This window comes from Agelaius tricolor, unplaced genomic scaffold (assembly GCF_023055355.1).
Source record: "Agelaius tricolor isolate 1412-34295 unplaced genomic scaffold, bAgeTri1.0.p SCAF_9, whole genome shotgun sequence".
In the NCBI taxonomy this organism is placed as follows: Eukaryota; Metazoa; Chordata; class Aves; order Passeriformes; family Icteridae; genus Agelaius; species Agelaius tricolor.
This window is the reverse complement of record NW_027269269.1, coordinates 22,467,715-22,532,775: the sequence shown is the minus strand read 5'-3', so window position 1 is coordinate 22,532,775 and position 65,061 is coordinate 22,467,715. Positions and strand designations below refer to the sequence as shown.

Below are 65,061 nucleotides of genomic sequence, written 5' to 3'. Positions count from 1 at the left end.
TGCCCGGGGGACCCCGGCCAAGGCCCCGCCGACAGATGTGACACCTTGGGGTCACACCTTCCCCCTCCGCCCTGACACCGGGCATGCGGGTCGGCCTGTGCAGGGTAGGCTTTACTGACCCTCTTTTATTGTAGCTGCATCTTCTCTGGTTTTCGCATCGGGTTTTTACTCCCTCTTTTGATTTTAAAATCACGGCTCGGGCGGACGCCGTCTAGCCGGTGTTATGCGATTAATTCTCTTTGCGGCTGCAAAGATTTGCAGGCTCCCCATTCCCTCTTTAGGTTTCACGACTGATCCCCGGCGAATTGGTTTCCAGGTCTGCACGCCGCGGCTTAAAAGAGACGCTTCAAAGGCCGCTTTTTCGTTTTAACGTCGGTATTGGAAAACAAATTTAGCAAACATTTCCCTCTCCCCGAGAGACCGTCACGGCGCACAAATCCCAAAACCTCGCTGGAGAGAAGACACCTCGGCGGTACCACACAAAACGGGAAAATCCGGTGTGTCACCAGCTCCTGGGAGCTTTACAGCACCGTCCCTTACGGTTTGCGGCCGAAAACCCGTGCGGAGCTGAAATAAGAGCTTGACCTCTTCAGTCTTCCTAGAAATAATCATTGTAAAGAGCTACAGAACAAACTTTTCGGGGTCGGGATCCCGATCTCCGCAGCTGCAGTTTCCGTCCTACACGGTTTCCCGGCTAAACGCCGAGAGGCTCGTCCTTTCGGAGAGCACCTTTTCGTCAGCGTATCGCCATATTCCAAAACATGTGTGTCTAGAAACAGAACTAGGCTGGCGGCATTAACTCTTCTGGTCCTCTAACCCTGATCCCAGATTTAGAAATTGCTCATCTCCCGTTTACAATGGCAGATACATCACAGAATAGGGGGAAACCCCACGGGGGAAAACGATTTCAGAAATCAGTTCATGTTTATTTCAGGAGAAAAAGATCCCAAACAATAAACCAACCAACAATAAACTGGTAACCTATTTCAAATATGCCTAGGAGATCAGTGTTATCTCTTTTCACATAATCGAAGTTGACACCTCATTTACACGCTGGCGCAGCTCGAAAGATTTTTACGGGTGTGTTCGTGTATATAAGTACAAGTATATTTTCTTCAGAGAAACCCTCTGAAAATTTTGAGTACTGTGATTGGGGTTTTGTTTGGGGACCCTAGGTGCTCAGAAGGGTGATGAGACTTGCCCTGTCTAATTACTCAAAAAAGAACGAATTCGGGGGAGAGGGAGAGTTGAGGGCAAACTCATGCCAATCAAACTGGACAGGACTGGACACATACTTGACAATCCGATCTGGGCTGCCTCTCCCAGAAAGGTCAACCCTAAAGGAAGATAGACAGACAGATAGCTGGACAGACTGTCAAGCAGGGACACGAACAGATTTTGCTAGTTAGAAAAGAAGTTTGAGTTCAGCCTGGGAAGGGGTGGCACAGTTCTGAGAGTTTGGATGGAAGTACACATCGCTTTTGCAGGCGTTGCTTTGATCGAAACAAAACTGCACCTACACTTCCCTGTCAAATTCAGAGGAAGAAGGAGAACGTGGACTAAACTGTTCTTCCTCAGATGAAGATAAAGATCACACACTCCAGACTGGACGGCCTGGCATCTCAGACACAGCAGAATGAGGGGTCACAACCAGGGGCTCATACTCACCCCCTCTGCCTTGCCAGCGGGTCCTGTGGACACCAGAGACAACACTTCTAGATGCCTTCAAACAGAAAGCAGGCACGGACACGGCAGCCCAGCGCTTCCACACACACACAGAGGACGCTTCCACACACGCACATACACACAGAGACTGACACAGACACACACAGCGACACACGCGGCATGAGAGGCAGCCGAACCCCTGGGTGCAGGCTCCAGGCTGGGATAAGTTTCGGAGGGCGCGGGGAACCCAGGCAGCCCCGCTGCTTTCCAGGGGCCGGGAAAGAGGGGAAGGTTGCAGGGACCCGGCGGCGCCAATTTGCGTCGGCCGCGGGGTTCCCAAAAACGCCTCCCCAGGCGGGAAGTCGCCGGCTCCACCAGGGCTCCGAGGAGGCCGTACCTGGGGGTGGCTCCGGGCAGGCTGCCAGACAATTTCCCCCCTCGCCTGCCCTCTGCCTTCACCCCTGCAGGGTACGCGCTGCACACCAGACCCACGCTCACAGCACCCCCGGCTCTGCACTCATCCTCCCGTATAAGAGGCTCTACACGTACCTTCAGTCTAGATTTTTTCCCCTTTATATATATATTTTTTTTCCCCACACGTGATCTTAACTCTTACTCCTGATCCGTTTGCCATGGCAACTGATCACTCCATGTTTAACTTATTTTCAGCAACAGCAATAAAAATGTCCAGGGCATTTTTAGCTCTGTCTTAAGGATAGACTTATTCGGAATCGGCTTTAACAGTGCGTTTGTCTAGACTTAGTTTAATCTCTCTGCCCAAACACATCCCCCAAACCATCCCGTACCGTTTCAGTGTATCAGAATATGCAAGGAGTCAAATATGTGTAAGTGCGCCTTTCCCGGCTGAAAGCTGCCCAGCTCGCAAGAATCAGGGGGGAAAAAAACTAAACCATATGTGTACAATGCCTCATTCTGCATTGCACTATAAGATAAAGAGCTTTGCCGCATCGATTCAATGGAAGTCATTAACAAGAAAGCCAGTGAAGATTATATCCGTATTTGGGAGGCAAATGCTTGTTTAGAAAATTTATTTGGGATACAATAACGCCAGGTGAGAGTTTGCGAGGCACTAGGAAAATCAGTGATGTATGAGCCTCAGTCGCCTGGAATAAAAGAGGTTGAGAAGATACTCGGCGGGGCTGATCCCTTGGACCTCGGGAGAAGATGGGAGGGGAGATCCCTGCTCGGTGTGAGCACCATGGGGGCTTCAAGACACAGGAGCGATGCGCTACCCGCCCCCGGCACTGCCACGGGCTTCAGCACACGACGAGAACGCGAGGGGATCGGCGGGATTCGTCAGGCTTTGCCGAAACAAGAATGAAAATGAGAAGCGGGATTTATCTACGGCAGCCAACGCTGCACCCTTCACGGAACGGTGCCGGACGCGCAAGGCTTCATTTCTCGAAACGCGCCAACTCACTCACTAATTGTTTCAACTATCTTTCCCCTCCTAACTTGGTTTTCGTTATGTGGAAATTGCTGCAATTTTCCCCGCGGAGATGCTCGAAAAGAGCGAGCGCCGCAGCCCGCCACTGCTGCTTCCCCCGCTTGCCCCACGCAAGTTGTCTCCGGGGCATTTCCACGTGAACCTGGAGTTTTGCCTCTAGCTAATCCCAAGGTGTGGGCAATAATACATGACGGGGCGCTCGGGAACTCCCAGACTATATTCCCCGCCTCAGCAGAACACGCTCGCCTTGCCCGTAACAATCATTGCCTTGCTTTAAGCCCTCCCCGAAAGCCCGTGGATGGGAACAGAGCCGTGTAATTCTGCCCACCCACGGGCTTGGAGCCCACGGGGCACAGCAGATGCGAGGGGCTCCGGACTGGCCCCTCTCGTCCATCACCTCTCCTGCCTCGCCGGGGTTTGGAGCCGTGCGGAGGCGAGGCGATGCAGGGCCAACGCGAGCTTTAACACCGTACTGCAAGTCTGAGAGAGGCTCAAGGTTGGGCTTGGATAAGACATGGCTTTCCAAACCCCACGCCTCCGCTTTTATTTCGGAAGTAGCCCCAGCAGAGGTAGCGGGCAACGAATAAAGGAAAGAAAGAGGAAACGGTCGTGTATGGAGAATTCGTACTGCAACAAAAGACGGCAGGCAGACGTTTTTATCTGCCGGTGCGTTCGTTCTATCCTCTCTCCAGTTAGCAGCATCAGGTGTATTTTGCCCTGTCGTTCCTATTGCCGACTCTCGAAAACAAAATTATGAAAGTTTTCCCGGGCATCGATAGCACGCTTCTCCCTCTTTCCCCACGATACGGAGGTGATGGCTCGGGCCAGCCCTCGTATTTTCCATGTTAAGGGAAGCGGGGAGCACTTAGTAAATAACCCCCGATGAGCAGATCTGATCGTCCCTGCACAGTCCCCTCACGTATCCTTTTAAACCACTCGGCCACTGAAATAATCCCCAGTTTACGGCTTGCCTGAGGGAAAGCGTTGGGGAATTATCGCCGGCAAACGCACGGACAGAGTCAGCCTCCTTTTCCCTGAAGGGCTTCACCATCCCGAAAGCGGAGCAGGGACTGCCCCTGCTTCTGCTCTAAAATTTGTTTGAGGAAAGAGCCCTCCGGGATACAATGTCAGGATAGCCTTCAGCGCTGAGGCTGCATTTCGTGCAGTGAGCAAGCACCGCTCCAGAGGGAGGGGGAAGAGGCTAAGGGGCTCAGAAAGGCCCTTTGACGAGCCTCCTGCTCACTTTTAACCTTTGGGAGGATGCGGTGAGTGCCCAGAGTCTTTCGAGGAGACAAAGAGCCGCGCAGTGTCGCGGCGATGCTCCCGCACCCACCCCGCAATCGGGCTGAGCCGGGTTCCCTTCCCGGGAGGACTAGTTTGAAAGTCTCCTTGAACCCGCGGAGCTCGGAGCTCTCTCCCTCGTCCCAGTCAGGGCAGCGGGACACAGGCAAAAGCAGTTCCCGGCGCCGTGCCATGAAGAAGCAGGGCGCTATGCGGGGCCGGGGAACCCCAGGGCGCTGTGCGAGGCCGGAGAGCGCAAGACAGCGGGCTGGGATGAGGAGCGTAGGACACCGGGCCGGGGTGGGGAAGCACAGGACAGCGGGCGGGGATGGGGAAGCATAGGACAGCGGGCTGGTATGGGGAAGCACAGGACAGCGGGCTGGATGGGGAAGCACAGGACAGCGGGCTGGTATGGGGAAGCCCAGGACAGCGGGCTGGATGGGGAAGCGCAGGACAGCGGGCTGGATGGGGAAGCGCAGGACAGCGGGCCGGGCCGGCCGGGGAGCGGGATTGGATGCCCCACCCGCAGCGCCCCCCGGCCCGCCGCTGCCCCCTGGCGCCCGCGGCCAGGCACTGCGGCCCCGCCCGCACGGACCCCGCGGTTCCCCCTGCGCTGGGGAAGCTCCTTCCCGCACACGGAGCCCGAAACGCTGGGGAAGCTCCATCTCCTTCCCGCACACGGAGCCCGAAACGCTGGGGAAGCTCCATCTCCTTCCCGCACACGGAGCCCGAAACGCTGGGGAAGCTCCATCTCCTTCCCGCACACGGAGCCCGAAACGCTCCCCCAGCGCCGCTTCACTCTTGCGGCACCTTCCCAGTTCTCTCCAATGGCCGCTAAGGTTCGAGGTCGGGAGCGGCGAGCAGGCAGGGATGTGCCATCCTCGAGATACTCACCAGTAGTGAGAGGGCCAAGAATGGAGGGACCAGCTCCCTAAAAAAAACCCCAAATGCAAACCCAAACTGTTTACTATTCAGGAAATTTAGTAATTATTGTTTCCCCTCCCTGTAGTAGAATTACCTTTCTTTAGATATTAGATACTTGGAGAGGCCCTTACGTTCACACAGCAAGGAGGAGACAAAGATTAAGACATTTTCAAGTATTTTGCAGCACAACAAAGAGTATCAAGGTAGAAATCAACAGCATACAGATTTCTGCGAAGCACACAACTCGGATACTTTCACTAAATGCGTTATTTACTAGCCTATACTGAACTGTCTGCCCTTTGGCACTTTTCACTGTTTACTTGCACCATAAGCATCACTAAAAGAGCATTACAGGAAGAAATACTATAACTCAGTGCCAAGCAAGGGCATCTTGAATTAGAGGGCTGAAAATGCTTAGTAAATATTAGTTTAGCCTCCCAATATATGTGTAACGAAATCTCCTATGCCTCACTTATAGTGGGGAAACTGAGGCAAAGCATCCTGCTCCAAGTTAAGCATCCTGCTCAAAAGCAAAAGAGAAATAAAAAGTAAAACATGCTTTTAGATTTTCTTTGCTTAACCAAAGAGCAAAACTCTTTTTCCAGAGAAAGAAATAAAAGGACAGAAAACTGCAAGGCAGACAACAAAGGCTCAAATCAGATTAAAAACGATACACCAAAATAGCCTTTATGATGCACATTTTGCTGTTTTCTATGAAGCTGTAGCAATACATTCAATAAAACAAATAGGGAATATTCAATCTTTTCTATTTACTAAATTCTCATCTGCAACTACTTTTTTTAAATTTTTTTTTATTTTTTTTTAACTGGAGAGAGGCAAAGCATTCTCCCCAAAACCTGGCAGCATCCATTAAATCTTCTCAGGCCACCCAGAGATCTCCCTTGATAAACCACTCCTCAGCTACTGAAATACCCTCATAAACCATAAAGACAACATTTACACTCAAGCTAATCCACCTCCTCAAAGGCAAGCAGAAAGTAAAGTGAAGCCCTTTGGGTCAGAACTTGTTGGCTTGAAGAAGAAAAAAAGTGGAGTTTCTACTCCTGTCAGTGTGTGATGCTGGTAAGCAAAGTGGATTAAAACAGCAGCAAAGCTCATCACTTCAATTTTGTTGTTATGCTACACAGATATTTTGGAACTCTAAAGTTTATTTTAACAATATCTCTGTAGAAATTAGGCCTATTAGATATAAGTCACCCAAAAAAAGCACATTTAATCTTCAGGGGAGCCAGAACAACTCACATACAAATCAGCAACACATCCTAATTTACAAAATCACAGAATGGGTCAGGTTGGCAGGGATCAGAGCAGGTCAGCTCCTCCAGTTTCCCTGCTGAAGCAGGTTCATCCCAGAGCACATGGCAAGGGAATGTGTCCAGACAGTTCTGGAATACCTCCGTGAGAGGGACTCTACAATACCTCTGGGCAATCTGTTCCAGTGCACCTGAACAGTAAAGAAGTTTTTTCTTGTGTTCAGGTGGAACTTCCTGCACATCAGTTTCTGTCCATTGCCTCTCATCCCAGTGCTGGGCACCACCAAGAATGGTGTGACTGGATGCCTGGCTCCATCCTCTTGACAGCCTCCCTGCAGATAGTTACAGACATGGATGAGGCCCCCTCTCAGACATCTCTTCTCAAGGCTGAACAAGCTCAACTCTTTCAGCTTTTCCCCATAAGATATTTGAGATCTTCAGAATCCCAGCACATCCTTGGGCCATTCTGGCAATGGTTATTAAACACCAAAATGATACTTCCCTAACAGGTCACACCAATACTATGGAACCTGCAGCACTCATGCAGTGTACACAGTAAATTCATCCACTTCACAGCTTCCTTCTAGGGGGGTTCATGTTGGTAAACTTACGGTAGGAGTGTCACAGTTTGGATCAGTTGTCTCAATGGTGACAGCAGGAATCCTCTCCCAAGCAGCAAGGCCCTTCCTCCTTGTGTGCCAATGTTCATGCATAGCAAAGACAGTAGCTCTGAGACAGAAATGGGTTTAGTCATTCACATCCAGTGCTTCTTCCCCCTGAATATTCACATAATTTTAGCTTTGGGGGTGTGCAAACAGATATACCAGATTTAAGAGAAAGTTAAGGAGGACTGTCTAAAAATAATGGATGCCACACTGCCACGTGCAGTTTACGTTTGGCCTTCAACCCTAAGGAGAAAACTTCTTTTTCCCATTCTTGCTGTAGGAACATCTGCCAGGCAGGCCATGAAGGAGTAAGTGTGGGCAGAGCAAATCCCAACCGACTCATATTTATTTCTTGGCTTAAATACTCAAGAGGCACTTATTGAAATCTTTGTTATTCATTCAGCAAACAAAGAGACTCTTCAAATATATTTGACAAACTGTTTCCAGTCACAATAAAAAGTCAGTCTCACAACATTCAACATACAGGTTTTACTTTACTCAGAGAAAGATGTGGCTTAGGGGATGAAGCATGAAGGTAAACAAGGTGAATGAAGCCAGAAACCACCGACACCAGAAACTCTGGATAATGCCAGAAAGTAGCCTTGTTTTGGTAAGTTTCTTCTACCTGCCTTAATGATTTCTTTCTATAAATCCTGGGGCATCAGGAAAGAACTTTTCACCAAAGATAGTAGAGAACATACATCCAGTGTTTAAACCAAAGTTCCACTGATTTTATCAGCATGTGAACATCATTTCACATTGATGGATGACAATAAAGTCACGCCAAACTGAAAGTGGAGGAATTGCAGAGTCATAGATACAACAGCACGTGGGACAAGTGACACTGTCCATGCAGCATCTTCTCCATGCTTTGTGTCCCCACCTGAGCTGTGAGCATCTGGTTTCAGAATGGTTCAGGACACAAGAGAGATGTGGTACTACCTTGCTCTGCCATAAGCTATTATTTCCCACCTGTGAGGGTTAATCCAGTAACCCCTCAAATTAGACTCATACTGTCTTTACATTATTGTACTGAGGAAGCAGATGGCTTACCTTATGCCACCATCAAACTCAGCTGTGTGACTGCTCCTGTCAGCTCTGTGAGTGAGGCTAAGACCATGCTATCACAGGCTTTATAAGCCAAGCTTTACAAGCATGCTGTTACTTCCAAACATTTAATAACTTTTAAGGATTTTTGTTCTGCAACTCTTGTCTTGACATTTCATCTTGCACATACAGCAAATGCAGCACATCTGGAACTGATTGAGCCTTCTGGTGTGGCACAGATTTGCTCTGCTCCTGTCTCACAGCCATGCTGGAATGCTGAGAGCACAACAGCACAACAGACGTTAAGCTCAGCGCTTAATTTTATGTCCACAGGCAGCACGAGCCCACTCCTGCAGTGGATAATCTCATCTTCAGTCATGGTGTTCTGTGACAGCAATTTACAACAGTGGTAGAACATCTTCCCAGGTGTTAAACTGTTTACTTTACCTGTGCAGGAGGTTGGCATTTGGTTTTATATAAAATAATTGTGACACCAAGGCAGCTGCCTACAGGTGAAATGATCAGTGAATCTTCCATTTCCATAACAATATGGGATTGTTGCAGGTAAAATGATTTCTTATTGACACACAATAAATACTTATATGTCAATCTTTCCACAATATGACCATTAGTACAGCCAACAGAATAACAGTAAAGACAGTGAGAATCAGAGCAGGATATTTTGTGATAATAAAGAGAATTTTCCATTACTTCAGCTGTCATCTGGACAGGACTGTGTGATAAAAAGCTTCATTGGGAATTCAATATTTAGTAAGTCTTCTGTCACAGCTGAGAGAGCAAAAAAAAAAAAATCCAAACCAAAACACCAAAGCTTTAAGCACATAAATTAATGTCACATATGACTACAGTTTTGCTGCAGCATTTTTCCCAAAACTGGCTGATGCTAACAGTAAAGCCCCACTATTTAAGAGACTTTAGAAAAGATGAGAGATGTATGGGTCCTTCCAAGGCTTTTGACTACACAATACATTGACATTCTTCTTGCAGCTACTGTCAAATTTACCTAGAAAGAATGTTCATTCAAAGATAAACAACATCAAATAATTAAAAGGAAATTAGACAGTCCAACACAGCAGAAAGAGGGGTTTTGTTTTCCTGTCAAGAACAGACAATATATTTCCTGAACAAAACCCCTTTTCCACTAGCTTTCCTCCACCAACTTGCTAGACTATTTCTCTGTACAGCAGTCCACCAGTCATAAAAAAAAAAAAAAGGTAGGCAGCATCCAGAAGCTTAAATGCATAGATCAAAATGGTGAAAGATCCATCCCTTGTACTGAACGTAAATCTAACCAAGCTGGACTGCTGAAAGAACACACTTTCATCATCAGTATTTACTGCTACACTGTTGGCAGGATCATAATGGCCCTAACCAAGGATAAGAAAACATTTGCTTTGCTAAACCTACGGTTCCCAAAACATTTAGATGCAGGTCAGTCCCCAAGGATCCCATTTCACTGTCCTTCCTTAGACTTTCAGCTCATTTTGATGAATTCTCTAGCCTTTAATGGATGCAGCCATAATCCTGCAAAGGAGCTCTGCTTGAACTGGTTGTAGATAAACACACACCGAATCAGAACTATGCAGAAAGCCTTCTGGGGAATCTGAGAAGCCAGGTCATGGTGTTTGAAAACTAAGTATCATCTTTAAGAATTACAATTAAATTCCAGTATAATGTACAATATCCAGGCACTCCAGCTATTTGAGGCAGGGACGTATGCTGGAGCAGTCCCAGAGTTAATTTATGGGGCCAACCATCATTTGGAATCTCTGCTGCAGAAAACATTGTTCCTGAATCTAAAATTCTCAGTAAACCCTGTGCTCTAAACTGAAAGCACAGAGCTGAGACTCACTATGTGATATCATGACTTCCTAGGAACAACCAGCTGGAAAAATGAAGTCTCAAGTGTATAAATGTTTTTGTTAGATTTTTGCAAGTAATTCACTGTGGAGTTGATGTTTTACCTCTAAAGGTGAGTGAATCTTACCAGGAGATGCTATGTCTGACACATATGTAGTGGTTGGGATCTGCAGTGGGCCAGGAGCACAAACATACAGGAATGCAAAAGAGGAGATTTTGAGTCTAAGGCACAAATTACTGATGCCTTCTAAATAAAGGATCATTGTTTCTGCTTCCTTTTCTTCAATGAGCAACACAGCACAGGGTAAGGATACCTCTCCACCTTTTGACTCTTTTTACTTCAATTAGGAAAGATATATTTGGACCTTTTTCTCACTCTGTCCTGAAGACCACCTTACAGTGACTTCCACAATGACACAGGGCATGTCTCTACCACTCTGCAGCTGGGATGAGAAGTGTGCTTCTGCAGAAAGTCCCCACCAACTGCACTTCAGCTGACATCACAGAGAAGTCTTAGAGAATGTGATTCGGATAAAAACAAAGATGAAAATGTGTTTCAGGAGTGCACCTATTTTGTTGCAAACAAACATTAAATCCCCAGCACTAGAGTTTGTGTGAAACAAAAAACTGTGTGAAACAAATTTTTGTGAAACAAATAATATGAAACATAAAGCATCAAGTCTTCTCCAAAAATTTTTCCCTAAACAGCTATTCCAACTCAACTGCACTCCTTAGTAAACATTGCCACAGAATCCTATACAGAATGGGTGTTTACTAAGACATTCCCAAAGGGAGATAGGGAGGTAGGAGAGAGTCGCTTGGAATCAACTCTTTGCTTCAAGCTCAGCTAAACCACCTGAATGCCAAGATGGTTAATTTTGAAGAAAAAACATGCTCTAAGAAAACTTAAATAGGCAACAGATACCTGCAAACATCTACATTTGTTGTCTTCTCTCAAGGGATTCTAAAGATCATGGTTGTTAATGGAATCGAGATTATTTCACTGGGCAAACATATGTTGAGAATTCCTCCACAGGAGCAACTAAATGAAAAGCTTAGTCAACCATCAGAAGGTTAATATACTCATTTTACACAAGTTTAACTTTTCTGAAGATGAAAAAATATGTAGATTTCCTTACTGGTAGGAAATAGGTCGGGCAAATAAGACTTGTTTGACTGATAGGGGAAAGAGAAGGGAAAACCCCCAATGTATTATTGAATTAAAAAGAGGCAAATTAGTGAATTTGCTTGAAACACGGCTAAATATGTAATGCTTTAAATCCTCACCTCCAAGAAAAGGCTCTATTGAAGTTTTTTTTCTTGCTTTACTTACATGATTTTCTGAAAAAGAATCTAACAGTTTTGGAAAGATTGCTCAGAACAGTTTAAGTAACAAACCAAAATTACCTGTTGGTGTCAACCCCTCCCATGAGTGCTCCTATTTTCCTTCCACTGCAGAGAAGGTGTGTTGAATGGCAACTCTATATATTAGGTGATTTGAGTATCAGAAGTGTAAAGAGACCTTGAAACTCTGAGTTGTCTTTTGAATATATGCTTCTATCTTTGCTAGTGAAAAAGAGGTAGAGGTAGAAACTAGATAAGCAAGCATTAAAGATTTTCAGAGTCTTCATGAGGACAGTGTTAGCTTTTCTCAAGGTACATACTGTGGGACCTTTGCAGAAATCAATCTATATTAAAAAGTGCCACAGCAAACATTATATGCTAAGTCAGGAAGCAGCAGTAATTGTGTGCCTTAATTTTTCATCTTAGTGCTCAAATGCAGCTGACAACACTGACAAAAGCTTTGTAAAACTACGTAAATATGTACAGTTATAACATGTTCTTTCCTTATCCACTACAGCTTATTTAAAACCAGGGACAATTTTTGAGTATACTTATTCTTTCCAGAGGACATTACCTTAGGCTTGTCTACACTGAGTTTGGTTCCAATCAGTCTGTCTCCATCCACTCTGCTTCTCTAGTCTTGACTAATTTTAGAAAATCTGTCATCATCAAGCTCTTGCATGGCAGTTCTCTTCTTCAGATCCCTAACAAATAAATACAGGTCTCAGCACAGATCTGGCGACGCTCAGTCCTCAGCTTTATGTTTTGGAAAATTAAATATTTTTTTCTGAATTAACTCCCTATAATTAACTAAATACTGCTTTTTAGAAAACCCCAAAACAACCAACCAACCAACTGCACTATGTAGAACCCCCTCCCCATGTTTTACTAACTCAGTCATGTAAGATTGCGATCCTTCATGACCAATGCCACAGGCATAGCGTGGTTATGAGCTGCCAGAGCACAGGATTAACTCAGTTTACAGTACAGCAATTTCATACACAGCACCATGAAGTGTAACGACACAGCTAAATACTCTGGCACAGGATCAGTAGGGCTTTCATTACCTTTTAACATGTACTACTACCCCTCTTCAGAACATGGTGTCTCCTTTTGGCAATTCCCCTTTGCCACACATTCCCCAACAGGTGCCACAATCCGTGGGTCCAAGTCTGTGGATCTTGGGAAGCCCAAGATCAGGGCAGGCTAATATTGCTCTCCCATCACTACAGTTTCTCAAGGCTCAGTAGCGAAGAGTCCGTAAATATCTATTTAACTCTATTCTGGCTCTGACCTTAGCATAGTTTTCTAAAGAAGCAATTTTGTAAACTTTTACAGAGAGTTCTCTGATTCTCAACTCAAGATTTCTTTGATTCAGGATTACATCTTCTCTTCTACACCTTTTTTTAAGCAGTTCTACACTTGATGCTGAACTGAAAATCCTGGAGCTGCCTGTTAAACAGAGCAGCAGGTGAAACAGGAGCAGCTGAAGCACATGTCATTTCTCACTGAAGCACATTAGACCTGACCAGCAGGATGGCACAAATGGCAGAAGTGAAATTCATTTCAAACAAACGACATAAAAAAAATTCACGCTGAATTTGAAGAAACTATAGGGAGAAGCAGTAAGTTCCCTTGTCATCATCCTGAGCATTTATTTTTAAGTCTCTGCTTTTATTCTGGTTATCCAAGAACATGTTCAATCACCATAACAAAGCTGAATAACCCCCAGTAGGATTAACTGTCCATCTGTAACAACAGCATATACACAGCTAAGTATGTTCTTGAGGGGATTACAAAGCCTTCTGCTAGATTCTGATCACCTTACCTACACTTCATCTTCCTGCAGTGGTCAATGGAAAAATCCAAAAACCCACACAGGCAACCTTATAATCTGCTTTTGCACAATTTCTTTGTGAATTGTGATTGCTTCTGTCCTCCCTCTTTGACTAGCCAGGCAAGCTTAATGCTGGTCCCACAGGAAATACCTGGCTTCATGCACATTTTTTAATGCAATCGCCTTCACCTTGGATCTTCCAGGAAAAAAAAGTTTTTGTTTCAAACCAAAATGATTAATAATTAATAAATGATTTTGTTACAAATAACAAAATCTCTGTCCCATGATACAAAAGTCCTTGCAACTACTCAGCAGCTTCTATTGAAATCCCACCAGTCTCCTTATTTCTTGATAGATAGGAGCAGCCAGTTCTTTGGCTTTCTCTGCTCCATCCTCTAAAACCTTTATCAGATGAGACTTGTCTTCCTGGAGTTTCTTGATTTCATTCCTGATAGGTGCAAATTTTTGGATAACAGCCTCTGCTACCACCATTTTGTAGTGAGCAGTGTCGAGACCAGCGGCTTGGTGCAGCACCTCTTTGATGCTCAGCCCCGCCACTGCAGCGTGGATGGACACCAGGTTGGAGACACCGGGGCGGGCGGCGGGCTCGTAGGTCACCTCCGAGGTAAAGTCAGTCACAGCTTTGCGAAACTTCAGCACTATTTCATCTGGGCTGTCTGCTATGGTAACAGTGGCTAACTTCTGTGGGTCTGACTTGGACATCTTTGCCGATGGATCTCTGAGGGATTTTATTTTCTTTGTTGTACCTTTAAAAAAAAAAGTTATGAGCACAGACAACGGTTTCTTATGACAATTGCTAGGAACAGTGTGCAGCTATATGATGAAGCTGTTTATCCTTGCTCAAAAATGAGCTGCGAGCACAATCACGTATGCTCTGTTTAGTCCTTGCATCCTTCCTGTCCTTCTAAGAAGCCACCTTTCTCCTCTCATAAACTGAATGAAGCCCATTCCATCTCTCCCATCCTCCCTAAGGAGGAACTTCTGCTGGGGCTACTTCTAATATTTTATGTGGCTTACATGCTGATTTCCCCCCATATTTCTCCCCCCTTCCATTACTGCACCTTACTGAATGGTTCTGAGCAGTGGAGAAACAGGTTCACTCCACTGATAAAAAAAAAAAAGAATCCCATAACAATTAAACTCCTTATTTCAGGAAACTCTTCCACTCAAAATCTCTTGGAAATTCTCCTAAATCTCAGTAAAAACAGTTTTTAAAATTCTCTAATTCAACACTGACCAGCTCTCTTAGATGTAAAGCACTGTTTAGATAAGAAAGGTGTGGGTGTTGTACAAACTGCTAAGATACATGCATGTACATGAAACAGATAAGTGGCATTAGGAGAATATTACAAAGTACTTTAACAGCATCAATCCACACTGCTTCAGTTTTTCACCAAGAAATATCATTCATGGAGTACCTAAAGTATCACTTATCTACGGAGTACTCATACCAGCTGTTTTTAGACACCTAATACAGCCAACAAAATTACCTGCATACTGCTCATAGATGGCCTATGTACTCAGTGAAAGAATAAGGGTTCTTCCAGCATACAATTCAGATTGCCCCAGAAAGTGCTTTGTTCTGAAATCACCTTTTGGAAGGTCTCTTCTGCAAATTTGAAAGAGTCCAGGTAATTCAGTTGTCTACAGCTAGTCAGTCTGAATAGGTCCCCTACCTTCTCCATTCATCTAGGATGTTTTGTTGGTTTGCATATACTTGTGAACTTAAGAAGGAATGCTTTTTGGGAGCAAAATGAAAAGTTTTTTCCTTTTTTTTTTTTTCCAAATTGAGCTTATTATTAAATGGTAAACAGCCTCACCTGCATCAGAGGCTACACTCAGCTCCTCTTTATAGTGCTTAGTACTCCATTAGAAACTGTAGCGTTTGCAATCCCTAATATTCTCAAAACACCACTCCAGGTCTAACACCATTTTTGTCACTGAGACTTGAAAATTGAGAAAGGTTTATTGCTGCCTGTCTTTTCTAAGGTGAGAGCTCCTTGCCCTTTTGGGGGCGAAGGTCTCTGCTGTGCATTCCTCTACATTACTTACAACAAAGATGCAACGCTTCATCCTTGCCCAATTCTTCACGTTTCTTAGCAAACATGCCATTTGCGCCATCTGACTCCTCCTCACCCCCCGGCCTATGACCTTACAGCTCAAAAATGGCTGAGAAGATTTTCCTTGTAAGTCTTCCTGAGACTAAGATCAAAAACGTTAAGTCTTAAGCTCTGTGACAGACACATATTGAAATACTCAAGCATATATTAAACACCCTTAAAAAAAATTGGAGCACTGTACATATAAACCAACAGGCTGTTCAGCATCCCTAAAGTAAACATCTCTGACTTGGACACTGAAGAATTCTGCTTGCTAGAGGTCTCTTGCCTTGCCATGTCTCCTGAATGAGAAACATGGAATAGAGGCCCTACTCTTAAAAAGTCCTGTGCTTGAAGAGCAAGGCTGACTGGCAGCAGAGTGCATCTGGCCCGCTGGACTAGAATACCAGATGTCACGTACATTCCTCAACCATGGATTTCTAAAGCCTTATATCTATCTTGGGAGTTCATTTTCACAGCCTCTAGGCACTTTTTGCCAGGTTTTAATTTTCCACTCCCTTAATATCAGTTTGCCCCCTTTTCTTGGTCCCTGAAACTATTTCCACAATGTTTAAATCCATCTTCAACTTTGAAGCGCAGTTAAGGGAAAAAAATAACCAACTCACTTAAAATGGCTTTGGGCACAGGAAAGAATTCTCCATATTTCTTGTTGAAATGTTGTGCTATATCTTGGGCTAGTTCCAGGTGCAGGACTTGATCTTCTCCAACAGGAACACGTGTTGACCTTTTAATAAAAGACAGATACAGGAAACTCAGCAAAGCTCTCTGGTTCTGCTGAAATGTTACTCAAGACTGTAACAGCTTCTGCCATGACTGAGGGCCAGACTGAGCCAAACACTCAGTCCCAGCTAGATAAAGGTGCTGTGGGAGCAAGATCCCAAACTGAACATATTCAAGGATGACTCTGCTTTTTGTGCTGAACTGAAGCACATAACCAAGGGCAAAAATAGCCCTTTGTGAAGACATATATGGCAAAGATACCTGTAAGAGCAACTTATTAAACTCAGCCCAAAGAAAGTTTTCTTTAGTATCTCCTGCTGCCTCTTCAGAGATCAAAGAGCGCATGCTATAGAGTAAAAAAAAAAGGTAAGAAAGATCTGCAAGGCATAAAGTGCAAGCAGCTTGTCATGTCAAGTCTCAGGAAAACATAACTGTTGTTGAGGAGTTAGTACTGAGGATGTATCAAGGGAAGGAAAGAAGAGAGTGTTTCTTCTTCATCACAATTGTATAAATCATGTGGTCCAGTGCCTCTATTGTCACAAGTGTTATTAGAGGATTAAAACTGCTGGATTCAAAGGATAATTTGATCTTCTGTATTGAACTCAATGGCTTGAATACACTTCTGGAGGGAAACACAATCTGCATCAGAGGACATGAGGAGGTGAAGAATCCATTACTTCCCCTGGTGATTCTTTCCCACAGTTAATCATACTTGCTAAAAATGTATGATTCTTTTAGATGAGGCAGACTTGAAATCTTGCCAGCTTTTGATTACTCTCCCATCCCCCAGCAGATTTTTTTCCTAAGGCTTACAGGGTATTCAGCTATGAATACTGGACATGTTCCAAAATAAGGAAGTTCACCATGCATCTTTTAAGTTCCCAGAAAATTTCAGATCAACATGGTACGCTTTCCTTCCGATTCTGAATTACTGGGCTTACATCCAGGAATCAATTTGTCCACCTTTATTCTCAACCAGCCAGTAAGGCAACCTAAAAACAGTTACAGTAGGAATCAATAGGAAATCACAGTGCCCTATAACTGAGAGAAAATCAGTTACCATAATCAATATACTTTAAGCAGGTCAAAAGAAATGTTTCCATATGCCAAAATGGTTCCATATTCACAAAGTTTGGCACTAAACAGAAAACATATTATCTCCATAAAAGTCTCTGCACGATACCTTGCCTTTTTCCTTGCTGGCTTTTAAAAATTTTTTTCTATTCTGGTGCTATTTTTACTTCTTTCTGTCGTGCATTTACCTTCTGTCCATTTTCCTGTCTCTTTGATCCTTGGTTCATCTGAGCTAGTACTGTTTCTCCCCCTCCTCCAGCTCTAAATTCTACTTCATGACTGCTGTTCCCTTCCTGTGTTTCTGTTTCTCACCAATTCTTGTTTCTCATATTATTTTGTTTACATTAAGACATTTCTTATTAAAGGTATTAAGTCAAGTTTCTTCAAAGAGATATTGTTTCTCTTTCAATTCCTTGTTTTGTGCTCTGGGTGGACAGCCTGCTGTTAATACAGATAGTAGCCAACAAACCACTGGCTTTGCTAAGGAAAGATGAAACACCTGATCTTATTAGAGATGGAAGTGACAGACATGGTTGAGCTCAATCAAAACAATGTGATTTCTGATAATGTTGTCTAAATTTCACCCTTAAATACTTGATGCTCAAATCACTCAAATATTTGACAATCAAATGGGACTCACTTCAAATAAAATCATTATGATATTCAAAATAATTCTGCCTTTTGCTGCTTCCTGTTATTTTTAGTTAAAATTAGGTAAATTAGAAATACCATCTCTTGGTCTTTTAACAGTCCCATGTTCCCTACTATGATCAATTAACATGAAATTTCTCTAGATACATTTTTCTGAATTCACAACTGGTTAATCTTGGTAAGTCTGACCTGACATCCTTGTCCTCAGTTCTGTGTTAATTCTCTGTCCCAGTCAATACTCACAAGTTCCTTCAGAACAATGCTACAAAGTACATATGCTCTGAACATATAAAAAATTAATATATGGTGCACTGTCTTCAACATTTACTTACTGAGACAGTTTAAATCATATTATGAAATACAACCAGTAATGACAATGCACTACAAATTCTATTAGCCAGGTTACAGGCTTAGGCATGCTGAGTCCCCAGTCCCTCACTAGGGGCTGTTTCCACTGCAGCACTAGCCAGGTACTACAAGCTGCAGTCACTAAGTTACTCTTTCTCATCAGTATGAACTGGCCTACACAGAATCCCCCACTAATATTGGTATGCTACATACAGATAGTTTAAGTACCTCTACAGTACACTGCATAAAATAAAGCATAACTACTTTAAAAAAAAGTGTATCAGTGTGAATGTGCAATATGTATAATTAAAAATCAGTCTGTTATAATTGCCTAAGAATTATTCTCACATGACCAGATTTTGCTCTTTACAGTCCTGTCAGTAGCTTTTTAACCAGGCTAGATTTCAACCAGCCTCTTGAGAGTCTGTCATCCATTTCCAATCTTCTGATCTAATCACACCCAGCTCCCCTGCTCAAAAAGTTAGCATGTTGACCTGACAGGCATTCATTCCAATGTAGCTGAACAGACATTGCCCATGGGCTCACATTCTGCCTCTTACTTGTACAGCAAAATATCTGCTGCTTGAAGCACAGGATAAGTCAACAAACCAACAGTTCCTTCGCTATTCTGGCTGGCACGCTTCATCTGTTTGGAAAAGAAAAACAGAACAATCACACTTTGACTAACGGTATCAAGGTCTGTGATTTTAATTAATTAGAATTCTGAATAATTGAGTAATTTATTACGTAGCTCTACAGAAGACAGTGTAATGTAAAATCCACTCCTTATGAATATATTCTGGTTTATGTCTCGTATTTATGAATTTCTCTACACTGTTCTGATATTCTAGTGAGAAGGGAACATAGGGCTTCTTTTGTTTTCTGTTTGTAACCATATTAATGGAAATGATTTCAAATGCAAAACCATAAGGCTAAGTTATTAAACTTGAATATTACACATAAATCCTACTTTTTAAATAGTGTCTTCAGCAATAAATTTTTGAAACACTTCATAATGGAGATACAAAAAGGTATTAATACCTGTGTTAGAGATCAAGACACAGTGATCACACACAGTCACCAGGACAGCCAGTGACAGCTGGGAGAAGCCAGAACTACAGAGGCAGAGTCCAGTGCTGTCTCCATCAGTTCTCACTGCTCCCCACAATCTACCCAATGCATTCAAGTCCTCTACTGCTCCCTGATATGGATCACCTAGATCAAGACAGTCAGGCTACAAACACTAATTCTGTTCTAGCAACGACATACCTGTGTTTTACTTTTAGCAATACTTAAATATACTAACCCCCTTGAAATCTGAATTATTTCATTAGGACTGATCAAATATATTTCGACTTGTCTCACACTCTCCAACAGATCCTGAATTCTGTCTCCATCCTAAGTGCCTAGGGTTCAGGGAACCTAATTTGCAAAGCCTAGCACCTGTAACACCTATCTGTAGGTCTGGAAAGTCAATCCAGTCAAAGTAGGATTTAGGAGCTTAACTTTAGAACCTCAGGTTTGAAAAGGTTTGCTTTAATCTATGCCATGCATTAACACTGGTTGCTGTATTTAAGTTTTACTGGTTTTATTTAATTAAGAAGGAAAACAGGAAAAAAGAAAACATCTGGAGGTATTTAAGATTGCTCTGAACTCTGCAAGCCCAAACTGCTCTTAAGCTGTTGGGGTTTTTTTTTCCCCTTTTTCAGATACTTCTCTCTCCTGTCTTTTTCTGCTTACTAAATGTCAAAATAAAATACAAGGAAATTAAACGTAAGAACTCAATTGATGCAGTCAGGCTAATGTAACACCAAGATTAAGAAGATGAACACTTGACACTCGTAAAGGCAAACGTTTAAGATACAATATCACTCAGCACATTTTTAATATTTATAATTTCTATACTCCTCTTCAAACATATGCCTCTTTTGAACACTCTTCCATAAAATCTACAGAGCAGCCACTCTTTATAGTGGAAAATAAAAAGCTGTTTATGGAACTCCTTAATCGGCAAGGCCCAAGGTTTCCACTGCAATATCTTCCATTACTTCTGCATTATTAAAAAAACACTGAAATAACACTGAATGTTCTAGCAAAATCAGTTTAATAACAGCAAACAAGCCTCCTTTTTAGCACAGTTTTTCTGCAAATCTCTGCCAAAACCACAATTCTATAGCTTCCAGAGGAAAATGTTCACTAAGAGGAACAGACCTGGAGAGGTATGTTTTACCCCTTCCACCACAGGACTACAGAATTACTTAAACCTAAAGCAAGAACAACCAAGGTAAAGTTGCTACTTCATAGATGACAAGTATTTCCAGGATAACATTTTCTACTCAATTCCCATTAATTTCTTTTAAATTTACCAAACTGTCCATACCTTCCACTGGGGCAAACGTAGCAGACGTGGCACATTAGTTAAGCACCCAAGAATCCAGGCAAGTTCTGCATGCTCAGGAACCTGAAAGTATGACATTAGAATCTATTTAAATCTTTCTCCTTTATATGCATATTTTCTCAAAGTCAGTAAGAATAAATTACATCAAAGATGAGAAAACCATTTATTTCTGTATATTACTTTTTCAGTAAAGTCAAGTGACAAGCTAATGGAAAGTGTTGGACACTGCCAGGATTGAATGCTCTATATTAAAATAGTATAGGAAGGTTCTTGATCCTATCCACTCATATTCTAAACAAGAAAGAAAATGCTTTAGCAATAGCAGAGTTGAGCACACATGTAAACTCCTTTGCTTGAATACTTGATTCACTCTCTGCAATATTGGCAGATTTGAATCTTTAAGAGGATGCTAACTGTCTCAAAGATGTTCAAAGCTTCATGCCTGCAATATAATATAACAACCCATACAGAAGGCAATAAAAAGTGTTTCTTAACAAGTAAGAACTTCTAGGATTATTAATTGCAATTCTTTTGTTGTCACATTTTAAATACAGTAATTTCTTAGCTAGCAGTCATTCAACTACTTTTGTGACCAATGTGTAAAAGTATCCAACCTCCAGACTACAGCTCAGTGGTTAGAAATATTTCAGGTTGATTCTTCCCTTCTTTCTGCCTTTCCCACAGATTCAGGGTTTTTATTAATTCCCTCATGCTTATTTGACCTGTAATCTTCTGTGCACAAGACAAAGTGCAACAAAATACTGGAGTAAAATGAACTTCACGGAAAATACTGAGCACAAGACTCCTATTTCATCTAGAAGGAATCACCATCTGGTTGAAAGTGGTTTCTCATTTCTTTCTTCTAGTCACGGACAGAGAGGAGATGGTGCTCTGTTGCACTTGTGTTGACAAGAACCCTTTTTAAAAGCTATGCAGTCATTGATTCAGCTCTGTCAGATGTTGCTTTCACAGCCAAGACTGCACGTGCGTTTCACTGGATCAGTGGATTTGACATTACATCAGTTACCAAAACACCCAGTGATCTAAACAGCATTTGTTGGGTTGAATACACAGTTCTTGGTCCTACCAAGTCATACTCACTTCCCATCTTCAAACACAGTCCTTTCCTAAATATTACTGAAGTGCTGAATATGCTGAAGAAAAAGCCTGATAAAATGGGGACAAAATATGTAGAAGTATACCAAAGGGTAGAGATTTCAGCTGGAATAAAATTCAGTACTGGAGGCTAATGAGTCAGCATTCATCATCCAAATTGAAGTAACTGACTGTGTATTGGTGTGTGAATCAGGAGGTTCTAGGCTTAAACCACAAATAATTTGTCAGACTAAATCACAGTTTAAGCTACCGTGTTTTACTTGGCAAGAGGGGCAGGTAATTTGGTTGGTCATGGTGCATCTGCTCAAATGTTACTCATTTAGCTATTTTAGTATTTCATCACACTGATTGCACAAACCTGATACAAAGAAACTGGAAGACGTATATGATGATGCATATGACACCAGAAGAATAATGGCTCAGTCTACTCTTCCTTTCACTGAGTAATATCCATGGATCACAATCAGGAGAAGCCATTCTCCCAGACAAACTCCGTCTGCTTCTTGCTGCAGGTCCATTTAAAACTGCAGGCAAATGTCTTCATTAAACAACCAAAACACAAGAATGTAAGAAATAACTGTACTGGATCACAACAAAGGCAATGCAGCCTTGTGCCCTATTTCCAGGAGTAGCATTTGGGGCAAACACAGGAGACTACTGCTTCCTACAGTATCTTCCCCTCATACTTCTCCAGCATCCATAATTGTTGCACTAGGGAATATCAGAAGGAATATTAGAATTATCCCTGGCCCAGTCCTGGTAATGTACCCAGATTCCCCAGGAATATGTCTGATCGTTTTCTGAACCAGCTGAGAGTGCCCACTTCACAACCCCATGGAGCAGCAAGCTCCAGAGGCTTAAACCTGATGTGTAGAGAAATAATTTAGCCACTAATGTATCCATGTTTATTTACTGGTTTTGAATACCACCTGTTTCTTACATTGCACAATTTGGTGAACAATTCCACATCCAGCTTATTCAGTGTTTTTCTGATTTTGTAAACTGTGATTGCATATACGCCTCAGCCTTCTCCTCTTCAAACTGAAGCAACCCTGACTTCTGAATTTTTCCTTCTTAAGGTATCTACTCTATCCCCTGCTGCATAAATTCCTCTCCTTTGTATCATATCTAAATCATTAGTTCATTCTGGAGACTCTAAAACTTCACCCAGTATTCAAAAAATGGGCACATTAAGGTTTTGCATGGTGACAAAACATCATCTCTGTCTTATTCACAATACCCTTTCTGGTGATGTGGTGATCATGACATATCATTAGCTTTTTTGAAAATTGCTTGTGCTGAGCCAATGATTTCAGAGAACTGCCAATGATGACTCCAGGACTTTCTTTCCTGCATTTTGTGAAGAAGGTTTAGAATACTTTTACCCAGATATTTTGAAGTATTTAAAGATATTCTACCCCTTATTTGCCTGTCCACTCTGTTTTATGAGTTCTTTTGAAATTCCTTTCCTTGGCACAGCATTTGGCTACACATAAGGACTTAGCACTGCCAGTGAACTTCTGTTCACTACTTTCTTCAGGTCTTGAAGGAAAATGTTGACTAGAACTGCTCCCAGCAAGAATCCCTGAAGAACATGACTGCTGAGTGTGCCATTCAAAAAAAAAGAGTGAGCATTACAGCCTCTGTGGCTTTCAACAGTGATATGAAAGGAAACAGAGAAGAGAGATCTCATATTTTCATACATCTACAAAATGCTTTTCAGTTGATTCCTATTGTGTTAGGTAGTGTTTATTGTGGCATCACAAGGAAAACCTTTGTCAGAGAAGCATCACTTTTCACACAACTTTCATTAAAAAGAGTATGACTGTTAGAGAGGCGTTCTGCCTGCTTTTTTAATTTATTTTTTTAAAGGAGGTTACCCAATAATCCAACTAGGATTTCAAGAAATAAAAGTATAAAGAGCTCCAATTAATTCAGGCTATTCTGTTTACTCTTTAACCAATGAAAAACTCAATTTCTTTTGTATTTTAAAATCTGACAACAAACTACTGTCTAGAGCTACAATGTACTTCAGGACCACCCAGTTTTTCAAAAGACAACAGATAAGAATAAACTTAACTCTTTTCCAATGAAGACATAATTTTCTCAGTGTGCCCTCTCCTCCAAGTACATCAGTAAAAAGTAATACAAATGGTAGAAAACCAGAATTACATCTCCAATTAACAAAACTCACAACCAGTGACAGTTGCTGAACTGTATGTCAAACCAAACTCCAAGAATGTCACAATCACTGGTAATTCTGAAAATCAGCTATCAATTAAATCCTTCAGGTCAAGTTCAGCTACTTTTATGTCCTGAAAAAAATATAATAGTCTGTTTTCAGTATAAACATTATTTTCTTGGGAAATATTTCTTGCAGCCTTGCTGAAAATATTTCCAGGAATAACAGTTTTTAAGTGCTCTATTTATTGTTTCCCTTAATAAAGTCAACTATTTCCCATTTAAAATTTAAATTTTCCAAAACTTCTTACCCATATCCATATAGCAATCTCCCCTTTTCAGGCAGCCCAAATCCTATCCTTTGCTCTTCTCAGTAAATATAGCAAGTTTCTCTCTCTTTTCCTGCTCTGTGCTCTTGCTTATTTTAACAATTTTTGTTTTCTAATCTCAAACAAGTCTGTAAAAACTATCAACATTTCTCAAAGGGTTGAGATGGCCACCTCTATGCTACTACCAGGGACACATTTCCTCCTTCAATCTCCATTGCATTAAGCATCCCCCACAACCTGGCTTACTAATCAGTAATCAAAGAGTTATTTCCAGAGCAAACTACTTATATTCCTTCCCTGTGACCTGACAAGGCCAAGGCTGCCTACCCAGATTTCTTTAATTTTTTTAAAGTGCAAATATTTAACAGAGGTGACCATTCCCAAATGATAATGAGCAGTTATCTAAAAGGCACAAACACTTCTGTTTCTTCACCTGAGCACCCTGCTCCTCCCTTTTTAAAGACAAATAGCTTCTTCATTATTTACTTGTGCAGCCATTTGAAGTTATTAAACTCAGGTCAAAATTCATACTTAGATCTCTGGAGCTTTATATGTGGGAGTACAATCTCAGGGCTTCTTTCTGTAAATCTATTTTTTTGTCCTTGATCCTAGCTATTCCTTACCAAATTCTTGTTGATATTCCCTTGCCATAGCCAATGATATATATATATATATGGAAAAGCAGTAGCTACTTTTAATCCAAATAATTCTACATGACTTTTTATGATGAAACATACAGCTGAGGAAGACAGCCAGCTGTGAGATTCAAGAACAGTGGGAGAGGCATGAATAGTGGAAGCAGATTTGAAAGCAGGCAAATCAGCAACACTGGGCCTCAGCTTTCTGAGGTTATAATACAAAGTTGTATTATAACTTTGGCAGCTGAAGTGGCTTTCTGCAAAAAGAGATGCAGGGTTTTATTTTCAGGATGGACTTCCTCAAGCTGCAACCCATAGCCCTTCTCTGTAAGGCACTGCCAATTTGTTGCATATCTATCATGTGGAAACAGCTTTCCTCAGCAGAGTAACCTCATTAAGGGCTACATTTTAAAGGGGCAGTAAATTTAAAATACTTAATTTTGATAGAGTAGAGTACAAACAAAGTCTCAGGAGGTAATTTGGATAGCTGTGTCCTAAAAGAAATTGAAACAGAGAAGGGAAAGAGTCCTACATTTAAAAAGAAATTAACCATTTTTTAGGACTTTTGTGTCTTCTAGAAGTACCAGTAAGAGCTTCTGCAAAATTCAAGAGGCCCTTTTCAAAAGCAAATGATGCTCACATTTTTCTTGAATAAGAGGTAAGGTTTTATTAATGTGTGAGGTTGCAGGCAATATATTCAAGATACTTAGCAATGTGTCTCTATATTACACAGCTAAAGAAAAAAAAAGACCATAAACAAGACAAAATAAATAGACTACCCTGGAATCAAATGCACACAGTGCAGGCACTCTTATGACAGAAAATTTGCCAGAGTATCCCAAATTTGTGTTCAAAGAAATAATTGATTGGGTAGAATAAGTTTATGGTTACAAAGGCAATATGGAATTTAAAGAACACGTTAAGCAATGTATTGAATTGGGGGGTGGTTATCTAGTTATTGTCAGTAAATGTGCAAGTATCTACCCCTCTCACCTTTACCTTGGAACAATTTAGTCACATATCCTTATTTATATTAGGTTAAAACATACAGAAATAAGATCTGCCTCTCCCTTCGGAAGAACCTGACCAAGAATATTCCTACTGGAATTAAGCTTTACTGGTTATAAACCCTGACAGACCACAGCAATTTGGCCAAAGCACCCTTTCCTCTCCTTTATTTATTATGAAATTAACTTATTTTCAGAAACATTCTCCTAGTATAACCCACAAGACTGTTTGAAAAATTATTCTGGTGTGTCCAGAAGACTGGTGAAGAGAGGAAAATATAACAGCTACATAATAGTATAAGATGAAGAAGGTAAATTACGGCAGAAAAGAAAAAAAAAAGAGAAATCCCAGTGAACCATGACTTTCCTTCCCACTGAGCTCTAGTTATATCTAGTCCAGTCCATGAGAGAGAAAACAGAGGAATGAGAGAAGCAGAATAATTTTCTAAATTAAACAGTCACATACTTCCTCTTATGACAGGAAGTTTTCAATGGACCATGCTAAATTAATGTACTTTAATGAATTTATAAGCTATGATGCAATAGAAACTTTTCAGCCCCTCTGAAAATTGGACAAGGGGTAGTGTGAATCCATTCAAACTCTGCCCACAAAACAAAGCAGATGGATACTTCTGGAAAATAACAGCAGTGAAACAGTGCGCACATTTATATTGTTGTATTTTGGCATTTGGAGTTAAGGCTAAGACAAATTTGCAAATTCCCACCTCCCAGAGTTACTGCCTCAATTTGCTTGCACACTGCAAGAATACTGCAGCTGATTATACTCAGAAAATAAATCAGCCTATCCAGAAGGATGAAAACTGCAATTTTCCGCCCAGAAACGGAACATTATGTTGTCCAGAAACTCACAGGACTCCTCAGAGAAGTGTTCATGCAGCGTATCAAGCACTGCCTGCTGAATCAACTCTGATGGAATTTTAGTTTCCCTTGGGACATTTAGCATGTGTCTGCTACAATAGATAGGTGGACAGGAAGAACAGCCTGAGACCACATAAAAGCAAAATAAGTTTCCAATATTGTTTTGACTGTGAAGCAGATGAGATACAAGATGGTTATGGGTAAGAACTGAAATGTGTAGTATATCCACCACGAATCAGAGAAAATGGGTTATATCATATAAGTTTACCATGTGTGCAGATTGCATACTGTCTTCCTTATTTACCCCCCCATAGTCCTTTTTGGTTTTAATAAAAGATCTAAGTTTTATGAAAGATGACTCTTACAGCTTTTATCAGTTATGGTACAATTTAAGGAATATATTTTCTGTTTCTTCTAATACTGTCACGATATGTTGTATAAGTCATTATTCCATAACTTCTTTTTTATGCCCCCTAGGCAAAGGCAGCCACTTAAAGCATATCTTGACATTATTTTCTCTAAGAGGGTTTCATACATCTTGCAGCTGTACTCCAAATAAAAATGCACTATTTTGAAATATGCATTTATTTTTATTTTTTATTCTTACTAAAATTATCACTTTTCTATAACTTCCTACTTGAGAAAATATAATTAAACAAGTTGTAATGAAAGAGCTTCTCTCACTGGGAGGCCATTTTAATGTCAAACATACACCATAATTGTTTTTCTAGATATTCTAATTAAATGTGCTTGTTTATAACTCTTCACAGACAATATTGTTCCAAACACTACCCTAATTATTCATCGCCATCCTTCTTGCTTCTAAATATTTTCAAGTTATCATCACTTGTTCTTTGTAGCCACTACTTCCCCAGGCTGGAATTCAAGTTTTTATATGGTAATGGAAGTGTGGGAGATATTTGTTGAACTGCAATGTATTAAGACCAAATATACAGCCAGCCATTACCTTACTGTTCGTACATGTTTCAAAACAATATAATCTATAAATGGCAAATTCTGAAGCATACAAAACTAATTTTCATCCAACTAGCACTTTCCATTTATAGGTAATTTAGCTGTAAATCCAATACAAAAGAACACAGACCATATGGTCTCTAAACAATACAATAAAAAACTTGCCTATGCAAAATTTCTGTCACTTTTATATAGTTCTAATTGAAAGGCAAGGACATCACTGAAATCTGTTCTGGGATTCCAAGTGAACTTCACCCATATCCTTATCATAACAGCACCTTTTGGACCTAGTATAAGCATGAGAGGTATCTGTTCTCACCACACTTTCTCCCAGCAGTCAGTCTGTGATTCGTATTGTTCAGCCTTTTGCCACTTGCTTGTATTGAAAAGGATGATAAAGTGTGTGAAAACTCTGGACAGGTATTTCAGATATCACTGGATTAGAGATTTGAAAAAAAAAGCCTAAGTAAGTAAAATAAATGAAACCCTTACCAAAAGGCACAGGCCTTTTGAGAAACCAAGTAGCATCATATTTTTTCACATATGGCCAACATATTCCAGAGAAGCAACACAAACAGCAAAATACAGAAAGAGTAAGCCAAACAAACAAGTAAAGAACAATAAAACCCAAGCCCTTTTCAGCAATTCTAGACCACTCATACCCAGTGTAATCCAGAGAAAGTGAGAGGACACAACAGCATTCACATGAATGAATGCATGAGCAATTCCCTTAGTGGGGCTTACCACTACTAGCATACTTCTGTAGTGCAAGAATTTAATTCTCCTTTAATGCTACAGAATCAGGGTACAGAAAAAGTCATTAGTTGTGGTGGGTTTTGGTGATTAAAACTAGAAGTTCATAAACAATACATTTTTTTGCATGATGTTTGTTTTAAAAAAAGAACAGAAATGTCATTCAGGAGTAATTAAAGAAATATTTCTGTGATCTACAGATTTGGTAATTTTCTAGATAGAACTCAAAATACAACAATAATTACAGCATGCTAAGCTACTGAGAATTCTCATTCAGCAGTTTGATCTGCTATTGAAAAAACCTGCTCTGACCATAATTAAATACCTAATCCAGTTTTCTATTTGTGGCTGGATTTTCACTGCTTTCCTGCTATCTCTGGAAGTACACAACCCTATTTCAGTATACAATCAGTTTTGGTCACTTTGCTTTACACCTCAGACAAATGTTTGTAAACAAAACTGAGACTCTTTTAGACCACCCCTGGAGACTGCTACAGTGGCTGAAAAGGAGGTCAGCTCCTTTTTTTTTTTTTTGAAATCTGAGAAATTTCCAATCAAAATCCAGCAATAAACTTTCTTGATTAGCAATAGCTGTAATCCATCTTACACCTTCATTTTTAGGAACAATCATCTCGATATTATGACATTCCATAACGTACTATTTCATTATCATACTAAAACAATAATCACATTAGCAAGGTTCCTGTCTCCTTTCCTCACATCAAGAGCTACATGCAGATACTCCTTTTAATTGCTTCCAGAGAAACATCTGGTGCTGCCTATGTAAATGTAACAGATCACAGTGCATCTCTGGGTATACCTGACCACTTCATACAGCTTGCACAGACTTGGTTTGGGGAAGCTGACAAACCACTTCAGCCTGAACCAGTCCTGAAACAGTCTATGTTCACAAACAACTGTAATAGTTCTTTTGATTGCAGCGTGACAATGAGCTTTCAAAAATATGCTAGAATCAGCCATTCTGAAAGTTGTATGGATACTTGTGTGGTAAGTATTGGTAAGAATAATATTCAAGACATCAGACATGGCTCAAATGTTTAATCTAATGGTTTAGATTTAATAAGAACAATGACTATTAGATCTGGACAGATAAGGACACAGACAAATTAAGGTAAAAAGGCAAATTAAAGTCTATTTAACTGAGGCCAGCCTAACCACCATAAGGAAAATCAGAATCATATTTGGTGGAAACTGTTGTTTTATAAAGCTGAACATGTTCAAGTTTAGCTATCTTAGGTTTTCATTGTTTTTTGACTGTATTGGTAGAAGCACTGCACAAAGAGCCATCATTTCCTGAGTCTGACACATTCTCTTTGGGGGTTCAAAGATTCAATCTCTGCATTATTATATTTTGAAAGATACAACATAGTTTCTGTGGCTGAGTGCAATATAAGATCCTCACTGATATTCTGCTGGCTTCAAGGGAAGCCTGAGTGTTGGTTTTAGCAAGACCTCGAACAGCACAAGTTTAGCTTTTAGACCAGTAGGAATATAAGAAAAGCAACACTGGACCAGATCAAATATCCACCTCTGACAGCAACCAACAAAAAAAAAGAATGTAAGTATAGAAAAGCATGGATACTCTCCCATCTGTGGTTTCACCACTTCCTGTAGAGGTGACTGCTCAGATATGCAACAGTCCCAAAGCAATTTTTCAGATTAATTTGTCGAGTCCCTTTCTGAATTCATAAAAATTTCAGCATGCACTGTATCCTGTGTCATGGGGTTTTGTAGCCCAGTTGTGGATTTTGTGAAATACAGCATTGTTATGCTTGTGTTGAATCTTCCAGGTTTTAACTTGTTTTAATATTTGTCAGTTCACATTCTTCAGTGGACAAAACAATTTCTCCGTATCACCTGCAGTTTTATAAACCTTCACTTTACTCCTCTTTAACCATAACCTGCAAAGCATTTATCCTTCATGCTGAAGAGTACTCTCTGTGTATCTAGTCACTGATCCTGTGTTGTAACTAATTGAATTGTTCACTTGCTTGAAAACAAGAAAAAAACGTCTCTAGACTGGTTTTTACTGCATCATTGGCTTGGAACTCACCTTGCGATTATTCCAGCTAATGACTTCATCATTTTGAGCTGACAAGTCAGAGTACAGGAAAATTAAAACCCAAGGTGGTAACATATTTAAAATTATAAACAAATTTGAAAAAATGGGGTGAATTTATTTAAACATATTTCCACTAGAATTCTGAGCTCATCTATTTAGACTGGTTTTTTAATACAGAGGAAAAGTGAAGCAGGAAGTGTATCTGTCTTCATCAATTCATTATTCACCAGGGATATAGAGCTATGATTGCCATTTACAGTTTAACAACCCCGGGAAACTCTGCCTGTAAAGAATCATGTTGAAAGGGAGAATACAATACCATTTCAGCTTGCATTGATAAAATTCAGATCCTGTGTGTTGCAAAGATACTTGTGGGTGTCCTCACAAGAGCAGAAGCTATGACACATATGTGTCTGTGGAAATTACAGAAGTTTGCCAGTTTAGAGTCAGTAACAGAAAGTTCATTAAGAAAGAAACTAAGTTGAGTTCCAGGAAAATGTAATATGTGATAGCTATATACCAAGTGGGAAGGTAAGCCCAGTACCCCTTGGGGTAGTCAAGAGAAGCACATGGTTTACATACATGAGCTACCAGATCAGATGGAAAAGCATCTGCATGAAAAGGAGGTTATAGCAAAGAAGGGAAAGTAAGCCCCAGAGAAGATGTAACCTCCTGATGATCATGGTGGAACTGATACAAAACTTACCATGTTAATCACCTGTTACTTTGTGATTACTGTGCAGCTGGCAGAATAAGTGGCAATAGCTGATACAAAAGCATAGAAACATGTTTTCCTTACCTTTATGGTTCCACATAAACACAGGCCGTGTTTAAGCATTTATGAGTTAACCTTTTGTGACTAAAGTGACACAGAGGCAAATTAGTGGTCTTCTAAGAGGTCTTTGAAGTATATTACTCATAATCTGTACAAACTCCTAGCTCTGCTTCAGAAATTTACAGTGTACTTATCCCTAAAAGGGCTTCTCAGTCATGGTTGCAGCATGCAAAATTTCAAAACTGCAGCAAGGGATAAGTTTAAAATCCAACACTGCTAACATTTTCTAGGTCCACCAACACAAACACGATAAAGGAGTTCAGCAATGCTACACTCATTCATTAAGATCTGTGGAAAGCCACTTAATCAGAAAAAAATCCAACACAACAGGAGCACTCACCAGTGACTGCCGGAACAGGAGACACTTCTTGGGGTCAATCCCACAGGCAAGGATGGCAGCAGTGGTGTCCAGGATGTTCTGGCGCAGGACAGCTGGCTCCTTGGGCATGGTGAAAGAGTGCATATCCATAATGCTATAGAGCACTGAGCTGCACTCTTCCTGCAGATCCACCCAGTTCTGAATGGCTCCAAGGTAGTTCCCCAGATGAGGGGTCCCAGTTGGCTGGATACCAGAGAAAATCCGATCCATGACCATGTTCTGTGACAAAGCATTGGCAAGATTAACACACACATTTTTTTGACAGATTCTTTTATAGTTTAAAGTAATTTAAAAAGCCTCATTTATGCCTGTCTCTTCTCCCCACCTGTCAGTGGGGATTAATGTATAAATGATATTAATTATTTATTAATGTATATATTAATGTATAAATGTATAAATGATGTCAGAACCAATAATTGCAGTAAGTCAGTTAAATACTCTATCTTACAGCAAAGAGATTAACAACTACCATAATTTTAATCTGTGAGACTTCATATGCAAAAAAAATACAGCTGTAAACAAGACTGGTGAAAAGCTGGTCTCAGAAACCACGTGGTAGATTCTTTCATTTCTTTTGCACCAAAGCTGTATGTTTCTCTTTAGTTTCTATATCCACTCTGATATAGAAACTTAGGGTCACAGAGCAGAGAAATTCAAACATTTGTGTTGTAAACTCATGCAATGTCCCAGTAGATTGCCATCGTAACTCCCATGAACATTGAAGTCTTATTTTTCTAGCTGCAAAGAACATTTTGAGCAGTTCCTGAAAGAAACCTAGTTCTTGACCCAAGGGTCAAAAAATAATGAAAGAGATCATCAAAGTTCTGAAACTCCCCATTTTGGCAGCAATAGAATTTCTAGAAGAGCTCTACAAAGAAATACGGCTATAGCTCAACATCACACCTGGAATACTGTCCATGCACCAGGACTAACATTGGAAAAGAGTTCACAGAGAAACAGCAAAAACAAAAAAGACTAAGAAGCTAAGGTTGTGAGCAAAGATTAAAAGGCTTGAAACATGTATGGCTTGGCTAAGTGACAGTTACCATCTTAGAAAGTTTGTTTTCCTGCATCCCAGCCCTCCATCTGACCATTTTCTCAGAGCCCCAAGCTGTCAGCATATGATCAATTACCTCCCTGACCTTCCCAAAGAATTCCACCATATTCAGAAGTAGCTCAGCAATGTTTTATGTGAAAATGCTTGTTACATGCCAAGTTTCAAGAGCATGCAAGACCGCTCAACTTATAAATGAGGGTCCCCCCCATCACAGCAAATACAATACAAATCCTCAGACTCAGTTGTGTGGCAGGATCATCAACTTCATTGTGCCTGTGGCTGCACAATTTTTTTCCTGCTAAATTTTATGAGAAAGATCTATAACTTAGCAGGAAGAATTTATTTACTGATGTAGTCTGTTTTCTTTTCTATGAATCTCTTACAAATGTGTGGGAGAAAAGAAAGTCATACAATTATTAAACCACACAAAATGGCAGTAAAAGTCAAGGCCAAGTACAATTACTTTTAACTATTAAAAAAAGGACTTCAAATTGACTTAATTCATTTTGACTCAGATTTGAGAAAAATTAATGAGAAAGTGTTTCCAAGTGGAATGGGACTTCATTACTTTTAAGCATGATCTATAGCTCTGAAAAGCCTAGACTATTTCTTTCTAAACTTGCTGAAAAATTCTCTTTTCTTCTAAAATAATTCTGTTTTTCAGATCAAAACAATTTTCTTACCCATCATTTAAGTGATTGTGCTGACATACCAAGAGCAGCTTTGGGCTAGCTGCCATGCTAATTTCTCCTGCTCACATAAATGCCTACACATTTAAGTCTTGAGAGCAACCCTTCACCCCATCCCAGATATCTTCTTGACTTCCAGTATATTCTTGAGTCAGTTTCTAAGTGTTCTTGGAGAACCTCCAGCACAGGAGCTTCAAGGTAGTCACTTGAAGCAATGAAAAGCACACCACTTCTTCCAACAGCAATTCCAGCTTCCAGTCCTTGTGTTCCAGTCCTCGACCACCCATGTGCCTCTTTTCTTCATTACACAAAAATGGAGTTATGATACTCAATCTCTCACTTGGCATTTGATTCCTTCTTTTCCTAGGAACCTATATCAGAGCACTTCTCACCCCTCACAGAATCCACTCACCTCCTACTAAGCTACTACCTGGCCCAGGACCGCAGACAGCTTCCTGTTAACACTGAGAAGGGTCAGGTGCTCTCCTGAAGTAGGAGGCATTCAACATTCCAACGCATATAAATGAGATTAAGTCTAATCAAAACTTGGGATTCACTAGACTTCAGAGCTGTACTTCTATTACTACGGGCCCAGAGCAGCTGCTAGGCAATGCAACAGGTACTTCACAGGCATAAAATTTGTTTTTTGCTTACTATGTTTCTTAACTAAGACAATAAGAAGTCAGGGAGGAAATAGTTGACCAGTAATGTGGTGTTCTACCCCTACTGGGGTCCCAGAACAGTTGGTTGGTTGTCAGACCACATAACCTTTCTTCATGTCCGTATCTCCACTCACTAAGCTCAAATCCTGATGCTCCTTCCCACAATTACTTCTCCCCACAGTACTGGTTGCTTTCTGATGCTCATTTATATGCCTGTTTAACAGACGATAATTCTTACAGCCCTACTCTCCATTTTCTTATCAGACAATTTCATCCCTCCTGTATTCTTTTCTTCCTCCACTTGTGCTTTACACCCCTTGCTTCCCCAAAGAGCTCTTATATACAGCTCTTGATATACAGCTCTTACTCTAAGAAGGCAGAGAGAATGCCATGTTAAGATTATTACTATTATTACTAATTAAGCTGTTAAGGCCTTGACTCCAGTCACTTCATATAAAATATGTTTTTTACCTGCACGGTTATAAAAGCTAAGAAATGTTATCATGTGCCAGAAATCCACTATGGACCAACATCAACTAAAGTATCTTAGGATGACCAAGTTAAAGCATAGTGCAGAAACTTGCACATCTTCCAACTTCAGTCTAGTAAAAGACAGCATCACCTGACATGTCTCCTGATGTTACTGCTTCTTTTCCCTGGGACTTGAAGCTGGTGCTACTTCAGTGCAGGAGAAGCTCCACCCCCTGGGGTAACTGTGTGTTCTACCAGGGCACAGGAATTTCTGTGCACTCAGCACAGATCAGCTCCTGTGCCAATACCTTGACCCAAGAAGTGCCAACACCCTGAGCCTGTGGAGAACAGTTCTGTCTAGAAATTTTGTTGGTCCCCAAGTCAGGCAGACTCAGTTCCTTTGCAGCTGCAGTCCTTGCCTTGGATGTTTCCCATGGCAGGTTCATTATCTGCCTTTTCAACTCCTCAGATCACTGTCCAGTCTGTAGATAATGTTATTATGAACATATTGGATGTATTGGCAAAATTGTGTTCCTTAATGTGAGTATAATACACTCAATACATAAAAATGCAATAGTGGCATTTAAACAGGCAGTCTGAGAATGTCTTTCACCAAGAAAATACAAGACATCAGTGTCTCAGCATAAACTGTATGTTCAAATACTGTACTTACTCCAAATATTCAAAGGCTAACAATGAGCTAATGAAAGGTAGGTTTGTTGCAATACTACATAAGTTAGCATCTGGTGACACACTACATGTTGAAAAGAAAATACACAATGTACAATGTCAAATGGACACAGTTTCATATAAAGAAAGAACCAAGTTTTCTATCCACTAAAGAGAATACCTGTGAAGGCAAGCATGATATCTTTAATGGTGCTTTGTATGTTCAAATGGTAAACAAATACAAAAGGTTTGTTCAGTACAAGGGCAATAAATAGCAAGTGAAACATTAGAAGCAAACAGTAGCAGTATTATATTCAGTTTAAGCTCAGCAATTACTTAACCTGAAGTAGAGAATTCACAGAAATAAGTAACTCCAATAATGAAAACTGAGCTAGGCTGAACCTGAGTAAAGCATTGGCAAATCCATTACAAAGAACAAACTCATACTGGCTCCCAGCTGAGGGACCAGTTGACTAGGAGTCTTTCATCTTTAACTCCTTTGATTCCATTTAACAACATAAAGCACGAGAAGTCAGAGCAAACAGGGTGGCATGAAATATTCCATTGTGTTAGCAGAAGTCTATATTAAAAAAAGCCCACACAAAACACCCTCAAATGAATCTTGGATTTCTTGCACTAAAAATATACAAAGAACATTGCTCCTTTGGAGAGAGTTTATGTTCCCTGTTTGTTCACTCTGTGAGAAGCAGCGGGCAGCATAGCAGCGTGGCAGGGGACTTCTGCCTGGTACCATGAAATCATGGGGCTGGAATGCATTTCAATGGAGCTGTTAGGTCAGGGGATGGGAGCTGTGTGCTCCAAAGTACTGGAGCTGGAAAAGGATAAAAACAAAAGGAGTGAAGACTTCCCAATGGAGCAGAGTGAAAGCCACAAGACATGCAGCTCCAGCCCACAGGCACTCACTCATTCAGACATCTGTAGTAAGCACAGTGTGAGCCTGCTGTTCGTATGTTTAACTCTGTGTGGTGGGTGCACCTACACCAGTAGTGCTGCACGTTAATCCTCATGCCTGTTAAGAGTGCTGCATCTAACAGATGACTTAGCACCTATTTGTTTTCTCTCGGAAAGACCTCTGCAGGGCAATTCTAAACACCACAGAGCATTTCTCAGCTGCATTACCGAATGAAGCTTGGCCCCAAACCCACTAAGATTCAGGTGTTCTCTCACCTAACCTCCCTTTTGTCATGAGATCAACAACTGCCACTCCTTATACGGAAAAAATATCAACATCCAAATGCTCTCAAATAATCAGGAATAAGCATTACATCCTTATCCCAGAGTAGGATGGCTAAAATCTGGTCCTGCCATCCTATAGCATGGCCATATTCAATTTCAATGCAAAACAGGAAGGATGACAGCTTCCAAAAATCCAATTCTGCTCTCTTGGACCAAAGCAGAGCTTTTCTCTGTATGGAAGGCGAGCTACAACTGTCAAGGACTCAATTCAGCAGTCAAAACCACAATCATTCCCTCTCATGAGATAGATGTGCCAGAACTGGAAGATACACCAAAGCTGATAAAGGAAAAGATCCATGCAGATCCAAGCATCCCATGTTACAGACAATTCTTGGTATCCTGGCTATACATTTCATGCTTAGCTTTATGAATTCTGTCACTGCTGAACACAAGAATTTATTTACCTGTTGGATACACATATTTGCCTGGTACAGCCAAGAAAAAACTGCATCTCAAATATGTAGTAAAATGAGTTGTAAAATAGTTCCCCCTTCACAAAAAGTTACAGAAATAAAATCAAGTGAAAGCTTTCACAAAACATAGGTTTTCAGAATCTGTCTTCTTTACAACTCCACATAAATATTGCCATCACACACTTGAAATGACAGCAGACAAGCTACAATTATAGGGTAACCTTATGCCTATACTTTAGTCTCTTTTGGATTTTAAAAACAGAGAAATGTAGCGCCCATTCAAGGAGGTAGGAGAAAGCTGCCAGTAAACAAACAATTCTCAGGATTGTTTTCTCCTTTTATTTTGGCACAGGCATGTTATAAAATCACATAAAAGCATACATAAAAATGTGGCTGGTTGGAGTCCAGTTAAGACCTATTGTTTAACACAACAAACCATTAAATGATCACATTAATCTTGCCCTAGAAATACAGAGGCTGTGACTGTCAGCTTCTCAATCTACCCAGTCATGGGGGAGACAGACACGTCTTCAAAATCAAATTCAAAGGAGGCTTTTGCTAATTATATCCTTGGAGTGACTGAAGGTAAGGACAAAGCTTTGGACTAACTAGTTTCTTTGGACTTTGTTAATGACTTTATACCAGCAGCCTAACAGATGAGAGGTAGGCCTATGCCTCCATCTATTTTATAACTTATAAATATTTTAATTTCTAAATAATACTGACTCACAAACTCATCCTGGGCTGAAACAAAGGCAAGAGATTTTAGACCCATACCCCACAATGTTACAAAAAATTATGACAGTATTACAAGAGCAGCTGCAACAGAAATCACCCCCCAAGCCACACCGATGGTTACCATTCACATGCCACAGCATTTAGCTGCTCTGCTTTATTTGAACAGCCATTTACTCGGGGCAGAACAGGTGAAGAGCCAAGTGAGATCCACAGCATCAGAGCTAATTCTAAACACAGGTGGTGGGCACAACAGAGAGAGCAGGAAGTCGACAGGAGAATCACTGCTGACATGTAGGACAGGGAAGATTGATGGCTTCCCTCTCTAGTTTTCCCCACTGTGTAGGCACGCAGGGGGTGGGGGAAAGGGACGGAGAAGCTGCTGTGCTGGCGACATAACACACCACAAGGCTCCACAGCACCAGCGCTGATTAATGACACTGGAACGACTCAGGAAACAGCAAAGGATCACTCACAGACTTCGCTCTTCTTGTTATAATTTTATTTGTGGGGATTCATTTTGCCCCAGCTGTCCCAAGCTGAAGCGAGTTCAAATTTGCCAGACGAAAAGAAAATGTGGAAGTCAAAGGGAAGAAAGAGCAGCATAAGCAAACACAGACATGCATAAAACACAAAAACTGGAAAATTTGAAATTTCTAACATGAAGATCCTCTCAACAGGGATCAAAAAAGGAAGAAAAATAAAACCAAAACAACACAACCAAAACCTTGCTCCAGCCTTAGAGACAAAAGAAATTCTTTGGCTGACAAAAGTCACCAACTACTGCATCTTTTGCATCTGTCTACAATTTTTTTATTTCCCTTATTAATACTTTGCAACTTCAAAGCTCTGGTTGCTAAAATAATATGCTCATCTGTTAACACTGGCTTAGCAAAACCTGTCTTGAGACAGTTATTAAGCAGCAAAATGAAGGGAAGCCAGACGAGTCACATTTTACGAGCTAAAGCATAAATTTTAAAGCCTAATTGCGACAATTCAAGTATTAATGTTGTTACAGAAAGAAAAAAAATGAAGGAAAAGGAAAACTTAGGAGCAACATATGTATTACATACATTGTTTCCTTTATTGTTTTTAATGCAATTACTTCTCTGCAAACTTGCTGTAGAAACTTTTAAACGTGCTTATTTTGATCTGATCATTTAATATGTCAAATTCATCTGGTACAAATGCTATTTCAACATGCTTAATTCTTAAAATGAGAGACTAAAGATCTAACATTAAATTAGAAAGAAACATATTTATACCAGAGCAAGTTTTCAGATAAATAGCTTCTGAGTAAAGATTAACATTGCCCAGAAACTGAACTAAATTAAGATTTAAACAGAACTGCCTAGTATCCCTTTCTTGAATGTCAAATGCACTCAAACTTCAGTAGGACTTTAATATTTATATTTCAAATGAAAAACACATTGGAAGGAGGAACATTTACAGCACATACTAACCCCACCCTGTAAATTTAACTCTGCCTCTAGGGGTAGCAAAAGAACTCAATGAAGCTGCGGCTGGGTTAGGCTGCCCTCTCACGCTGCCTTGGTACAGATGACTCAGCAAATGGCTCCTTTCATGTGGCTCGCTGCATCCCGCAAGTGGATTCTCTCATTTGCTTTATGAGCCCCACGTGCCACTCCCGGTGCTAATGACAGCTGCACTGACAGACCCGAGCATTATCTACAGCCAGGCTGCCACAGCTCTGCCACCACACACCACAAGGTTCCTCCGGACCTGAGGCAGCCACGGACCCTCCCCTCCCGTGGGGAGTGGAACAGGGGATACAACCTCTGGTGAGGGACCTGGAGGAAGCCAGCAGCCTCGTGGCTCAGAAGAGCTGGCTCCAGTTCTCTGCAGAGGCCTGGGACAAGAACCTGTGCTAACATTTCTGCAGAGCTGGTGAAGGAATGAAGCACTGGGTCTGCATGCAGCCAACAGTGGCCACCAACCTTACCCTAAACCACAATGCCTTCCTTAGCAAGGACACAGCCTGGTGGTTTTTATTTTTCCCGCTGTGCTCCTTACAGTTCTCCACATCAACTTGAAGGACAGCATGCTAAAGCTCCTGTTCAGAGGTGAGCCATAAGCCAGCTACAGAGGTGTAATGCACACTGAAACATGCACTACTTCTGTACCTCCTGGGTTTCAAAGGCGTGCACAGAGCTGCAATTAATGGCCTCAGATAATGCCTGATGCAACCTTAACCCTGATTGCCTCACTGACAGGAAGCTGCAGCAGGAGCTAAGCCTGAACCATCAGCAGGAACATTCTGGCCAGACAGGCAAGGCAAGGTCAGATTGATACACGCTGCTTCCAAAACCATCAGATGATACACTTAACGCTCAAAAGCTGAGAATTTGACAGTTCCAGTACTGCAGGCATTGCTTGGAAGAGATGGCACCAGGGAAAAGGACAGGGATAGGCAGGACTACCTTTGTTACACTGTGAAGAACACCCCTAAGATACAAATCCATATAAAAAGTAGTTGACTGTTCATTGAACAACGTAGTTGAACCAGCAACAATTAAAAAAGTTTTCAGGCACAGGTGCTTCCTGGAAGCAGCTGCCCAAAGCATCCATCAGGTTTGGCTTCTTTCTGATCCATATGCAGCCCCACAAAGCACACTGGCATGGAAGCACCAGGCCAGGGAGATCACAGAGAACCTTGTGTTCCACTCTGCAACCTCATGGAGTTATTCTGTATTAGTCAGCTCAACTTCAGTTCCTGGAAAGATACAGGAACAAATAATGAACTGCGAAGAAATTACAGAAATAACAGAAGACAGCAGTATTTATCAAGAACTGGTACCTCTCAAAAACACTGATAGCCTGCAACAGCACAAGAGATGCTAGAATAGAAATTAAATACTAAAGGTTATATCCTACTTTTCATTAAATTCTAATACTATCTCAGTTTCCAACAAGATAGAGAAATAGCACCTTGAATACAATATTATTCACTGGGGGTGAAACTCGAGAGAAAAAAATATCCTGAAAACAGCACTTATTGATGGCTTACAGTGGTTGGGGAAAGATATATCAAATACAGTTTTTCAGGGTTTTGTGCTGGTAAATTTGATATCTTTGTATCTCAAAATACGAAATCTAGATGATGAAAAGGAATATTCATTAAATCTGCAGACAAAACAAAGTTGGAAGGATGGTAAGAGCTCAAAATATTCTTTACAAAGCAAAGAAATGGTCTGAAAAAACAGTATGCTATTTACCAGGCAAAAGTACACAGATATATACAGAAAAGTCTACTCAACCACATAAATACAGGAAGGAGAACAGCTGTCCAGGCAACAAGTACAGAACAGGGTCTGAGGTTTGTAATATTTTAAAAGGTGAGCATGAATCAATATCATGCAGCTCCAAAACCACCACATTACTAACTACACCAAAAATTGCACAGGAATATATGAATAGGATGAAAATCCAGGAGACAGAAAACAATTTGCTCATTTTACTCAGGATGAGGATGGCCTCAAGTTGCAGAAGTTGGATAGTTTTAGGTCCTGTACTTCAAAAGAGTGGTAGAGAGACGCCATAGAATTTCAACCAAGTCCAGTGAATGACCCAAATAAAAAAGAGGAAAAGTCCAAGGTCTTTTTAGTCCAGTGGAAGGAAGACTGTGAAAGTAAAAGGTGTTAAACAATGAGCTTAAGATGAAGTAGAGAAAGATTCAGACCAAATGTAAAGAAAAGTTTCCAAGAGTAAGAAAAACAAAACATTTCAGATGAGTGCTTAGAGAGGTTTTTTATTAATAAATAAATAAACAAATAAAGATGTTGTATGTTGATAAAGATGTATGGGCACTTCATTTTTATTTTGGGCCAGGGGAAACAACGGATCACCCCAAACAGGGTCTGTTCTAGTCCTCTGAGCCCATAATGTTACATAGGCGTGATTAAAGCCAAAGTGAGATGACCAAAGAGGCCAGAAAAGGAATCAGAATTTTATTTAGATAGATTAGATCTCATGGCAGTTCAAGATTCAAGTCCTTCTAACTGCATTAAACAAAAATGGAAGAATTGAGGCCTTTTCAGTGATAGCAGCTGAACACTGACAAGCTTTGAAAAACCATTCTATGTTGTTGAAAGATGGGAAATACAAGTTAACATTTAACACCTATAAAGTGGCACACGCCCGCATTTAGAAATATACATTGCTCAACAAAATAAATGTAATAGCAACAAGTGAACAATTAGCATTTATTTTGCTACAAGATACATGTGGAACTATCAAAATGCAGTGAAAAGTGTAATATATTTATAAATTATAGACTATTTGATATATGAAAGATTGCTGTGATTTTAATATATTACACTCTTCTAAGTACCAAAACCTTAATCATCTTGAAGCAAAACAAAACAGAAGGCTAAAGAATGCCCCCACAACTAAATACTTCCCTCACAGAGAAATTAGAGAAGTTTTATGTTTTTGATCACAGTAGTATCCAAATCTCTTAAAACCATCTGATTACTTTTGCTCTTTCTCTGACCTTTAGCTGAAAGAGATTTTATTGTATTTTTTTATATATTTTCTTCAAGTGAGGAGTCAGCTTGCTACTAAGATTGCCCTATGGGATATAAACAAAGAATATCAACTTACATCTAGAAGGATATTTTTTAAAAACTACTTTTTGTTTGGAATTACTACATTTCTTCAGAATATTGTCCTAGAAACTCAAAGAGTAGTTCATTTCCTCTCCATTATTTTATTTGGCAATTTCCTGTAGCACGGAAAAGTTGGCTTTGTTCCACATGGGGCCAAAATTAACACAGCTGTTCAAAAACTTTCACCTTGTGGTCACAGCATGAAATTCATCTCAGGTGAATAGAAAAGTTTTAAAACCACCTGATGGATGTTGAGAGGCCTTAGAATGTGGAAATCCCAGTAAATTCCCTAATGATGCACACATGCACAAAGAAAATGCTACAGCTGATCCTCCTTGTCTATACTGGAGAGAATTCTATGAATTTAAGTTTTTTAGACATAATAATCACACTTGCATAAGGGAATTCTAGAGAATTTAAAAAACTTTTTCTGGAGCTAGACAATTCTCACAGACTGTTGTTATCGTCACAGGTTGGTCCTGAAATCCCCAGGCTGGGCTGTTTCCACAGAAAGGACAAACAACACATGAGCAATGGATGAGGGGTACAATGAACACACAAGTGTTCATTTGTGCTCAGGTCAAGAGAATGTAGCCAAGTGGCATGAGAATGGTGACAGCAAGCTGTGACTTGCTTATTAGACAGCTTGAGGCCAGAAACATCAAATGAAAAGTTCCCTAGTTTGTGTGTGACACTCACTGTTTTTCTCGTCCTAAAGAGGAGATGAGATGTTCCTTGCTAACTTACCTGTATTATTCAAACTGGCCCACAGAAAGCCAGGCAAATCACCAACTCCCAGTTTGGATGTACCACATGGAGTATATCAGTGTAAAAAAAGCCAATTGTTTTTACTGTTAGTATCCCAGAGATGTACAATGCTCCATTTTCTCTGGGTACTGGCAAGTATTCTGAATACTGGAGACTTACAATGTTTCATGGTCGTCTCTCTGGAGGGAGTGACAGCACCTCTGGCTGTTGTGATCTGGCTTAATGCTTGATGAGCAAGAGTCAGAGTGCTGACATTGCTTTAACTCTGCAAAGATCTAAAATGTAGATATCGTAAAAAAAGTACCCAACAAAACACTCCAGTGGAAGTGCACGAAGAGCAGAATGTGAACTTGACTGCAGAAATTACATGGGCTAATTTGTTGCCAGCAGAGATGCAAAATGAAATTCAGTCAGGAATTCAGAGGGCTGGACCCCTCATTCCCTTTATATAAGCAACAAAGAGGCTTTGAAATGTTTGAAACTGTTTTGTTCTTCCATGCAAACGGAAAGCACCCTATGGATGCCTATTAAGTAAAGTCTTTCCACATCTTGGCAAGTATGTGATTTCAAGAAAAATATTTGCAAATGGATAACCCAATTCAAGAAGAAGTCAAAGACCACCTTTGAAAGAAACTTTGATGTGGCTATAAAAAGATTATATTTAGGAAGGATAGCATAACGTGGTTCTGTTGTTAAAAGTTTGTACCTCCTTGTAGTTCTTTGCTGTTTTTCATGTAAAAAGCAATGCTGGTAAGCAGAGAAGTGAATGTCCATGAGACATAGGATTAAGGCAGAATCCCTGAAAAGAACTGCTCCCAACTGTTGGATAAAGACAAAACAAGTCATTTAGCAATCTCACTGCCAAAGGACAGGGATATTGGAACATCCACAAGTGTGAAAGCAAACGACAGCAATAGTTGCTATGTGAATCTTAGGTGAGATCATCAGGAAGCCTGGAATCTTTTATTAACATGGAAACACTACTATATCTTTCCAAAGGTACAGCTATCACATACAGATTTCAAAGTCAGAACTATGCACCTGGCAAAAGGAAAAGATGATGGTGAGACTAGGAAGTTGTGAAGACTTTTGCAGTTTACTTTCTTTTTTAACACTGTCCAACAACCTTCAAATGAGATTAACAGGTCAGCCAGACTGAGGACAACACTATACAGACCAATATACAATAATCAATTGTTACAGAGTGTATGCAATCAGAAACAACAATGATGGGATTCAGAACAATGCATGTTCCATCTGTCAGAATGGAGAATGCATGCAATTTCATCTCCTTTCAGCTTCTGAATACTTCTGGGAATTGGAAGAATCTTACAGAAACTCTGCGCTTCAAAAATGGAAATATAGCCCTATCCAACCCTAGGATCTTTCTGCACAGAAATGTAAATATTGTCACCCACCTGCGTAAGTGAATGAGATGGGTTTACCACACTTTGAAATACCAATAAGAAGCATTTAATTCACCTTCTAATCTGTACTGTAAAGCTCCAAACCACTTATCCATAAACAATACAGGTAGCCTAAACAAAAATAAATTCCTAGTGTGAACAGTTATGAAAGTGTAATCTAAATACAAATGAAGCATAGAAGGGTTTATAACATGAACTACGTGCAACACCACGAAAACTGAGGAAACCCCTATTTTTAAACTTCACACAAGACTTATTCTTCATTCAGTTATTGTGCAGACATCACTGAAGCAACTGGGTCAACTTCACCACTCTATTGCTTTGTCCAGCTCCAAGGAGCAGATGCATGCCCTAGCATATTTCAAAGAACTTGAAGCTAAAAGTAAAAGCAGATACTTCATTTCTGGTAGCAATCATCACATTTCAGCACAAGAATGAGGGAAATGAAAAACTAAGTATATATATTTTATAGTCTATTTTTGTGGGTATACTTATATACAAATAGGTATCTATTTCCTCTCCCATGCAACAAGAACTTCAGCGCACTCTCAAGGTGGATATCTATCTCATGGGCAAAAATACATTTAATCCTGTCCAGTGGATATATAGATTTGCCTGATACAGGAGAAAATTATAAAATCTGCTATGTGATTTGTCTGAGTTGGGGTTTCCAAGAATGATACTGTTAGTCAAGGGCTCTAATAATCAAATGGAAAACAATTTCAATTCACTGATTACAAACACAGCAAAACTAAAAAAAATTTATGATCTAAGGTGACTTAACTGACTTGGGGTTTTTCTTCACTTCAGCTTCTGATCCTGCTGCAATTTGAGTCAACTCCACAAAATGTTTGTTCATCTAACATTAGAGTCGCAGCATAAACCACAACTTGTGTCATGGAAAAAGTAATTGTTAAGTGTCTAGAATAGCACTTGCTGTACTAGCAAATGGAAAGTCTATCTGCCAATGAGCCAGCATTAAAATGGGACCCCAGTCTGCTGTCTAGAAACAGAGGTGATCTGCTGCAGACTGACTCACAACGCTTGTTCAGCATACGCACTGGAGAAATTCACACCAAACTTCAACATCCACGACGGCCAGAGTAGCATCCTTCATTAAACTCACTGTACAAAAACACGTTAATAAAATCAGAAGTCCCTCAAGAGAAAAAACAGGCTTAGTCAAGACACTAAAAGCAAGGGCCAGAGGGGGAAAGAATGGAGGGACTCTACCCAAGTCTTGTCAAAATGCCAGAATAAAGGGCTGTTTCCTGCTCAAACAATCTATATTTGCCAGATTTTATTGTTAGAACTCCGTTATGAAATGAATAGGACGCGTTTACGCCTCAAAGATCCTTCATGTCTGTTTACAGTGGGGCTCTCTCTGTGCAGCTACAATAGTGGTCAAAAACCAGTAAAGACAAGGCACTAAGCAAGGCAGATCACAAGAAGTCTCTCTACAACTGGAAGTCTAATAAATCTGTGTGGAAACCTGAGATCTCTCAAATCCAGTGAAAATCCAAGAAATGTACATTCTCACTGTGTACTAACTGTACTAATTTGCCTTCCATTCTGAAAATTATACAAAAGCTAATGATTTCATTCTTGCATAAAGAACTATTCCACTGCTTTATCTGAAAAAAAAGCCAGTCTCCCTAGAGGATTAAATATATTTATATTATATAGCTATTGTTTACCTATTTATTTATTTAGCTAGTTAGTGATTAGAATAAAAACAAATGACTGATTAGGAAAAACTTCCATTCCAACCCGAATAGAAAACACCAGTTTTAATCCAAAGGCTGGAATATGTTGCTAAATCTAGTTGATTTCATAAGGATCTGAGTAACTAAATAACTTTCAGTATCTGTGCCCAATAACAATAGTAAAAAATATTAAAATTCAGGGAAATAGGAAATAAAAAATAAAGGGCACCGATTTCTACAAATGAATCCACACAGAGGCTACCTTACTTGGAAAGAATTTCTCAAATAACTTCGATCTTTCCTAAAGCTCCTGTATATTACAATATATTTAACCAGCCCATATTGGACACCAGGAAACATAGGGGTATTTGCATTTCCAGCCCTTTTTCCTCAGTCAAAAGCATTTTGCTACTTCCAACCTTAATGTTCTCTAGAACAAAGAGATGCAACACAGGGGACTGTCACAATCATAAATTCAGAGCAAGCACTTAAAAATCTGCCTGCTCATCCATCAATTTCAGCCCACAAGTGTCTGGACAGGCATTCTGAAGTTGACCTGCTGCAGTAACCTGTGTATGTGTGCAGCTTGTTACATGCACCTGGGGACTCATTTCATTAATTGTTAACAAAGTGACCCCTATGTGACAGCAACAAATTCAAGATGGGAACATGGACGCATTTAAATTGTTTGCATTTCATTCATAACACATCTGAATGATTCTGAAAACTAAGCTCTCTCTCCCACTGTAGTTTTAACTACAATCTTTGAAATCCTTAAGGATTAGGGTATGGTAATTTCAGTTACTTCCTTTCTCTGCAGCCCCATATGGTAACCATAGCTAAAAATTTTGAAGATTTTATTTGCAATCTGGTAAAAAGCATTTTAATGGTCTTCTCCAAAACAAGCCTTCAATTTTTACCTAAATGCCTTTTTTCACAACCATCTTTGTTAAAAAATATGAAACATGACCAGTCATCAACATGACTAGCACAGTAAAAATAGTGATCAGGTGGCCTGAATACAGAAGGAACAATACTTCCTCAAAAAAAGTAAATCAAATTTCACCAGATCCAAACAATCTGAAGATCTCCTCTTAAAGTACCGACAGTACTGGCCAGAATCACTGAGGTTCACAGAAGCCCAGCAAAGTATCAGAAAACCAAAAACGGAAAAATGGCATTCCCATCTTCAAAAATACAGGAAAAGAGGAACAGTCTGTGAAGTAGTCTGCTTACCATTAATACTCAGTGAACACAATCCATCTTTTGCAATTCCCTAGAAGATAACTAGAGGAAAACAACAGCAAATGTGGATTTGCTAAGAGCAAGGCATGCCAGACTAGTCTGACTGGCCTTGAGACTCATTAGGCTGCCACAGCATGGGAAAATGCAGTAAAGGCTTCTTGATTTTAGCACCACCTTTGGCCACTGTAAAGCAAACCAGAGAAACTACATTCAGGGATTTATACTGTGGTATTTTTTAATAGATATTGACTCAGGTAAAGAAACAGATACATTCCTAAATGAACTGCTAAGATTACCACTATATTGGATTCCTTGGATTTGAAGATCCTGTACTTAGTCAGTGGTCCTGACTAAACATTCACCAGAGATATTTTCTGTGCAACACTCACCATTTTCTCTTTGTATAACCTGAACAGCATGCACTAGAGTCAGTGTCCTGAGCTCCATTACACCAAATCCAACTTGGAGTGCCAGAGGAAAAAAAAAAACCCCAAAAAAAACCAACCAACCAACCAACCAAACAAACAAAAACCAAAAAAAAACCAAAAAAAAAAACCAAACTAAATTCTAGCACCAAAGAGGAAAGGATTTTGTGTTAAAAAACATCAACACTTATGGCTAGAAGATGCAGTTCTGTACCACATAATGCTAACAGATAATCCACTTTCTGATGCATTGCTCCTGTGAAAGTTGACAAGAGATGAAGGTTGTAGGACATCAAAATGTACAGCTTAGCAACAATAATACAGACACTGTAACAGATCATGTGTGGAGGCAAGGCAAGGCTTTCCTACCAAAGAGGAAGACAAGGGTAGGAGAACAGGTAGCAAAATGAAAAGTTCTTGTTTTCTTGAAAGGATATTCTCAGGAAGAAAAGTAATACAGGCATTAGAGTATCCTTACAGTAATTGTAATAGTGATGGCTACTCTGATACTAGAAAAGAAAAATTATGCACCAGACTCCTGATTTCTTGAAGGCAAATAACATCTAAATGTGTCCTTCCAGCTGAGTGTCTTGAAAGCCATCTAGTGATGCATGAGACCATCAAAAGCAAGATCTTGCCATTCTTCTACTTCCCCTTCGCAGCCAGGACTAAACCCAATCCATGTTTCATCAGGACATACACCAACAACCGACTCATTTTAGATTAAATTTTCCTACCGACAGGTTATGTCATAGTTGGATTTCTCATGATTTTATCAGTAATTCCCTGGAGTTCCTGTAGTTGCCATTTTTAAGAGTGTCTCATCAAAGAAACAGACTTGATGAAATGACTTTCTATAACCCTGGCTTAGAGAGCACTGAAGAACAATAAATCAGGGAATTTGAAAATAAGCTCTTAAAAGTTAAGATACCCCAAATGTAATGAATCTCTCCAACAAAACATTACTTTCTTCTTAATCACATTTATTATGCCTACATATTTAAGTTGTGTGCTAGAAATATGTAAACAAAATGTACAGAGCAACTTTTCCACAGCATGGTAAATCAAGCAGAGGGATGAACTGTGCACTACAGTGAAACAAAGCTGAAGCCACATAAATTATGTCTTCTGGTGACTATGACTGCATTATTGAACACTTAAACATCAAAACTATAAGGGTGCCAGTAGACACACTGCTCAAGCTTGAAGGCAAACTTTTTTTTTCCAGCTTGAAATTTGAATATTCCTCATTAGCAGGCAGCAAATACATGATCTGTTCCAATTTGTCTATTGTAGTAGCTGGACCACTCCCGAGTCCAGCCTGGCAACAGGAAGAGCGCGAACAAGGAAGCCACTTTTCCTCCTCAATTCTTTTGAAGATGCAGTTAAAGTACCACTGCAATTCCAGTGCAATTCTTTCCAGAAAGACATAAGAGGGGACTTAAAAGTGAGAGAGAAAAGGGACAAAATCCCACAACACACTGGACTCGCAAATTTAGCACCAGAGGAACAACTTAAATTACTGCTGTTACTTGAGTGTGGGTGACCTGAAGCTACACAAAACTGGTCAGAGCACGGTGCTAATAACACCAGGGTTGTGGCTTCAATTCCCATATGAGGTTTTACTTAAGAGTTGAACTGGATGATCCTTGTGGGTCCCTTCCAACCCAGAATACTCTGTGAATTTGTGAAGCAACACTAACTTTGTGGGGGTTTTATTTATTTATTTTTTTAATGAAAACATTAAAGAATAACAGGAAGGAATTACATTTTCAGACCTATCACACCTTTAAGACATCATGGCAACAGCAACCAGGCTATAAAGCACCTGGTAAGTAATCTTGACCTGATAGGTGACTCAGAGGTCGCAAAGAAATGCACATCAGAGTAAATATTAAAATACAACATGAGCCATGTTCACTCAGAGCAGATTTCTTTATTATGCAAGAAAAATGAGATTTCTTTGCTGGAGGAATGAAAGCAGGGGAGGGCATCTGTTGTGATACTGAACAGAGCCAAAAGAGTCACCATTTGCATCAGGAAAGATAAGCATATTCAAATCCTTTCAACATTTTTCAAGGAACATTTGAGTTCTAAAAATAATGAGTGGTTTGAGGTATCTTTGGCAGACCTGCTTTGCTGCATATTACAGGGGCAGTGTAACTGTTCACATTTTAAGTGTGAGAAATCTAAGAAGACTTAGGCACATGTAAATGAAATTAAATCAAAGCACCTCAAGACATGGAAACACCCAACAAGCTTATTGAGGATGCCACATTGAGATTCTTTAGCTCTTCTATATTGCTACAATTCAACATAGTCTTAAATATATATTTTTTGTTTCAGAATTCATTTAAGCAGAAACCTTACTTCTGCCTCACACTAACAACTAATAGGAAGAACACAGCTGCTAAGTGAAATATCAGTTATCAGAGCTTCATATGGCATAATCTTCCTCTTTTGCTTTCACTCTACCTCCTCAATAGAAAGGGCAGAATCAAGGTCATCAGCTGTTTTAGAACAAAATGAAATATGCCTTGACTTTTTAATTTTAAGAATCCTGGTTCTGAAATAGTCCTGCAATGTGTAGTTTACCCGGTTCACTACCATATACACCAACTTTTTGTGCATTAGTGTGTGTTACAGCTTGATGCGCTCAAAATATCAACTCCATGGCTGAGAGTAACAGAACCCACTTGCTGCAAAATCACAGACTATACAGATTACACCATGAAATGGAAAGGAATCTTTGATCTTCTGCTTACCCTATTTCTTCTCACAAGTAACATGAGACATATCTACTCTGGCAACCATTCTGAATAATGTGTTCCATTATTGAAACATACCATACTATCCAGGATTTGGATGACATGCCAAAAGCAAGATTTTAATGAAAAAGCCAATTGTCCAACTAGGGGAAACATTCTCTAAAATGATGCAATGTTAGTACTACTGTCATAAAATTCTTCCACTTATTTTAAAAACAAGGCTACGAGCTACAGAAAAATTTAGATTTCTAAGGCAAACCATTCATAGGTGTAAAACTATGAAGGAGGCTGCCTACGAAGATGACACTGAATATATACTTACCTGACCTGGCTGATTGCTTGAGGTTATCTTACAAAATACAACCAAAGCAATCAGTTGACCCTTTATTTCAATTTTCTAATAGAATGGGGGAAAATGAGAGCGGGGAAGGCTCCTGATGGGTTACAGTGAAAATCCCAAATATATTAAAGAAATTCAAACACTACACCCGGCTGAGGTCGTGCAAGTACCAAGGGGAGGGGCTGACATACATCCATTCAGACACTTATGAGGTTTGGTTTCTTCCTTCCTGCTGTAGAAGACAGGAGTTTGTAGCCAGTAGGTGCATTTCAAATCGAAAGGCAAGAAGCAAAGACCAACGCTGAAACCTCGCACAACCCCAGCGGTACCGCAGCGCTTGAGCGACCCCCACGACGCCGGCACTTGCCGACTCAGGCCTCCCTTTCTCCCGCTCCCCGAGTGCCCCGCGGAGTCACAGGCTCTACGGCTGAGCGGAACCAGCGAGAACCAGCCGGGAAGCGGGAAGGACGAGTCGAGAAGCGGGAGAGACAGACAGAGAACCGGGAATGCCGGCGGGGAGCGCGGCTCCCTGAGGGGAGGCAGAGCCGGCCCAGCCCCGCCCCGCGCCCCCCGCTCTGCGCATGCGCGGAGCCGGCCCGCGGCACGGGGCGGGATGGCGGCCGCGGCTGGAGCGCGGGGCTCGTCCCAGGCCGGGCACACCGGGAAGCGGCGGGGGAGATGCCCCAGGCCGGTTACCTGGCCGAGGGTCCCGCGGTGTAGGGCCCGGATCAGGCCACTCGGTGTCGCCATGGCAAAGGCGGGAAGGAAGAGGCGGGGGGGAGGGACACGGGGCAGGAGCCCCGCAGGTTCCGCGCATGTCCCGCAGGCGCGGTGCGGAAGCGGCCGCTGGCGGGGCGCGGTTACCGGGAAGGGGCGGCGCTGGCAGCGGCATGGGCACAGGCCCTTGTGGGAGTGAAGGTCATCGCTTCCCGGATTCCATGGCTCCTGCTTCACCTGCGGGGTGCCCTTGGAACGGCTCCTCTCAGCAGCGCGTCCCATCCGAGGCCTCCTCCACCCCTGCATCCTTCCGGCTGCCTGGGCTTGCCCACGGCAGCTTTTCCACGGAGAGATAGGCAGCGAGGCCGCTGCTGGAAAGTGCCCGCCTCTCCATGTCCTGTCAAACTAACTAAAGCCAGCCCCCGCAGAAACCCCCCAAGCTGCTTTCTGCCCTCAGTCTGCTCTGCTCTGCCCGAAAGCCGAGGCAGTAGCAGCTCTCGCTGACCAGCACCTCAGACGCAGCGTGTCCCCAAATCCAGTCTTTGTGCCATGTCTCTTCCATTGCGCCACGTAATAGAACCAAAGCGAGAAGCACCGAAGTTATTAATGAGGTATGGCAAGTTCCTGAGGAAGTTGTACATGAACTCGTCTTCACAGCTCCTGTGCAAAAGGTGCCTGGTTTCTCCCCAGTTCATTTCTCCCTAGTTCAGTGCCCAGGCTGGGAAGCCACAAAAGGCTTGTTGCCAGTGTCCCGGTGATGCGAACCCAAGCTCTTCTGCAGGTCTGCAAACATGTGAGACAGTGTCTGTGGGAATCTGCTATTGCAGCCTCTGGGAAAACAAACCAGCCATCAGGAAAGAAGGAGCACTTGTAGCTCTGTTACCAGTGGCACCGTGCATTGGACTGGTGATTATTTCCAGTAGCCCATTCCAACCCTGTCACTGAGGATATTGTTATGGAATGTTCCCAACTCTAAAATCTGGGTTTAAAAGTTAAACGCTCTGTAGATTTACATAACTGCTTATTTATTTTCACTTTGATGCATTGATTAGTGACATTTTTTTTATTTTAAAACCATATATGAAGAGTGCTTAGTACATAAGAGCATAATCTTAATTTACGTTCCCAGGCACTGCTCTGATACAAATTGTAAAAAATTGATTTGATTATTTAAGAACTTCTACTTGTACTCAGAAATAATATATATAATTTTTTTCATCATTTGCATCATCACTATAAATATTTTGCATAATTTTTGAGCTGAAAACTTCTATGTATGATGTTCATCTTTGATGTTTTTTTTCAGTGTTTCAGGAAAAATGTATCAGCCTTTTTTGAGAACATAACTAGACAAAAATGACGTGAAACTCGATGTGGGAAACATCAGGGAAGAAGCTGAAAAATTGAATGTTTTGAGATTTTCTAGTTCTAAGACCTAAAAATGGTTAGACAAAAGCCTGTGGCTGCTTCACTAATGTGAGACTGAAGATATGATCTGAGTGGAGCATTAGGCAGTATCCCTGATGGTGGGAGGGATGGACAGCTGCCCTACCCCATCTCCCAACTAGAGCTAATCTCTTTTGGAGACTAAATGGAGCAGGTAGAGCTGTCTTAAACTGATGCCATGAAGAGCATGATGCTGGAGACAAATGGAATATAAACTTACCTTCAAAAAGTTGTGAAGAATATTGATGTAATGTGATAAGAAAATGTTAAGAAAATTTTTCAGTTGCAGATAATTCAAACCAAAAATCTTTTTCCAGTATGTTTACCAGGGAGAAAGCTTTCAGAATCCAATAAATATCAATATTATAATGTGGTTATAAATCAATAAGTTAAATATTGGTTTGAGTCAAAATTATGAAGAAAAAAACTATGTAGAATTCAGCAATAAAAAACTAAAAAATGAAGATGAAGTTAATACTACTGAGAAAGCATTAGTGCTAATTTTCAAGGTTATTGGAATTTGAGTTAATAAATGGAACAATAAAAGGTGAAATTTTTGAGACTTTTGTAATACCTTTGACTTAGTATCACAGAGATTTCTGATAAACATACATGAAATGGCTAAGGGCTGATCAGATGACAGGTCTTCAAAAGTACCCATTATAGTAGAGTTGTATGGTGAGCTGTGCTTTTTCCTGCTCAATACTGCTGCTGGGAATCAGGAAATAGATTCTGAATAATTTATGTTTAAATATGCTGTTGACACAAATATTGTCAAACTTGTAAATAACACTAAAAACATCGTGATCATACAGATAATAGGACTCTATTAAAGCAAAGCGTGTTCTGAAATCAAATCGAAACTGAAGTAATAGGTTGAATTAAAGTTGGATTTTTTTCTTTAACAAGAACTGAGCCTGTGTTATTACTTTTAGATCTTTATTTAACCTGAACAAAAAAAAAAAAAATCAATACAATATTTACAACAGCTGTTTAACACAAGAAGAGCCCACTGCTATGGCAGAAATCTAGGCAGGGGTAGAAGAATAAGCATGGGATCTTCTCAGTGCAGGCAGAGAGGGAGAGCGGTGTGAATGTGTAAGGCAGGTAAGATGAGGAAGAGGCTGGTTTGAGAATCCCCGAGGAGATGACAGCTTGCATCCTGAAAGATAGGCAAGTTAGGAAAGGAGAAGGATTCACTGCTAGTATTTGTCCTCTGAAATCTCCCACTGCTGCCAAAACACCTCTGGCCTCTCTTGTGCATTATTCCTAGACACTTTCCCCCTACCCTTATTATCCCAATGCACATTATGAATACATTCATGACTGTTGAGATGTGAGGAATTTGCTACAGAGCCCAAATTAGGAAAATTTGGTAAACCAGACCTCAGTCAAAATATCACCAGTGCAATTTGCTGGTTTTAATACTACCAAACTGACAGTGGATTTAAAAACAAGAGTTTTATACCAAGTCTTTCAGATCAGTGTGTCCCATGGGACAGGGTGATTTTGCAAGAGATCTAGAGATTGTGTTGGACAAATAAATTGATTTCTAATGCTGTCCTGTAGCTCATATAGTCAAGTTTTTAGTACTGGGATACTAGTCAGAAATTGCTAAGTCCACCTTGGATTTCCATGCTTAGAAAGCAATCAAAATCAGGGAAATAACTACATATGAGAGCTGTAAAATTATTTAAGAAAAGACTAGGCACATGCACAGTTAAGTAATTAGTGACAATGCGGGAAGACCTAGAAGCAGAACAGAAAGTCTGATTCTTTTTTTCCAGGTACGAAGACCTCTGTGGCTGGGATACAGCCCACAGAACTTTTATTTTTATGAAGCCTTCAGGAGACAGTGCTTTACATAGGAGCATGTAACATTCTATGATGTGAACAGGCTTCTGGGGATCAGTTAGGGATGTGTAGAGAGATTTTATGCACAGCCTTCTTGTCTTACCGAACACAGAAATTAGAAGTTTGGATTTTAGCAGCAGAGTGTAAAATGGAAGAATTGTTCAAGAAGTTGAATAAATTTTGAAAACTTGGCTTTGTTTCTTTCCAGTGTGAAAAATCATGTGCTGAAGTATTTTTTGTACCTCACCTGAAAAAATATCAGAAATTCTGTGCACTCCAAGCTAAAAGCTATTTTTTTTTGTCACTATGCTTCCAATGTACCATATGCTAGAAACATGAAACAATATAAAATATTGGAAAGATATCTCTTAATTTAACATGTAAGATTTATGTTTTATGCTTACTCTATCTGCACTTTATCTCCCATCTTTAAGATAGAGTGACAGGTCTGTAAGTCAGCATTGCCAAAATAATTTCACTAATATTCTTGAATCATTCACATCCTCTGATAAAAATAACAAAAAAAAATTTATAAGGAAATTAGTAACTTTCTACTCAATGAAGGGATTATGACAGGAAATCCTATGGTAAGAAAGATTTGGACACCATTTTGGATAAAAAAATTATTTAAAAAAATTAACAATACTCAATGAACCAAGACATTTGCAGAAAATGTCTACTATGATATTGCTAGAGATAGTATCATCATACTTACACAAAAGAAGAGAGGGAAATTAATTAAATTACATCACAGGATTGACGCTGTCATTTCTCAATATCTGGGTGATCATATATTTTAATGTAGCTTGTGGGAGGGGTAATTATAATTGTTTTTATTGTTTGCTACAGCATTTCTCAAATACTGTCTAAAATAGGATGCCTTTGTGCTGTGCATTATTCAAGCACACACCAGATGACAGCCCCTGCCCCAAATATCTCTCAGTTAAAAAAAACTGAACACAGATCAAAGATTGCATCACACACAGAGTGGTAAATGAATTTGCAGAAATCAGGATGCAAATATTGTTGTTTTTGACAAGTGAAGATTGTCATTAGCAAGGTAATACTTGAATGAAAGAGCAAGGAAAAGGGATTTAGGCAAGCTGGAGAAGGGAGACCAGGGAGGTTGTGATGTGAAGAAGAGTGAGAGGAGAAGTTTGAACAGGCAGCCAAACAGCATGGGAAAGAGCCCAGTCAAACCCTTCACACTGTCATACATGAAGAACTTCACTTGAGATGTGTAGTTTGCTGTAGTTTAAAAAGCACATCTTCATAATTCTTGAGAGCCTAGAGGTTAGCAGCAAGACTGGCTGAAGAGGGTGAATCAATTACTCTTACCTGCTTCATTTTGCATTTTACACATGCTATGGAAGAATCTTTTGGCCATTTTTATACATCTGTCTGTTCAGTGAAGCTTTAGCAGGGGAGTCACTTGGAAGTGCTGAAGATGTGGCAGAGAGCAGGAAGAAGAGCTGTACTGTCTCTTGTATGCTGAAACTGTTGGTAGTATCAAAGCATTGTTGAGATCTGTATCCTCTGAAGTTAATGGAACAACAGTGTTAGTAGTCACTGAGAAATAAAAATACCTAAAATTCTCTGAAATCTGTAAACCTTTTCTCCCTATAATATGTTGGGGAAAAGAAATCTTTCCTACGTGTTCTTTTGTATTATCATCAGTTATGGTGACTGTGTTCTTTACACTCATTTTGAATCTGTGTTTCCTGTCATGAGCAGATTAAAAACATAAGAGAGTGGAGTGAAAGTTTTCTATTGCAAACATCTGTTTCTGAAAAAGGATTGTATTTCCATGTCCTGGAACATCAAGGGGAAAACCTTGCCCTCCCCAGACACACACCTTTGGTTTGCAGCAATAAGGAGTTTATAGACAAGGTTGCTTTACTACAGTAAATAGAAAACCCATTTCTGTATTTCCGGTGAGTAATACAGCCTGGATGTCTGAGGAGACCTTCAATTATTCCCAGAAGAGAGCTATCTTTTTGTATATCTTCAAAATGGTTAACAATTTTTTGGGGGTAACATGAGCAATGCTTTTAATAACTTCTGTCTTTTGTATCTGAAACTGTGTTTTATATGCAAATATTGTTGTCCAGATAAGTGTTCTTAGGGAGTGTCATTAGAAATGGTGAATGGACATACTTACTCCATGAAAGTCAAATGAAATCCACAGAAAAAAACCCCCAAAACTACAGCGTCAACAGACTTCAAAAAGAAAAAAAAAAATGATGCTGATATATTGTCCATATCTGTCTCCTTTTAAATAACACAAGGCTGGAAAAGGAGAGAAAAGATGTAAGAAACACTTAGGGCCAGATATACAGTACTTTCTCATAGTTTTTGGTATTCTTACAGGAATTTAGCCCTGGAAAGGAGGAAATTTATTAGTTTAGAAGCTACCCTGAGAACTTCCTATCTCCTACATAAATGCCTTCCTTTTAAAATTTCAATATACTAATATCGATCAGTGCAAATATCATCCAAAATATATTGCACTAGATTAATGTACTCCCTCACCCCTTTGAACCCAGAGATCTGTTGTTCACAAAACTGGAACAAATTTGGGACACAATTTGATAGAATCATCATCTGGGTTGGTTCTTAATTTGTAATTGTCTCGGGCAGTGAGGAGACTTTTGCTGGTATACAGCAGTGATTTTTCCTTTCCAAAGGGAAGCACATCTTCAAGTAATAGTTTCACTTAGGGCAACATTTTTAGTGAGGATCAGTTTAGTCTTCTGTCTCCTAAATATTTCCCTCATCTGCCAAATCTCCTTCATGTATACACAACTGATTCTGATATTTCCATATCTGTGAACATATTAAAAACTCAAGGCTTCAAATATTAATACTAGAATTAATAGATAAAACAACCAAAGAAAACGTAAAATTAGAAAATTCTTGTAAGCAAACAGATTTGGAAAATTCAGGAATAGGTAGGAATTCACAGTCTGAACCTGTGCTTTGTAACTCTGGTTTTTCAGTTTAGTAAGAGAACTGGCAGTTGGCTGTTTACAGTGGTAATTAATATGACATCTCTCTCACCTTCTCTAGAGGATATATTACAGTGTGAACATCTGCCCGTGACTTACATGGTTGTCCAAGATACTAAGAAGACAATCTAGAAAGAATAAAGAAGTGAATCCTTTGTCCTGCTTGTTGGAATAAGGATCCTTTGAGATGTGAGGTACAGGGAGATCTGCTTTTCTAATTTGCATTTAAATTGGGGGTCGTTAGACACCAGACACTTACGTAAAGACGTTGATGTAAACCTTATTATTTATTTTTATAAATAGTTCCAGTTTCCATTAAATATACCCTATTTCCAATATAAATTAGTCTACTTTCCAGTTTTAGATTGTGTAACCTCATTGCCTTTTAAGCTAAAACACATTTTAGTTTAAGAAATCTCCCCTTATAATCAAAGACTGCTTTTATTTTTGTTTCTTAAAGAAACAGCACAGACTTTTTTTCTCCCCCCTGCAACTGTTGTAAAATAGGCTTTACACATTTTAAATTACAATTGTGACTCCTTAATCTTTTCAGCTTTTTAAGCTCTTCTGTTCAGGGTAAGCACCAAAATGTGCTGCAATGCTATTGCTATTCTCATTATCATTCATCTGCTTCTTCTCAACAATATGCTAAGAAAAAAATAGAAGCTTTACTGAGAAAGTTTGCAGATGATGCACAGATTGATAGAACAATAAATAGCATTTATGTGTTTGAGAATAGGGTTACCTGATGCACCAAACTGAGCTCAATTTTTTAAATCTAATATCAATCAATTTCAGTGTCATTGTTTACCACAGTCCCAAAATTTGTAAGGGTGACAGGTATTTTAGTTTCTAGGTGTGTGACCTTCCCCATTTATGTGTGTTCAGACTCATTGCTTGAATGAGTTCCCCTTCCTACCAAATAACCCAGCTGTGTACAACTAGCACAATGCAGTTTATCATTCCACCAAGCTGTGTATCATCTCCAAACTTTATTAGCAGCACTTTCCTGTTTTTTTCCTTGTGGTTAATAAAAATGCTAATTGCTAAAATGAGATTAGAAGCTTAACACCTGTTGATCCGGTAATGATTTAACATCCAGGTAATGTACAGTTCAATATACACTTTACTGATTATTTCATATTAATCTAAAAAATAAGACTATAATGAAGTACCAAAATAAACTCTTTTCAAAAAATGTAGCTATGGCACAGCCAAGTGTATTTCTAGAAAGAATGAAGTACGTAAAATGCAGAATTGTTATAATTATCTCTAAAAAGATCACTGTCATGTGAATATTTAATAACATTCCTAGACAAAGTTTTCAAAGTTGTTCTGGTTTTTATTTTACCTTTTATATGCACTTTTGTGGCTATGCTGTGACTATTGTGTTCCCTTCTGGGGAACACAAACCACCTATGGTTTATGGGACACTTTGACTGGGTATGCAGCTGCTTTGTTTCATCAGAGCAATGAAAGGCTGCTGAAAGAGATTCTAGCACCCTTTCCTTTCTGAACTCCAAATCCTTCCAGATTTGTAACCCCCCATCATCAATTATTCTTCATACCCCCTTTTTTGCATTCCTTTATCTTGGCTTTATCTGCAAATATTAGGACTTCCCCTGGCTCACATGATTCTTCTCCCCTTGTATGCCGAACTGGTACTTAATTCTGGTGGAGTGACCAGCTGCCGAGGGCACCAGATTTGTTGGGGGTGACAGCAAAACCTCCCTGCTCTGCCACCTTCTTATCTTGTGCAGAGAATGCACATGTCCACTTTCCTCTCACCACTCCTCCAGGGAGAGGGCTCCTGGTTTCCCCTTTGGTGCAGAAGACAAGCGTAGTGCCTCCCACCTTCCTCTCAGCTTGCCTGTAAAGAGGGCCTGGCACAATAGGTACTTTCCTCCCAGAGGCTTCATATGAATGGCCATACTTGCTGTTGGTTTTTGTAACTAAAAGAAGTTGTTTGGTTGTTGTTGTTGTTGTTTTTCCCCCCATGCAGAGATGTTCCCTTTTGTACTGGCCACCATCATCCATTGTTCTCCATGAAACAGAAACTGCCGTTGCCCTCGGGGGAGATGGCGGCTGCCTATACTGTGAGGCGTCATAAAACACAGACCCCGTTGGGAACAATGGGGAAAAGCCTTCTCAACGTGGCCACCAGCTGAGGCCCACGCTGAGCCCTGGGGAGCAGCAGCCACGCTGAGGGGAGGCAGCTGTCCACCAAGGAGCCTCTTGGCCCTGCCTGAGGGAAAGCGAGATTACATGCAACAGGAAAAACATCCAAACCAAACCAGCTTAATTACAAGAAGCAAGTGAAATAAAGTCTTTGTGCAAGGTTACAAAGAGTTCTACTTCTGTGTGAGCTAGCAGAGCTCTTAGCCAGTTTTGTAAGGGGGGTTGAAATTCTTTTTGCCGCTTTCTCTTTTGGTTGCCTTAACTCCCACTTAAAAACTAAGTGAACAAAATTCTCATTTGACAGTTTTAATAGGCAACAATTTTTGTCGCAGAATAATAAGCATTTTGTCTATGAAAATATTATATTTTTCCACCCTCACTCCCTTTTTACTGGACAGCCTTCTTCCTCATAAACTTTTGGCTCTATGGACTTCGTATTATTTTTTTAACAAGATTGGAGATAAAGAAAGGTCTAATAATGGGTGGTTCATTTTCAATCTCTAAGTAAATCAATATATTCAAATATGTCTTTCAAGTCACTGTAAAATATGTAACCAAACTGTATGCATTGTTCTGCTAAGGAGAGTACACTGGATTTTTTTAATGGAGAGTAAGGAATCCAGAAAGCATGCCTGAGTCTGAAAATTCTGTCTAACTCTAGAATATTTTGTTTTCTCTGAAACATGAATTTAGTGAGAGAAAATATTTTAAAATATGAAAAATTTGAGAGCAAACATCCTCAACAATTTTGCACAAACCATACTGTAGGAATGTTGCGATTATTTTTGAAAATAAGCATTGTGAGTGACAGAAAAAAATTGGAAGACCTCTCTTAACAGGAATTCAAACTGTTCAGGTAATTAAAATCACAGTTAGCATACTCAACCAAGTCAAACTGTAATCTGTTAAAATGTCTTGTACATAAGCCTCCAGATCTCCATTCTTGTACATTTACATTTCTGTAGAATGAACAGTCACTTGCTGCCATTATTCTTTTTAGCAGAAAATTTCTTCTTGAGCAGAAGTCTTAACCCTGCCACAGAGTGACACTTTGTGATTATGGCCTGTGGCCATCTCAGTGTCCTTGTAATTCAGTTGATAAAGTTGATCTGTAAAGGTTTAGCATATGCTCTCTGCTCTGCAGAGTAGGGACAGTAATTTTACTTTGAAAGTAGCAATTGATATAGAATGAAGAAGCCGCATTCTCAACAGAGACAGTAAGTATTTACTGGTACTGTACACTTATTAATGTGACTTTGGGAGCTGAAAGGCAGAGTTTTGGTTTTAAATCACCATAAATCCCACTCAGGGTGCTAGGTGTGCTGGTCACCTTCCACACTGACTAAGAGAGTGTTTAGGAAAAGCTTAAAAAATTGAGTCTGTTACCCCAACATAAGCATTGAATGCAGGGTCAGAAGATCGATGAGAGTGATTGAAACAATGGAAAGCTGGAGGAAGCAAGAAGGGAGCAAACCCAAAAATTGTGATACAAGAAATGAAGTGAATACACAATGGTCTTGAAAGAAAGCCAAGGAAAGGAGTTTTTTGAGCAGAGCCCTGATGGCAAGCAGATCTGGGATCATGAGCAAAGCAACACATTCTTGTTCAATCTTACTGTTATTTCAAGAAGTGGGACTTTTTTTGTAGTAAAACAAGATTACTTCAAAGAAATACCTGGCTCTTGTAACCAATTTCTCATTCTAATGGAAACAGCCTGCTATATCATGCATACAGGCGAACTGCTCAGGCCATGGTGGAGTTAGACACTAAAACCAGAGAGGGCAAACAGTGAAGAAAAACAGGGAAAGAGACAGAGGGAGATTTTAGAAAAAGACATGGCAAAGTGGGAGAAATGAAAACTTGCAGGAAATTAACCTAAGGCACAGAGATATAAAAGAATGTAGTCAGGATGTAATCTCTGGTATGATAGTCAGTCAACCAAGAGATGCTAATGTCTGGGGGAAAGAGTAAACACTAAAGTGTACCCATGTTCAAATTTCTGATAAAAAAAGAGCCTGTCCCTCCAACCCCTTTGCCATTTCAGAAGAGCAGCCCTTTCTGCCTGACAGGCAGCCAGGCATCATGATGGAGGGCTATAACACACGAAGCTGCTGCCCATTTGGAACACACTCTGTCTCCTTTCACATCTGCAGAGCATTTAGCTGCTTGCATCTGGTTGTGTTTGCGCAAATATAATTCCATATTCACTAATAATTCCCGAGGCTAAAGGCCCCTCTCCTGTAACCTTGTTAATATTCTCACAAGGCCTGGTGTGAACGCCTCACAGCATTTGGATTAGAATTCAGTCTGGTGGGTTTCCCCCCCGCCCCCGTCTCTTACTCCTTCTCTCACTCGTACTTTTCTGGCCTCCAGTTTCCTGGCCACCCACATGACGAGACACTCTCCCTCCCGCTCTCTCCCCATTCTCAGTTTCAAGGAATTTCCTTTTGTCAAAGGCGAAGTGTGATTGACATATTTTCCCCCTCTTAAGTGCAGTCTTCTTAATACTTGATTTAACTATGTCCTTATGGGGCTCGTATAATCATTACCTAGGTGAGAAAGAGACCCCCTGCTCCCTCACTAGCATCCAATCTTGGCCTTCAAGCGCCAGACAACTGGCTACTTAGCGCTTTTTACATGGTTTTTATTCACATTTAAAGACATTTTTATTAATTTGCTGATGATGAGGTGTTCCAGATTGACAGCATTGGAAACTGAAGTAATTTGTTTGTCCACAAAATGGGTACCACTGAAGCAGCAGAATTGCTGGCTTCCCTACCAGTGTTCATGGGGATCCCCTTTCAAAGCACCTCAGCAAAGCCAGAAAAATTGCCTTCTCCCCTGGCCTTTGTGGAAAGAAGGCAATTCAATTTTTTAATCAGTACTCAACCCTGATGCTAACAGTGATAAAAAACTGAGCTGGAGCTCACTCTGATCACAGCGTCACAGGAATGAGGGACACAAGCATTTTGCTGGCCTGCTTCTGGTTTTTGAATTCTTTAGCACAAGAAATGGTTTCCTGTTGTTCTCCAGACTATTTTCCATATGACCTGCATAGCATGGGCTGTGAACACATGTCCACCCCAGGTAGAGTCAAGGTGTGTTAGTGGGCGGACAAAGAGTTAAAGGAAAATGGCTGTGGGATTTGGGAAGGCAGGTGGACTACTGGCAGAAAAAGAGGAAGGTGACTCCCCAGGCTGGTAGATTGGAGTTGTTAATGATTCCCTGGTTGATCTATGTTGGACACCCTGCTGCAATGCTCTGTTTTCATCCATGTCCTGTACACAGGAAAGTAAAATTCTGGATTATGATGTCTGTGGGTTGGCTGTGGGAATGGAGTTTAAGAGATTGCTCAGACCGAACCAAAATTTTTCAATACAATGTAGGAAGGGCTACTAATGAGTTTTTGAATTGATATTTGCAAGATTTTAAGACACCTTTTAATCCATATGAGACACGTTTTAATCCAACCAGAGTTTTGTATTGAATTTAACAGTAATAGTCCTGAAAACTGATTGGTATAACCAACATAAAAGGAAATGTTTCTAATAATGCATGTTGAAAATTTATGCCACAACACTGTAACACCTTGTTTTCTGTTTTGTATCGTCTTTGCTGCATTTGAAATAACTACAATGACATTTCCCATATCGGGGATTAATCTCTGTATCTTGCATCCTTCTTTTCCCCCTTCTGTGAAAAATGGAGGAAAAATAAATAACTGAGTTTTCCGAAAATATTTTAGGAGTCTATTCTCACATATGCTGAAAAAACCTGAAAGGGATGCTGGTAACAATTAATAATCCCTACCTAATTTGGATGAAAGAGTTGTCTTTTGATCAGTAGATGGTGTGGAAGATCCCTCTGATGTCAGGAATGTATTCTTGCCCATTTCCACAAAAAAATTCCCACATTTAGTCAAGTTGTGAGCCTCAGGAAGTCCCACTTCACACAAAGACATTAGAAATGCATGGAAGGAAGGATTCTTGGAAGGATTTCTGCCTGTTCTCAACCCCAGAGGTGGATGGCAATCTTCTCTCCCAGTGGCGCAGCAGGGTACATGCTGTGCCCATGCTGTCTCAAGTCAGGGGAGATGAACAGTGCTGCTCCCTCCACTGTGGTTGCAATGTTTGTCTGACAGACCCTGGGAGAGGAGAAGAACCTTCCTGACAAGACTGCAAAAGGTAGGGACCTAGGACTGAGGTGCTGTGAATTAAGGCATTGAGACAAAAATCTGCTGAGCTCAATGTCTTGATGTTCTGAGAAAGGGGTGGGAGGCTTACAGTGTGATGAGGGAGAGGCATGGACCTCAGATACTTGGCTCCAGAAACAGAACAGAAATTTCCACACATTGGAATTTCATCAATATAAGAGGGGAAAAAACCACCCAAAACTAGAACTAGAAAATTAATGGTTCAGGCATCAGAGCAGTTTTTGGATAATATGCAGAGTAAGACATGAGGCACGTATTGAACAATGAGTATAAAAGAAGACCTTGAACACCCAGAATCTTCAGCTATGGTCCAATGGAAAATTGTGTGGTTATGGAATCAAACATGGTAAGGTAGCTCACGGATAGAGCTGACATAAGGTCAGGCTTGATCCTTGACATCTGAGTGTTTGACTTTGCAACATTAATAGTTTATCAGCATATTATTATTCATAAAGTACATTGATCTGATATAGCCTGTAGGCCAGGAACTCA

General features: G+C 40.3%; 1 protein-coding gene across 3 annotated transcripts; it reads right to left on the bottom strand.

Moving 5' to 3' along the window:
• Positions 1-7,746: 7,746 nt before the first annotated feature.
• On the bottom strand, positions 7,747-52,152 carry WARS2 (tryptophanyl tRNA synthetase 2, mitochondrial). 3 transcript variants are annotated; one of them, XM_071433219.1, is made up of 8 exons: positions 51,850-52,152; positions 31,855-32,112; positions 20,701-20,781; positions 18,881-18,966; positions 16,133-16,251; positions 12,617-14,153; positions 12,119-12,253; positions 7,747-11,762 (listed from the first exon to the last, which is right to left on the bottom strand). In XM_071433219.1, exons 1-6 carry the CDS (start codon positions 52,150-52,152, stop codon positions 13,705-13,707), a joined length of 1,296 nt encoding a protein of 431 aa, XP_071289320.1. In that variant the 3' UTR covers positions 7,747-11,762; positions 12,119-12,253; positions 12,617-13,704. The 3 variants fall into 3 exon arrangements, with proteins under 3 accessions (XP_071289320.1, XP_071289319.1, XP_071289321.1); XM_071433218.1 differs by having other exon boundaries at positions 7,747-12,253; XM_071433220.1 differs by having other exon boundaries at positions 7,747-12,253; positions 13,378-14,153.
• Positions 52,153-65,061: the final 12,909 nt, after the last annotated feature.

Excerpts from the sequence above, each read along its gene's own strand:
- WARS2 (XM_071433218.1), bottom strand. The coding sequence starts at position 52,152 with ATGGGACGCGCTGCTGAGAGGAGCCGTTCCAAGGGCACCCCGCAGGTG. Across the intron at positions 32,113-51,849 it reads ACCGCGGGACCCTCGGCCAG|AACATGGTCATGGATCGGAT; the intron begins GTAACCGGCCTG and ends GCTTTGTCACAG. Across the intron at positions 14,154-16,132 it reads TGTGCCCAAAGCCATTTTAA|GTACAACAAAGAAAATAAAA; the intron begins GTGAGTTGGTTA and ends TTTTTTTTAAAG.